Below are 61408 nucleotides of genomic sequence, written 5' to 3'. Positions count from 1 at the left end.
GAAGATGTGAAATTGAAGTAAAATTTTGAAGAAAAAATGTCATGTCCAACACAATGGTCTCGAAAAAGATACGATGTCTAGCAGAGGATGGTTTCGATCCATTGACCTCTGGGTTATGGGCCAAGCACGCTTCTGCTGCGCCACTATGCTTGGAGTACAACCCAGATGGGACTCTAACCCACAATCCCTGGCTTAGGAGGCCAGTGCCTTATCCATTAGGCCATTTGGGCTGGCCAGGAAAAGGTGGATTTCAGAACACTACATACCCAAAATCAAGTGTTTTAATTAACTGCCACTCTGCTAGATCCACATTGTGGCAGCATAAAATAACGAGAATTGTTGGAGTTTGCAATTCTAAGGCAGATGTGAAATTGAAGTAAAGTTTTGAAGAAAAAATGTCATGTCCAACACAATGGTATCGAAAAAGATACAATGTCTAGCAGAGGATAGTTTTGATCCATTGACCTCTGGGTAATGGGCCCAGCACGCTTCCGCTGCGCCACTCTGCTTGGAGTACAACCCAGATGGGATTCGGACCCACAATCCCTGGCTTAGGAGGCCAGTGCCTTATCCATTAGGCCACTGGGGCTGGCCAGGAAAACGTGGATTTCAGAACACTACATACCCAAAATCAAGTGTTTTAATTAACTGCCACTCTGCTAGATCCACATTGTGGCAGCATTAAATAACGAGAATTGTTGGAGTTTGCAATTCTAAGGCAGATGTGAAATTGAAGTAAAGTTTTGAAGAAAAAATGTCATGTCCAACACAATGGTCCCGAAAAAGAGACAATGTCTAGAAGAGGATGGTTTCGATCCATCGACCTCTGGGTTATGGGCCCAACACGCTTCCGCTGCGCCACTCTGCTTGGAGTACAACCCAGATAGGACTCGAACCCACAATCCCTGGCTTAGGAGGCCAGTGCCCCATTAGGCCACTGGGGCTGGCCAGGAAAAGGTGGATTTCAGAACGCTACATACCCAAAATGAAGTGTTTTAACTAACTGCCACTCTGCTAGATCCACATTGTGACAGCATAAAATAACGAGAATTGTTGGAGTTTGCAATTATAAGGAAGATGTGAAATTGAAGTAAAGTTTTTAAGAAAAAATGTCATGTCCAACACAATGGTCTCGAAAAAGATACGATGTCTAGCAGAGGATGGTTTCGATCCATTGACCTCTGGGTTATGGGCCCAGCACGCTTCCGCTGCGCCACTCAGCTTGGAGTACAACCCAGATGGGACTTGGACCCACAATCCCTGGCTTAGGAGGCCAGTGCCTTATCCATTAGGCCACTGGGGCTGGCCAGGAAAAGGTGGATTTCAGAACACTACATACCCAAAATCAAGTGTTTTAATTAACTGCCACTCTGCTAGATCCACATTGTGGCAGCATCAAATATCCAGAATTGTAGGAGCTTGCAATGCTGAGGCAGATGTGAAATTGAAGTCAAGTTTTGAAGAAAAAATGTCATGTCCAACTAAATGGTCCCGAAAAAGAGACAATGTCTAGCAGAGGATGGCTTCGATCCACCGACCTCTGGGTTATGGGCTAAGCACGCTTCCGCTGCGCCACTATGCTTGGAGTTCAACCCAGATGGGACTCGAACCCACAATCCCTGGCTTAGGAGGCCAGTGCCTTATCCATTACGTCATTTGGGCTGGCCAGGAAAAGGTGGATTTCAGAACACTACATACCCAAAATCAAGTGTTTTAATTAACTGCCACTCTGCTAGATCCACATTGTGGCAGCATAAAATAACGAGAATTGTTGGAGTTTGCAATGCTGAGGCAGATGTGAAATTGAAGTAAAGTTTTGAAGAAAAAATGTCATGTCCAACACAATGGTCTCGAAAAAGAGACAATGTCTAGCAGAGGATGGTTTCGATCCATCGACATCTGGGTTATTGGCCCAGCACGCTTCCGCTGCGCCACTCTGCTTGGAGTACAACCCACATGAGACTCTAACCCACAATCCCTGGCTTAGGGGGCCAGTGCCTTATCCATTAGGCCATTTGGGCTGGCCAGGAAAACGTGGATTTCAGAACACTACATACCCAAAATCAAGTGTTTTAATTAACTGCCACTCTGCTAGATCCACATTGTGGCAGCATCAAATATCCAGAATTGTAGGACCTTGCAATGCTGAGGCAGATGTGAAATTGAAGTCAAGTTTTGAAGAAAAAATGTCATGTCCAACTCAATGGTCCCGAAAAAGAGACAATGTCTAGCAGAGGATGGTTTCGACCCATCGACCTCTGGGTTATGGGCCCAGCACGCTTCCGCTGCACCACTCTGCTTGGAGTACAACCCAGATAGGACTCGAACCCACAATCCCTGGCTTAGGAGGCCAGTGCCCCATTAGGCCACTGGGGCTGGCCAGGAAAAGGTGGATTTCAGAACACTACATACCCAAAATCAAGTGTTTTAATTAACTGCCACTCTGCTAGATCCACATTGTGGCAGCATAAAATATCCAGAATTGTAGGAGCTTGCAATGCTGAGGCAGATGTGAAATTGAAGTCAAGTTTTAAAGAAAAAATGTCATGTCCAACTCAATGGTCCCGAAAAAGAGACAATGTCTAGCAGAGGATGGTTTCGATCCATCGACCTCTGGGTTATTGGCCCAGCACGCTTCCGCTGCACCACTCTGCTTGGAGTACAACCCAGATGGGACTCGAACCCACAATCCCTGGTTTAGGAGGCCAGTGCCTTATCCATTAGGCCACTGGGGCAGGCCAGGAAAAGGTGGATTTCTGAACGCTACATACCCAAAATCAAGTGTTTTAACTAACTGCCACTCTGCTAGATCCACATTGTGGCAGCATCAAATATCCAGAATTGTAGGAGCTTGCAATGCTGAGGCAGATGTGAAATTGAAGTCAAGTTTTGAAGAAAAAATGTCATGTCCAACTAAATGGTCCCGAAAAAGAAACAATGTCTAGCAGAGGATGGTTTCGATCCATCGACCTCTGGGTCATGGGCCAAGCACGCTTCTGCTGCGCCACTATGCTTGGAGTACAACCCGGATGGGACTCAAACCCACAATCCCTGGCTTAGGAGGCCAGTGCCTTATTCATTAGGCCATTTGGGCTGGCCAGGAAAAGGTGGATTTCAGAACACTACATACCCAAAATCAAGTGTTTTAATTAACTGCCACTCTGCTAGATCCACATTGTGGCAGCATAAAATAACGAGAAATGTTGGAGTTTGCAATTCTAAGGCAGATGTGAAATTGAAGTAAAGTTTTGATGAAAAAATGTCATGTCCAACACAATGGTCTCGAAAAAGATACAATGTCTAGCAGAGAATGGTTTCGATCCATCGACCTCTGGGTTATGGGCCAAGTATGCTTCTGCTGCGCCACTCTGCTTGGAGTACAACCTAGATGGGACTTGAACCCACACTCTTCCGCTGCGCCACTCTGCTTGGAGTACAACCCAGATGGGACTCAAACCCACAATCCCTGGCTTAGGAGGCCAGCTCCTTGTCCATTAGGCCACTGAGGCTGGCCAGGAAAAGGTGGATTTCAGAACACTACATACCCAAAATCAAGTGTTTTAATTAACTGCCACTCTGCTAGATCCACATTGTGGCAGCATTAAATAACGAGAATTGTTGCAGTTTGCAATTCTAAGGCAGATGTGAAATTGAAGTAAAGTTTTGAAGAAAAAATGTCATGTCCAATTCAATGGTCCCGAAAAAGAGACAATGTCTAGCAGAGGAGTGTTCCGCACGCTTCCGCTGCGCCACTATGCTTGGAGTACAACACAGATGGGACTCAAACCCACAATCCCTAGCTTAGGAGGCCAGTGCCTTATCCATTAGGCCATTTGGGCTGGCCAGGAAAAGGTGGATTTCAGAACACTACATACCCAAAATCAAGTGTTTTAATTAACTGCCACTCTGCTAGATCCACATTGTGGCAGCATCAAATATCCAGAATTGTAGGACCTTGCAATGCTGAGGCAGATGTGAAATTGAAGTCAAGTTTTGAAGAAAAAATGTCATGTCCAACTCAATGGTCCCGAAAAAGAGACAATGTCTAGCAGAGGATGGTTTCGATCCATCGACCTCTGGGTTATGGGCCCAGCACGCTTCCGCTGCACCACTCTGCTTGGAGTACAACCCAGATAGGACTCGAACCCACAATCCCTGGCTTAGGAGGCCAGTGCCCCATTAGGCCACTGGGGCTGGCTAGGAAAACGTGGATTTCAGAACACTACATACCCAAAATCAAGTGTTTTAATTAACTGCCACTCTGCTAGATCCACATTGTGGCAGCATAAAATATCCAGAATTGTAGGAGCTTGCAATGCTGAGGCAGATGTGAAATTGAAGTAAAGTTTTAAAGAAAAAATGTCATGTCCAACTCAATGGTCCCGAAAAAGAGACAATGTCTAGCAGAGGATGGTTTCGATCCATCGACCTCTGGGTTATGGGCCCAGCACGCTTCTGCTGCGCCACTATGCTTGGAGTACAACCCAGATGTGACTCGAACCCACAATCCCTGGCTTAGGAGGCCAGTGCCTTATTCATTAGGCCATTTGGGCTGGCCAGAAAAAGGTGGATTTCAGAACACTACATACCCAAAATCAAGTGTTTTAATTAACTGCCACTCTGCTAGATCCACATTGTGGCAGCATAAAATAACGAGAATTGTTGGAGTTTGCAATTCTAAGGCAGATGTGAAATTGAAGTAAAGTTTTGATGAAAAAATGTCATGTCCAACACAATGGTCTCGAAAAAGATACAATGTCTAGCAGAGGACGGTTTCGATCCATCAACCTCTGGGTTATGGGCCGAGTATGCTTCTGCTGCGCCACTCTGCTTGGAGTACAACCTAGATGGGACTCGAACCCACACTCTTCCGCTGCGCCACTCTGCTTGGAGTACAACCCAGATGGGACTCAAACCCACAATCCCTGGCTTAGGAGGCCAGCTCCTTGTCCATTAGGCCACTGGGGCTGGCCAGGAAATGGTGGATTTCAGAACACTACATACCCAAAATCAAGTGTTTTAATTAACTGCCACTCTGCTAGATCCACATTGTGGCAGCATAAAATAACGAGAATTGTTGGAGTTTGCAATTCTAAGGCAGATGTGAAATTGAAGTAAAGTTTTGAAGAAAAAATGTCATGTCCAACAAAATGGTCTCGAAAAAGATACAATGTCTAGCAGAGGATGGTTTCGATCCATCGACCTCTGGGTTATGGGCCCAGCACGCTTCCGCTGCGCCACTCTGCTTGTAGTACAACCCAGATGGGACTCTAACCCACAATCCCTGGCTTAGGAGGCCAGTGCCTTATCCATTAGGCCACTGGGGCTGACCGGGAAAAGGTGGATTTCAGAACACTACATACCCAAAATCAAGTGTTTTAATTAACTGCCACTCTGCTAGATCCACATTGTGGCAGCATCAAATATCCAGAATTGTAGGAGCTTGCAATGCTGAGGCAGATGTGAAATTGAAGTCAAGTTTTGAAGAAAAAATGTCATGTCCAACTCAATGGTCCCGAAAAAGAGACAATGTCTAGCAGAGGATGGTTTCGATCCATCGACCTCTGGGTTATGGGCCCAGCACGCTTCCGCTGCACCACTATGCTTGGAGTACAACCCAGATGGGATTCGAACCCACAATCCCTGGTTTAGGAGGCCAGTGCCTTATCCATTAGACCACTGGGGCTGGCCAGGAAAAGGTGGATTTCAGAACGCTACATACCCAAAATCAAGTGTTTTAACTAACTGCCACTCTGCTAGATCCACATTGTGGCAGCATCAAATATCCAGAATTGTAGGAGCTTGCAATGCTGAGGCAGATGTGAAATTGAAGTCAAGTTTTGAAGAAAAAATGTCATGTCCAACTAAATGGTCCCGAAAAAGAGACAATGTCTAACAGAGGACGGTTTCGATCCATCAACCTCTGGGTCATGGGCCAAGCACGCTTCTGCTGCGCCACTAGGCTTGGAGAACAACCCAGATGGGACTCGAACCCACAATCCCTGGCTTAGGAGGCCAGTGCCTTATCCATTAGGCCATTTGGGCTGGCCAGGAAAAGGTGGATTTCAGAACACTACATACCCAAAATCAAGTGTTTTAATTAACTGCCACTCTGCTAGATCCACATTGTGGCAGCATAAAATATCCAGAATTGTAGGAGGTTGCAATGCTGAGGCAGATGTGAAATTGAAGTCAAGTTTTGAAGAAAAAATGTCATGTCCAACTCAATGGTCCCGAAAAAGAGACAATGTCTAGCAGAGGATGGTTTCGATCCATCGACCTCTGGGTTATGGGCCCAGCACGCTTCCGTTGCACCACTATGCTTGGAGTACAACCCAGATGGGACTTGAACCCACAATCCCTGGCTTAGGAGGCCAGTGCCTTATCCATTAGGCCATTTGGGCTGGCCAGGAAAAGATGGATTTCAGAACACTACATACCCAAAATCAAGTGTTTTAATTAACTGCCACTCTGCTAGATCCACATTGTGGCAGCATAAAATAACGAGAATTGTTGGAGTTTGCAATGCTGAGGCAGATGTGAAATTGAAGTAAAGTTTTGAAGAAAAAATGTCATGTCCAACACAATGGTCTCGAAAAAGAGACAATGTCTAGCAGAGGATGGTTTCGATCCATCGACATCTGGGTTATGGGCCCACCACGCTTCCGCTGCGCCACTCTGCTTGGAGTACAACCCAGATGAGACTCTAACCCACAATCCCTGGCTTAGGAGGCCAGTGCCTTATCCATTAGGCCATTTGGGCTGGCCAGGAAAATGTGGATTTCAGAACACTACATACCCAAAATCAAGTGTTTTAATTAACTGCCACTCTGCTAGATCCACATTGTGGCAGCATCAAATATCCAGAATTGTAGGAGCTTGCAATGCTGAGGCAGATGTGAAATTGAAGTCAAGTTTTGAAGAAAAAATGTCATGTCCAACTCAATGGTCCCGAAAAAGAGACAATGTCTAGCAGAGGATGGTTTCGATCCATTGACCTCTGGGTTATGGGCCCAGCACGCTTCCGCTGCACCACTCTGCTTGGAGTACAACCCAGATGGGATTTGAACCCAGAATCCCTGGTTTAGGAGGCCAGTGCCTTATCCATTAGGCCACTGGGGCTGGCCAGGAAAAGGTGGATTTCAGAACGCTACATACCCAAAATCAAGTGTTTTAACTAACTGCCACTCTGCTAGATCCACATTGTGGCAGCATCAAATATCCAGAATTGTAGGAGCTTGCAATGCTGAGGCAGATGTGAAATTGAAGTCAAGTTTTGAAGAAAAAATGTCATGTCCAACTAAATGGTCCTGAAAAAGAGACAATGTCTAGCAGAGGATGGTTTCGATCCATCGACCTCTGGGTCATGGGCCAAGCACACTTCTGCTGCGCCGCTATGCTTGGAGTACAACCCAGATGGGACTCGAACCCACAATCCCTGGCTTAGGAGGCCAGTGCCTTATCCATTAGGCCAATTGGGCTGGGCAGGAAAAGGTGGATTTCAGAACACTACATACCCAAAATCAAGTGTTTTAATTAACTGCCACTCTGCTAGATCCACATTGTGGCAGCATAAAATAACGAGAATTGTTGGAGTTTGCAATTCTAAGGCAGATGTGAAATTGAAGTAAAGTTTTGATGAAAAAATGTCATGTCCAACACAATGGTCTCGAAAAAGATACAATGTCTAGCAGAGGATGGTTTCGATCCATCGACCTCTGGGTTATGGGCCCAGTATGCTTCCGCTGCGCCACTCTGCTTAGAGTACAACCTAGATGGGACTCGAACCCACAAGCTTCCGCTGCGCCACTCTGCTTGGAATACAAGCCAGATGGCACTCAAACCCACAATCCCTGGCTTAGGAGGCCAGCTCCTTGTCCATTAGGCCACTGGGGCTGGCCAGGAAAAGGTGGATTTCAGAACACTACATACCCAAAATCAAGTGTTTTAATTAACTGCCACTCTGCTAGATCCACATTGTGGCAGCATAAAATAACGAGAATTGTTGGAGTTTGCAATTCTAAGGCAGATGTGAAATTGAAGTAAAGTTTTGAAGAAAAAATGTCATGTCCAACACAATGGTCTCGGAAAAGGGACAATGTCTAGCAGAGGATGGTTTCAATCCATCGACCTCTGGGTTATGGGCCCAGCACGCTTCCGCTGCGCCACTCTGCTTGTTGTACATCCCGGATGGGACTCGAACCCACAATCCTTGGCTTAGGAGGCCGGTTCCTTGTCCATCAGGCCACTGGGGCTGGCCGGGATGAGGTGGATTTCAGAACACTACATACCCAAAATCAAGTGTTTTAATTAACTGCCACTCTACTAGATCCACATTGTGGCAGCATAAAATAACGAGAATTGTAGGAGCTTGCAATGCTGAGGCAGATGTGAAATTAAGGTCAAGTTTTGAAGAAAAAATGTCATGTCCAACTCAATGGTCCCGAAAAAGAGACAATGTCTAGCAGAGGATGGTTTCAGTTCATCGACCTCTGGGTTATGGGCCCAGCACGCTTCCGCTGCGCCACTCTGCTTGTAGTACATCCCAGATGGGACTCGAACCCACAATCCCTGGCTTAGGAGGCCTGTTCCTTGTCTATTAGGCCACTGGGGCTGGCCAGGAAAAGGTGGATTTCAGAACACTACATACCCAAAATCAAGTGTTTTAATTAACTGCCACTCTGCTAGATCCACATTGTGGCAGCCTAAAATAACGAGAATTGTAGGCTCTTGCAATGCTGAGGCAGATGTGAAATTGAAGTAAAGTTTTGAAGAAAAAATGTCATGTCCAACTCAATGGTCCCGAAAAAGAGACAATGTCTAGCAGAGGATGGTTTCGAACCATCGACCTCTGGGTTATGGGCCCAGCACGCTTCCGCTGCGCCACTCTGCTTGGAGTACAACCCGGATGTGACTCAAGCCCACAATCACTGGCTTAGGAGGCCAGTGCCTTATCCATTAGGCCACTGGGGCTGGCCAGGAAAAGGTGGATTTCAGAACACTACATACCTAAAATCAAGTGTTTTAATTAACTGCCAATCTGCTAAATCCACATTGTGGCAGCATAAAATAATGAGAATTGTTGGAGTTTGCAATTCTAAGGCAGATGTGAAATTGAAGTAAAGTTTTGAAGAAAAAATGTAATGTCCAACACAATGGTCTCGAAAAAGATACAACGTCTAGCAGAGGATGGTTTCGATCTATTGACCTCTGGGCCCAGCACGCTTCCGCTGCGCCACTTTGCTTGGAGTATACCCCAGATGGGACTCGAACCCACAAACCCACAATCCCTGGCAGCATAAAATAACGAGAATTGTAGGAGCTTGCAATTCTAAGGCAGATGTGAAATTGAAGTCAAGTTTTGAAGAAAAAATGTCATGTCCAACTCAATGGTCCCGAAAAAGAGACAATGTCTAGCAGAGGACGGTTTAAATCCATTGACCTCTGGATTATGGGCCCAGCACGCTTCCGCTGCGCCACTCTGCTTGGAGTACAACCCAGATGGGACTCGAACCCACAATCCCTGGCTTAGGAGGACAAGGCATTATCCATTAGGCCACTGGGGCTGGCCAGGAAAAGGAGGATTTCAGAACACTACATACCCAAAATCAAGTGTTTTAATTAACTGCCACTCTACTAGATCCACATTGTGGCAGCATAAAATAACAAGAATTGTAGGAGCTTGCAATGCTGAGGCAGATGTGAAATTGAAGTCAAGTTTTGAAGAAAAAATGTCATGTCCAAATCAATGGTCCCGAAAAAGAGACAATGTCTAGTAGAGGAAGGTTTCGATCCATCGACCTCTGGGTTATGGGCCCAGTACGCTTCCGCTGCACCACTCTGCTTATAGTACACCCCAGATGGGACTCGAACCCACAATCCCTGGTTAGGAGGCCAGTGCCTTATCCATTAGGCCACTGGGGCTGGCCAGGAAAAGAAGGATTTCAGAACACTACATACCCAAAATCAAGTGTTTTAATTAACTGCCACTCTGCTAGATCCACATTGTGGCAGCATCAAATATCCAGAATTGTTGGAGCTTGCAATGCTGAGGCAGATATGAAATTGAAGTCAAGTTTTGAAGAAAAAATGTCATGTCCAACACAATGGTCCCGAAAAAGAGACAATGTTTAGCAGAGGATGGTTTCGATCCATCGACCTCTGGGTTATGGGCCCAGCACGCTTCCGCTGCGCCACTCTGCTCGCATTACAACCCAGATGGGACTCGAACCCACAATCCCTTGCTCAGGAGGCCAGTGCCTCATCCATTAGGCCACTCTGCTAGATCCACATTGTGGCAGCATCAAATATTCAGAATTGTTGGAGCTTGCAATGATGAGGCAAATGTGAAATTGAAGTCAAGTTTTGAAGAAAAAATGTCATGTCCAACACAATGGTCTGAAAAGGAGACAACGCCCAGCAGAGGATGGTTTCGATCCATCGACCTCTGGGTTATGGGCCAAGCACGCTTCCGCTGCGCCACTCTGCTTGTAATACACCCCACATGGGACTCGAACCCAAAATCCCTGGCTTAGGAGGCCAGTGCCTTATCCATAAGTCAAGTTTTGAAGAAAAATGTCATGTCCAACACAATGGTCCCGAAAAAGAGACAACGTCTAGCAGAGGACGGCTTCCATCCATTGACCTCTTGGTTATGGGCCCAGCACGCTTCCGCTGCGCCACTCTGCTTGTAGTGCTCCCCAGATGGGACTCAAACCAACAACCCCTGGCTGAGGAGGCCAGTGCCTTATCCATTAGGCCACTGGTGCTGACCAGGAAAAGGTGGATTTCAGAACACTACATACCCAAAATCAAGTGTTTTAATTAACTGCCACTCTGCTAGATCCACATTGTGGCAGCATAAAATAACGAGAATTGTTGGAGTTTGCAATTCTAAGGCAGATGTGAAATTGAAGTCAAGTTTTGAAGAAAAAATGTCATGTCCAACACAATGGTCCAGAAAAGGAGATATTTAGCAGAGGATGGTTTCGATCCATCGACCTCTGGGTTATGGGCCCAGCACTCTTCCGCTGCGCCACTCTGCTACAAAACACATCTTCCAAGCCTTCATCCAACTAATCACCCTATCCGTCCTGCCCACAACAGCTCCACGCCAGAAGGTGGCACTGTAAGGCTCTGATCGTGAAAGATTGCAGTGGTCTGTTTTTCTAAAGGAAGAGTGTGTATGCTGAAGATGGGGACACGCTTGAAGGTTAGTTGATGTTGTGGTGATTGTAAGGTGTCAGTAGCAGATCTACAGTTCTGTCGTTGTGAAGACATCATTACTTATTCAGTGATCACGTGTCACTGATTTAGCTTTCTGTTTTGTACACGCCTGCTCTGCTGAGGGACGTCTGTCTCTCCAGGCTGTTCGCTAGTTCTTCTGGTGCCACAGCCTGTATAGACCACATATGATGCTGTTTTTATATACTATTAATGTTTAACAGGGATTTCCTGAGGTTGTGAGTCCACCCCTGGGGTTTTAGGTGGTCTAGACTGTAATGTGTGGCCGCGTATTGATGTGTATGAATTTTTGCTCTCTCATCTGTAATTACATTTTTGTAAATAGAAAGCACAGTTCAGTTTATTAGGGGTGCACCCATACCCCTGACCTCTTCACAGTCTGAGATCTTCATAGTCTTCACCTTTTTATAGGTTGTACTTTTTTATATCTCTTTCCAAACAAGATATAATAAGCTTGAAAGAACATCATTTACTGGTTGAGAAACTGCACAATTGAAGTCTGAGCGATAAAAATGATTAAAAATGATTAAAAATCATATTTCAGAGCAGTGAAATAAAATAAGTCAGGTTAGAAACAAAAAGTGCTTATGCAGCAATTTCACATTCCTGCTGAAACTCATCTTTAGGCTTTCATTAAATGTGTGTTTAATGATAATAACTATTTATGTCTGGCTTTTACTGGTTTAACTGTTTGGTTTTATAACAAAGTCTGCAAAGAAAAATGATCTATGTTAATAAATATACACACAAATATGTGTGTGTATATATGTATGTATGTATGTATGTGTATATATATATATAGTGTGTCAGTAAGCGTCCTGGTATCGGTGCTCTCTATTGTCGATATTACCGATACTGTGTGTAGGTGCCACTATTAGAATTCACTTGTAGAATTTATTATTCCAAATATCTTCACTGTAATTCTGACTAGTAAAAAGTCTCATTCCACATATATGTAAATACATTCTTACTAATCATGATTGGGACTAATGAGAATGATAATGTCTAAAGTTGCAAATATTATTAGTTAGAATTACAGTGTAGATCTTTTTGGAATTACAGTTTCTACTGTTAAAGTAATTGTATATGTCTCTAATTGGACTTATTACACATAAATCTGTAATTATAGAGAAATGTATGTGCATCAGTGCTATCATATGACAGTTACATTAAAGATGTATTGTCTTGGCAATTTGATAAGTCAGAAGAGCTTTATAGGTCTGTGGATCTGATGTTATGTTATTACTAGTAAAATGTATGAAATGAGAGTTTCTACTAGTAAAAATATGATTACAGAGATCTTAGATCTTAATTACAGGTAGAGTTAGGTCTTTGATCGCTAGGCTAAAGCAGCTTGCCAAAGATAAAGCAGTGCCTTGTGTAGCATCTCAAAATGCTCTCTAGTTCATTTTCTCCAGGGAGAAGGAATGCTGATATGAGAGTTCAGGGGATCTTGGGTATCTTGGGTAGCCTTCCTTCAGAATAAGTTAGTATCACTCAAATGTTAGTTTCTAGTTTAGATTATAGTTCATTTATGAACTGTTTTTGGAGATTAGTCAAGTGGTGTGTGTTTTTCAGGTGCTGCGAGTTTTTAAAGCTCTGCATCGAACACGGATGACAGTATTTAAAGATGATGACAGGGCTTTGACAGGTAGGTCAAATGTAGAATCATCAGCTCATTAACAAGTCCTTTCAGAGTAGCAGGCCTGTGTTAGAGCAGGCCATCCACTAAAATGTTCCTCCAGAACCAGGGTTGACAAACATTGCTATTCTGTGAATAACACTGTAAAGCACACTGTATCGAAATACCCTGGTCTAGTCTATGTATACTGTGTATGCTATTGTTCTCGATATATTGTGTATTGTCTGTAAATTATATGTAGAGTAGCGGTATATTGTTAATACTAGAGATACACTAACAGCTGGAAACAAATTCCTTGTGTATGTGAACTTTGATACTGATTCTGATTGACACATGGAATGGGCTTTTTGAATCCTTTGTTTTAAATGAAGCTGATCACTGCTCATGTGTATTTTAAGGAAATGCACCAAATAACAATACAGTGCATGAAAGTAAAGTATGTATGATTTTTAAAGACATGCAGTTAGTAGAACATTGCCAGAGTAGCTTCCTGGTTGCTTTATGGCTTAATGCCCCTTTCTTTCTTTCCATGCAGCTGCTAGATTAAAGATCAATGAAGAATTTAAGAAAAATAAGAATGAGACATCAGAAGAAAATGTACAAGAGGTATGTCCCTATTGAATATCAATATTTTTATTTATGTTTTTAGACCTGACTACACTTTTAAAGGGTCCTTTTGTAAGGACAATGGTTCAGTGTAGAAACATGGCAGCCAATGAGAAAGGCCCATGCTTTAAATAATGCTCTGGTGGTTCTGTATCGCAGCACAAAGAGTGTAGTGTAAGTGTTTATTCTTTCGTTAATGAATTTGCAGTTCTGAGAATGGTATTTTACATTTGGATTTGTTTTGCTTGGTGTTTTTTGACGTCGCAAATTTTCCTGCAGATGATAAAGATGGGCAGAGCAGTGGAGACAATCTTGCGTGAGAACGTCATGCAAGCAGAGCATATTGGAGAAAAAACACTTGGTACGTTTTGCTTTGCAGACATGATACATTTTGGTTATGCAGCATTAGTGTAATACCTGTGATTAGTGATTGTTATAAACTGTGTTTTTTTTCCATTTGCAGTGCTGCGACCTCGGGAGAGCAATCTTTTAGACAACATGCCTTACTGTGACGCACCTAGAAAGAAAACCTGAGATTGTGGATTTTACCCATTCTCTGCTGGACTCTCACAAATGGAGCTCTTCATAAATCATCTGAACACAGTTGATGTAGAGATGTTCTGCATTTGGGCATGTTCTCTTGACCGTGAGGAGAAGACGATATACACGCTGACAAGATCTATAAAAACACAAACCAAGATTTGTTCATTTCCTGACTAATTTCTCCACAATTTGAAAATATTGTAAATGTTTTGTTTGCAAAGTAAGAACGGCTGTAAAAATGCATTACAGCTGAGTAATTGTTGTACATATTTCTTTCAAGTGTGTGGATTAAAATGGATGAAATGTTTGGAGTTTATCATCGTTTTATTTTTTTTCCCCCACAGTTCTCAGAATTTTTTTAGGTGCCTTTATTGCTTGTAGTTGAAGCATTTTGATATTTCTGCCATACTGCCTTCAGAGCAGTCTTCTGCTTTTTACTGAATATACACCTTAAAAGGTAAATACTCATGGATTCATTGCCTATATAGATCTCATTTGAATGGTGTAGAGAACAGATGAAACTTAACAGGGCCTTAGCCATATCTATAAAATGGTAACTTTACAGGAGAAGGAAAAAGCCTTAACTTTCAATGGCAGTCGGTGTAAAAAGATTTTCTATTGGTATGTTTCTGATGAAGTTGTGACATCTGCGACAACATATTTCCACTTGTAGTTGAGAATACATTGCAAAGATATTAATTTTTTTTTACATTTATTTTAGATATTTGACTGTGAATATATCACCATTCTCATGTTTTGTATTTTAATGACTTTAATTAATTTCAAATGTGACCATATATTTGTTCTGTTTAGAGATCATGGAAGACATTTTTTGCATTTACTATAATTTATTTCCCTCTACATTTATTTATTTATTACCATTTGTCTTGCTAGTTTTAGAAAACAATGCTCTAATGTTTAATTAAAGGTATCATATTTAATAAATATTTATACGGGAAGCCCCCAGTAGGACCAGTGTCTTGTTCCCAGTAGGCCCCTCTGAATAATTAATCACCGCTTTCCCTTTGGAACATCTTGTACCGCTCAGGAGCGGCCTGTAGAGGGCGCTGATTTCCCACTGCGTGTTACAGCAGACAGGAGCGTTGATGGGAGTGTTTTACCCGGGTGAAGTCCTGTCTGTTCTCTCGGCTGCAGTCATTGGTTTTACTACAAGGCTTGTTTAGTGTGCTGTCGCCTCCGCAAGTCGTGCTTTAGCGGTCGGTTGGTGTGGACTGCCCGTCTCCTCCTCATCTGTCTGGGTGTCCTCCTGATTCCTGCGCTCAGCTGCTGCTGCTCAGACCGCTCGAAGACAGGTGGAAATAGACAAGCCTGCGTGTGTAGGAGCTGAGGAGGAACCGTCCAAATTACAGCAAGGTAGGTGTTTTTTATTTTTATCTTACCAAGCATCCGTGAACAGGGGGTGCTTATAGTACAGCGGTGGTTGTAGCTAGATATCTACTGGGCTTGGAAAACATCACCCGGTGTAGCGGTCTAACGAAGCTTTATTTCACAAAGCATCATCCAGAAACCAGGTTTATGGCAATGGTAGTGGTTATTTGCTAGTTATCAAATAGCTAGACACTGCCCTGAACTCATCTGTGCTGAAAATGCTGTGTTTGGCTTCTGATTTACCAGCGTCTTGGTCTAACTCGCCATTCCACCTTAAATGGGGTCAGGCGCCACTGTGGGAGTGCTGCGCGGCAGTGTGAGGGCTGCGCTATTTAAGGTGGAACGGAAATTCTAACCAGGAGACAACTCAAGCACATTTGAGCTGTTTATTTTCTATTGAACGACACTTTAAATGCGTTCAGGGTTTAGTGTCATGTTGTTTTCTACTCTGCAGCTGAATTTTATGAATCAAAAACATGCTTTTTGTTTTTGGGCATTGTTGGGCTTTGCAGTTGCAGTCTGGGTTGTGGGAGCAGCAGCCATAGGCATTGTGTCATTGCAGTATGGTTAAAAAAAAATCCTACCAAATATCCTGCACTGGTCAAGCTACTTCCAGAATGAGCCTATCCTGTGTTTAAAGCATTTCAGTAATCCCCCCATCTAATGAAATAGCCCTGTTTCGTGGTCAAGTGTGTGGTGGCAACCTGTCAGGGACGTAATGGTGAATGAGTCAGTTCACCTGTCCCCAGAGCATCCAGGCAGATTTGTAATGGTGGGAAATGTAACATCACAAGCAGATTGTTCCCACAGCCGTTTCATTCACAGTGTGTGAATCCTATTCAGTCTAAACAGAGGACGGGCACTGTTGGAATGGGCTACAGCGTGCAGCACCGTGTTGGAGGGGGGTCTGTGGGGCTTTGTCTGGATTCCCAAGCAGTGGAAGTGATGTAATAGGACTGATCCCATTCACCCATCTGCAGCTGTGATTTCTCAAGTCACCAGTATCACTGATGCCATGTGTCGCTGCCAGGCGTAAACCTTGTATCGCCATTTTTCCATTTTTGTCACTTTTGTGAAAATCTTGTTGTGTCACGTTCCTGATTCGTCCAGATTGCCTGATGAACGGACCAGTAGAAATACTCCGTTACTTGGGTTCAGATCTTTTTACATTGACTTGTGTTGAAAGTTGAGATGGTCTTTTTTCTTCTCCTTTGATGTTCACAGGCAAAAGTTTAAATGACATGTTTTGCGCTGTTTACATGCGATTTCTCAGTGGTACATTAACAGAACCTCAGGTATTTGCATCCAATTTGCTGAATTTAACATATTTTAGGAAAAATAGCCTATGCACACGACACACTACATGTTTGGATTTTTTTTCTATTAGTAAAAGTCAGAAAATAAACAGTAACTGAGCATGAAAATGTATGAGAATTGTGTTTTGTGTCAAGGATTTGTTCACTTAGGGGGTGCCCTAACTTTTGCTTACATCTGTATATCCAGCTAGATAAGCATTTAATGAGGTATCTAAGATATGTTTTTCTGTAGTGTTACAAATGCAGTCGTTCTGTACGGTAGATGCACATGATAAATATCAGATATATCAGTGGGCATCAGCCCACATTTCCTAAATCAGCAAATTATCCCTGAATTATTATTCATGACAGTGCTAAAGAATAGGCATTCACAATTATACTACAATCATATCATCATGTTAAACATGTTATATGATATTTCCAACCAGTGTTATATGATATATTTATTGAACTCTGGAAGAGGAGAATAATTAGGGACACTTTGCTAAAAGTAATCACAGTTCCCATATCAGTCCATCCCTAATGATGAGGCTCAAGTGTGTTATTCAAAGAAAATAAAAGCATAAATAACCATGTAACCACCATGGTGTGGTCATCTTTTCACAGATCTAATGGAACTGTCCGTATGTCTGTGCTGTCCTTTGGGCCTAATGACCTTTTAACTCCCTGAAGTCAAATGAATTTAATCAGTGCTGTGTTTTGTCTTACAGTCTCGTCACTCTGTAGGTTGATGGTGACATTTTGAAGATGTACAGTTGTTCATGTTATTCATGGTAACGTGTTTGGCACTGATTTGAAAACCATGTCTCATGGGCATGTGATGAATAGAGGTCTAAACTTGCTGTCTAGGGGCCCATTGAGTACTATTTCAGATCAACTGAAGGTCCAGAGTTAAACGGGCAAATCCCGAAGCTGCACAGACTACATCATCGCCACGTCGTGCTGTGATGCACTGTCGGATCCCCCCGCTGTACTGGACACAGACTGTTCATCATCTTGATTTCACTACTGAGGGTAGTTGTTGGGATGTCTGTTTTTCTTTGTTCTAAAGGTTCTTCACACTCATACACCCCTCTGTTACAACCTCGGTCCTCTCTGGAACCAAAATACAAAATACTAATACAGGCTCCGGTGCAGAATAGGTAGGACAATAGCGCAGCGCAAGGTCAATAGACGAAACACGAGACGGGGTGCATAGACAGTAAGTACAAATACACTAAATATAAAATATGTGGGGGATTAAGGTCCCTAACCCAAACCCACACTTAGTTACTATAGTAATAGAAAATGGAATAAATATGCAGAGCAGCGATGGATGAGCTGTGCAGGTAAATGAAGGGTAAAACTGTGAGTTCAGGAGTGTATGCTGGTGAAGACCAGGCTGGTGTTGTAAACAGTGTCTCATAGGCAAACGAGTATGAGTGTTGAGTGCAGGAGTGAGTATAGCAGCTAGTGTTCAGGTACAGAGAACCGTACCTAGCTTATGTCCAGAGAGGAGTTCAGTTAAAAACTTGTTTAACAGTAAATCAAAATCCATAGTCTTTTTTAATTATTATTATTTTTTAACTTTTTTAGTTGGGCGTATCTTGGCATACAGTATGATAGAACCTTGCTACACTTTCTTACTAAACATGCAAACGGTACGTCCTACTTTGAATTAGGAAGAAATAGCAGAAATTAAATTCCAGACACAGGCCTAAACCAGTACCTTACACTGCACTCTTCAGTGGTGGACGATATCGATTAGGTGTCAGCTTTGTGTAAATGCAGTTTAACCAGTGTATTCAGGTTCCAGTCTTGAACGGATGCTTGTTTCTGTCCAGCCAAAATGTGCACTGATACATTATCTCCATAGCGATAGTGATTAGTCTGGCTGAATGAGGTCATATCTGGATCAGGCTCTCAATTCATAGTTCTGGTGCCTGAGAGAGTCTAATAATACCAACAGCTGTTCACAGAACCTCTAACTCAGAATGCTAAATCTTTTAATTTCCCATGTCGTATCTGGGGAAAGCCAACGCTTACAGCACCTCATCATCGACATTTTTAACATTTATTTAAGATGAAGACATTAAGTGTCATTCCCACTCCTATTTTGGAGCCTGTGGATGTTAATTATGCCATCATGTCTTCATAAAAATAGTTCATCTCTATAAACTGTTCTCAGGTTTTTAGTCAGAGCAGAACATGTGACCTTTACCATTAAATTGGGAAGTGAGGTACTTTCAGATTTGCTCATAGTTTTAATGCAGCGTTCAGGATCCAGGGTCTTAACGCGTCATAGCATTAAGCTCAGTTAAATATTGAGTTTCAAGAGTGAAGTGATACCCAGTGTCCCAGCCTTTTTTTAAAAGACCTTTGAGCTCTGTGCTGAGTGATATTGATAATATTGAACCTCACATTAATTTGCAAATATATGGGGGGGAAAATACAATTTAAAAATGCAGATTATATTTAAGTTTGCAATAATAAAGTAAATGCATCAATGTTTACAAAGTCTTATAAAATAAATGTGCAAAAGAATATTGTCATTGTACCAAAACACTCATATTTACTCTATTTGTGTTTTGTTTTTTGTATTATGATAGTTTTAATAAAGATCTAAAAATGACCCAAAACAATATATTGCCTTGCTCGCAGTATCGCAAAATATCACAATACATTGAATTGTAACCCTTGTATTGTAATAGGTATCGTATCACCAGGTTCCTGCTTTACACGGCCTAGCAAATCATGTTTACAGTTCAGGGCTCCAGATTGCGACTAAAATGGTCACAATGTTAACCAAAAGTATTATTTGGTAAGTAATATAATTAATTAACTTGCTATCGCCAACAAATGGCAACTTTTGCATTATTATTTTTATGGATGATTATTTTTATTTATTTTTATTTATCTTTATTTATTACTTTTTATGATTTTTTATGTCTTCATTTTAAAAACTAAAATGATATCCTTTGAAAAAAAGGGATATCCTGCTGCAGAAGCAGCAGCTGAGCCGACCTGAGCCTGTAGAAAATGGCTCTGCAACAGTGGACTACTGGAAGATGAAAATTTGACATGTCAAAACTTTGTGTAAATTGGCAATTCTGTTCAAAAGCGACCTACAGTGCTGCTGGAAAAACGGATTTCGGAACTTATTTCCAAAAAGAGACGGGAAAATACGGCGAGAGTTGAAGGCATAAAAACAGGCGCGATTGTTTTATCGCTAAGAGTGTTCCTTCAGAAATTCCCTTGTCTTGTGCACACAAAAAAACATGAAATTCAATACAGCCTTTATGATCTCATATGAAGAATTCATCTCTCAATCTTGTTAATGGGGAAAAAACTGGATGTGTCGGAAGACGTATGATCATGGCAGCTTGTGCAGAGGTCGTAGGTTGCATTCCAGACTATGTCAAAGCACAGATATTGAAAGAAGCAAACAACGCTAATTATATCTCTGTATGTATTACTTAGTGGTTTGCGTATTATAATTTGGTACTTTAAAAAAAAGGTATGAGGCCTTGTGTACCGATGTACAGATATATCACTTATTTTAGCTATAGCTCTTTAGGGACGTTTGTAGACACAGTGTACTGTAAAATAAGGTAGCCATGGGAGGCATGTGTTTCTTTTGCTGTCGTCATGAATGTCCTCTCCAGCCTGGATTACTGGATGCACAGTCAGGAAAGTCCTTCAGTCAGCATAGTCACATTCTTGTCTGCCATCACCACGACTGTGGCGACATTAGTGACCTAAAGCTCAGTTCCTTATCAGTGTCACCACAGTGCTTTTTAGCCCTGGCGTCAGGAGCTGTGATGGTGCAGTTTACTATCATCAAAGTCATTAAACCCAACCTGAATAAATCAGGAAACTTTTCTTTTTATGAAATCAGCTATGAAGATCTTTAAAAAAAATGACACAGGAGCTTTTGGCACTTTTCATGAAGAGAGCCAAAGAAGGGTGTTTCCTCACAAAAAGCACATGTTTGTCTTATCTGTCTGGCGTACACAGCAGCAACCTTTCCCTGCCAGCCTCCCTGGACATTGTCTGCTTAAACCTGAGCACAGAGATCATCATGGCCGACTTTCTAGTTATTATCAGCTTGGATCTGCAGACAAGAATTGTGGTCTACGCTTTTCCTATGAAGGGTCCACAGAATCACCAACCATTCTTAAGAAGAAAGTTCTTCATAAAAAACCACATACACAGTTTTCATGAAACTAAAATTACCCAATGATTTTTGATCATTCAACTTTATTCACCTACAAATTCCAAAGAATTTATAAGAGAGAGTCACACATGCCATGATATTTTACAGAGGATTCTAGGCTATGTAAATATGCCTGAATTTGAAGTGATTTGAGGTGAATATGAACAGAATTTAGATATTCATACAAATTCGACCATATTGTGATCATAAATTTACTGTACACTTGTGGTCAGAGTTGTTGCTTGTAAAGACATCAACACATGGTCAGATAGGTTGATTACTGCTGCTTGTTATAATGTGTGTACCTGTCTGTACGTTACACTGATCCTGAGTTCTGAAGCCTAGAATACCAGCATGTAGGCTTGAACCATGCATTTACACAATAGTTTAGGCTAATGGACCCGATTCTACTTTTTTTTCTGATTCAGTGAGTTTTGCCAGTATCAGGCTGATACCAATACAAATATGGTATCAGATTGGTGCAACCCCTAGTTATAATATTATTATCAAAAATTATATGACAATATATTTATAGCAAATTGCATATACACTATAAATGAAAAATCAGGTACTATTGGTTGGACTCTCAGGACATACTTCCTGCCATCAGCAGCCTGAGCCAGAGAGCGCACAATTGGCTCACTCTCCCCACATCACTTTACTGTGATGCTGGCTGGTCCAGGCGTAGGCTTGGCAAGGTATAACCCGACGGAAAACCCGGCGCTTTCCTCTGAGAGTTTTTGTTGCCCGGTGACATTACATCAGTTCATTACGCCAAGGAACCTCCACATATTGTAAAGGTTCAAGGAAGAGAACTTCTCTCATATCTCATGTACAAAAATGGTTCTCCAAAGTATTATCCATCGCAAGGTTTTAACAAACCAACATTGCTTATTCACTATGAATTCCACCCTTCTTCTCTAGAAATTTGACTACTGCAACTCTCTTCTGGATGGTTTCCCTCTGCGCACTATCAGACCCCTGCAACTTATCCAAAAGGCAGCGGCATGGGTCGTCTTCAACGTTCCTAAATTCAGCCATGTCACTCCACTGCTGCGTTCTCTCCACTGGCTTCCTGTAGCTGCCCGCATCAGATTCAAAACCCTGACGTTGGCCTTCAAGTACAGCTCGGCTTGACCCGCTATCCCTCAAAATCCACGGAAGACAAGCGTCCAGGCTTTTTTCTGTCCATGTCACTCCACTGCTGCGTTCTCTCCACTGGCTTCCTGTAGCTGCCCGCATCAGATTCAAAACCCTGACGTTGGCCTTCAAGTACAGCTCGGCTTGACCCGCTATCCCTCAAAATCCACGGAAGACAAGCGTCCAGGCTTTTTTCTGTCCTGCACCAAAGTAGTGGAACGAGCTTCCCCTGAGTGTCCGAACGGCCGAGTCCAACGCTCGCTGTCTTAAAACTCAGACTGAAGACCCTCCTCTTCAGAGAATACTTGGGCGAATAGTAGAGTGGTCTCCTTATTGACTTGTGCTTAGTAGTCTCTAAACTTAGAGGTATCTTTGAATTTTTTGCCTTTTCAAACTAGCTAGAGGTTTTTCTTGGGTAAATAGCAAAGCACTTTTGTAAGTCGCTCTGGATAAGAGCGTCTGCTAAATGCCCTAAATGTAAAAGTAAATGTACTATGCAACTATGTAAAAAAAAAACCTCTTTGGCACGGTATTTTGGCAACTTTCTTTTTACTGTAGTCCGGATCCTGTAAGCACATGAAATCTGTCTTAGTACAAAGGATATTAGTCATTATTTCTCAAACCAGTAGATGTGCTCAGTGTATTTTCCTCGTACACGAAGAAAGTGATGCAAGCCACCACATACAGACGTATCATTCCATTTCCCTGAGAGCATGTTGCGCTATGTTGTTAGGCACCGTGTTTGTAGTCAACACTGCAGGGCTCCCAGTAACCCTCTAATCTAATTTAGACCCCATATGTTTCTCTTTAGGAAATCTTCCCATGTTTAAGACCTCTAGTCTCCATAATGGTCAGGGATTCCGCATGTAATAGCAGCTTGTACCTCGTCCCTCAAAATTGGTGGAGCTGTAGCTTGAATTTCATTCTGGATGCTTGTGAGCTTCGTGTGCCCACGTTGAGCTGAGTTTACTATTTTAGCTCTAGTGGAAAGTAAGTGGACCCTTCTGAGTAAGTGGATTTTCCCAAATGACCACAACCAGTTGTCACAAAGACATAGAAGCTCATTTCTTGTATTCTTTCTCATAGTCTCAACGTTTACAGAAAGGAACCGCAGTTCTACTGTAGCCAAAGATAGGAGTTATGACTGGGAAATGCATATTTTACCTCTCAGCTGATGTGGTTTCAATCACTTTCATAAAGTGCATATCGTTCCCTGGCCTGTTCATTACAAACGGACCATGATGAGTGTGTTTTATATCAGCACCCTGAGAGTGACTGAGACCAGGCCTATGAGGAAGTGGCTTTAAACTCTAGAGCCTCACATCTGGAAAGCCATGCTCGTCATATTGCCCTGGAAAAACACCCAGAGCATTACGTCTTCGCACCCTGTCCATCAAAAGAGGCCAAATCCTGACTTCAGGCCAATCGAGGTCTGCTCACTGTAATGCAGAGTTTTGTATAAAGTGCCATAACAGTCTGGTTCTTTTCAGAAGCAGTCCATGATGGTGTCCTGACTGTAATCCAGTTGAAGGACGTGGCTGCAGTGAAAACCGTAGACACATGTTTCTGTGTTGCAGGTAAAATTGGGGTTTACAGTCCAGTGGAAGTCAATGTCTCAGTGTGTTGAGGATATTTTAATTATGTGCAATTCTGTTCCCCTCAGTTCCACTGATTTAGCAAAATTCCTTCCATAAATAAATGGTTTAGATTTAATATTAAAGCAGCAATATGCGAGAACTGGTATTTCTTGCTCCTGGGCTCCTCCTACAGTCAGGAAGAGGAATTGTTTTAAGCAACTTTGGTGCACTTCTGCACTTTTGACTGATACTGAACCGTCACTGAAAGTGTAAGAAGCAAGTTGACCGAGACAGTAGAGGTGCATTACAGGACTTTACACCAGTATGACTCCAGGATCGGTTATGTAGTGCTAGACAGTTCTCACGAGTGTTGTCCTAATAACCCAAATAAATATAGATTCTTCTCAGATTTACCTCTTATTTTTACTATTATCAGCGTAATGCATTACCATTAGAAGATAAATGTTTCTTCTAATATGTGTGTCTGATCACTTTATCTAGTAGATGAATGATTATATTTATATAGTAGATGTTGGTGCCCCTGGTTTTTGCCACCCATACTCGAAAATCTGTTAGTTAGTAAGTGTTCTTTAAAATCCAGACCAGCCAGACTGTTGCATTGACTTGTACTGGACTGAACTAATTCAATTTGACCTGCAACACAGAATACAGACCCGCCTACAGTTCTTTTGAGGGTTTTCTGCAGAAACGTCCTTCAACTGGATGACAGTCAGCACACGTGCTGCTTCTGAAAAGAACCAGACGGTTATCGCACTTCATACAGAGCTCAGTCACGTTAAAGTATGCAGACCCTGGCTGATTACTCATGGCAAGAAATGCACACCATTGTCAAGCTCAGGCCCCTCTAAGGAGTAGGTGCTGGTCATCAGAGACTTGAAATGAGAGAAGATGTTGACCTTCATGACGCAGATGCAGCCGCTGTAGTCACTTGCTTTCAATGAAGCCAGTAGCCAGCAGCCAATTACTGGCAACTTCTTCTGGTTTCCATGGTAATGCATTCCTCACTTAATGAAGATTTGCTTCTCGAGTCAAGCTGAGCTGAACATGCAGATAGTTAGAATAGCGCTTTTCTCCTTTAATGAGACCGACTTGAGAAATAGGCTTTGACAGTTCAGCGTTGGAGCCTCCTGTTGATTCATTCCGCCCCAGGCTACGTTTAGCGCGCTCGGTTTTCAGATAGCAGTAGAAGCAGACAGCGGTGACTTGGACCATGTTTCTGGACCATTGCACTGAGGAGTATTGCACTGTAATGACATAATCTGCTTAGTACATTATGATCTAGTTGAGTGATGAGTCTCTGGCAGCAGGTAGTGGGAAATCCCCAACAACTCTTTACCAGTGCAGCAGGCATGCAAATATGTAGTCTTGGTGGCATTTGTGGCAAAAGCAGCATCTCATGCAAGCTGTAATGCAAATGAAATGCATGAAGCAGTTGGTCATGTGTTTTTGTGAGGGGTACAGATTGAGTTGTTTGTCTGCAGTTGTTTGTTCTGTGTCCGTGTCGGAGCTCTGCACCATTTCAGATCTTTTTAATGCCCATAGTGCATCATGAAAATATGCAAAATACCATAGGCATTTCTCAGCACAGTGACCACTTATGTAACGGCCATTGGTCTTATAGTACAGAATAGGGCTGGGCAATATGTCGATATTTTATCATATCGTGATCAAGTTTATTATTGTGATTAAAAAAAAGCTTTTCTAAGCATATTGAGGACATTGTTATTAAACTTGTTAAGCACTGATCGACTGCACGTTTCATTACAAACAGTGTAATTCGACTGGTGCAGCACCTTTGGAATAAAAGTCACTGTCTGTCACTTTATTCTGCGATCACGTGTATCACAGGAAATGTTGCGTATTGTGAAAAATGTCTGTAAATATCGTGATATAATATTTTACCACATCGCCCACCTCTTGCAAAGAATCAATACAGATGCTTTCTGCAGTGCTTTATCTACACACATAAGAAATATGTGTGAATATGGTAACACTGAGATAACATTACGATGATTGTTTTTAATAAAATAAATCCATGTAGTCGCGGATAAATGTGTAAAATGAATGAATCCAACATGTTAGTCCTGTGCATCTTCATCAGGCTCAAACTATTTGGCTGTAAGGAACCAAGGATCTAGAACAAAGAACAAAAAGTCAGATGTGTTCAGAAAGATAAACAGAGCTGTAGATTATTTATTATCAGGTTACTTTGCGACTCCTGATCCGACCCAAGTCTCTTAATGCTGAGTATCAGTCAGTAACTTCAGTATTCAGTATATTTGTGTTTATGTAAGTAATCCAGTCACACAGTTTAGATCAGATGAGCTGCTGATTAATACATTCAGTAAAATCCATTTATTTGTACTATCAGTTTCTATAATCAGACATTCTGGACTGACTGGTTCAGTTTAGTAGAGACTTTTCTTAAATCACTGTTTTACAGTGTGTGATAATTCAGTCTGACTCTCCTCCCTGACCAATCCGCTCCTAGCTCCTTTACAACACTGCAGTCTAACCACATCCTGTGTGTGTGTGTGTGTGTGTGTGTGTGTGTGTGTGTTTGTGTGTGTGTAGTGGTACACACTCCGGACTGATATTTGTCGATGTAGATTCATTATGATTCATCACGTTCACGTTTGCACAGAAGTATATGTCATGTCCTTGTTTCTTCAAACTGTGGCAACCTTATTTGCAGTGGCTGTGTACACCACATGTGTGTACTTTCATGTCTCCAGTGCACTGGGTTACTTTCCGCTCACATAAACAGAAGGAGGTTACTTTGGTTAGAAACCCTGCTATCTGTTCTTGCTTTCTTATGGTATGGTCATTTTGATTCTTAAAATGGTAAAAAGCACTGCCGAGCACTTCTTTGCACTCTAGAAAAACAGCAGTAACCAGATTGATGTCTGATTTTGTAGTTTTGTGATGGGCTAATAACTGAAATGAATAGTTGTGATAGATTTTGATGTGTTCAATGTATATGTTTAATAAGCAACACATCTGAAAATGACAACCAGAAGTCCCCCTTGGCTCATTTACTCTTACTCTACAATTTTTATTAACATATGAAGTTTTAAAGGAGCATTAACCTTCAGTGCCCTATTACTGGCATAACATTCTGTCACTTATAGAGCTAAGTAAAGGAAAGCTTTGGGTGAACCTCCTTCAGAGATACTGGTAAGCTGCAACTAATGATGCAGACCAGCTAACACCGGCCGTGACTGATAAAGACTGATTAGAACTATCGGACAGTTTCCTTTGGACTATTCTCACAAATCATTGTAAGCTGAATTCTTAGTGTTTGTAATTTCACTACCAATAATCTAAATGTCGTAGTGAACAGCACCACATATCAGGGTAAAATGCTAACACCATCATGCCTCTCAGACTCGGGGGTTTGATGCTTGCTCCGGCCAAACGGCACCACAATACCAAGAAAAATGTGTATTGTTGGTGAAAAATGAGGCACATGATTAGACCTGATTATTTTCTCTGAAAAAAAATATTTCCGAGGTGTGCTTTGTGTTCATGGCTGGGAATGACCTGAAAGGCAGATCTAAAGGGAAACGTTGTTCCAGTGTTTTTTGTGTTCACTGCGAGAGGTTGTGTTTAGGGATGCACCGATCCGATACTAGGATCGAGTATCGGTCCCAATACTAACAAAATTAGCTGGGTCGGGTATCGGATAATTAGTCTGATTCAAAAGACTGATTCATCCACGGAACCCGATTCTCGCACAGCCGGTAATCTAGGCTTCATAACCCAGGGTCAGAGTGCCCTCGCCCTGTCATCCTCTCTTAGCTAGTAATCCAGCTTGTCTTCCATATAAGGAGAACCGAGAAGGGAGGAGCTACTCGCTCCTCTTTAGTCTCACAGACTTTAAATTTCAGAATAAAAGTCCTGAGCTCAGATGACACTGTGCCAAGGTCCAGCACACTTATTGATTTTAGTGACCAATAAACAGAAATCGGGTTCATTTATGTTATATATATTTTTTTGTTCATTTGTAACAGTATGTTTTATAACGTTAGTAAAATAATGATTACATCAATCCTGCTGCCTTAAGTCTCTCCCAGATGGTTATTAATTCAACAATGGTATCAGGAATCGGCCGATGCGCAAAGTTCATGTATCGGCTGTACCGGAACAGAAAAAGGTGGATTGGTGCATCCCTAGTTGTGTTTCTTGAATCTTGACTAATGTCCCCACATAAACCCAATAATAAAGGAGAAAACAGCAGCAAAAAGTCAACTTTGGAGCTATATGAAAAACATCTGATCTCTTTGGAAATCAATCAATTGTTTTTAAATATACATAGTTAGAAAAGGAAGCCCTATAGTCATCTTTGTGTGTTGAACTTCTGTACCGTTTGCTGAGATCTCCCGCTGCTAGTTAATGCTGACTTGAGCATTCCTTGAATATTCTACATTGCTTACTCTGAGGGTCATTAGTCTCTGTGAACCAACAACTTTTAGGAGAAATTTACAGTTTAGCATTACTGTCGAGGTCTGGTGTAGTAGTCATTGATCCTTAATTACAAGGTCAGTAGAGATGAGGTCTGAGGTCACTTTGCCCTAACCCTTTTGCCAATAGAAGTCTCGCACTGGGCCGTACCCATATCCGCAGCAGGTCTCCAAGGTGAACAGCATGTTGGAACATTGTAGGTAAGTCGGCAAGTCCGATCCGTAACTTCAGCATAAGGATTGGCTCTAAGGGGCCTACCGTCTTTTTACTGTGACCTATATTCGACATTTGTCTGAAGAGCAATGTTTCACGTGAGCTGTCAAGGCTTTCCAGTAGCTGTTAGCGCACCGAGAATACACTCGAGCTTGCTGGGAAAAGGACTTGTTATTCGGCGTCCCTGGTTTCTTTAAACTTCGCTTCGTTTGTTTTCCTTTGACACTGCCACCTGAAAACCTCACTCACTGCTGCCGTCCATTTTCCCTTCTCATTCCCTCTCGAATTTCAGGTTGGGTTGCCGTACAAGTCGCATGAATTCAGATCTGTCTTTTCAGACGGAGTCTCATTGCCACGTATCAGATATGTACCACATTTCAACACCTGATTTCATCAAACCAGAGAACTGAAAATGTCGGATTCAGTGTTTTTGTTGTTCACACTGCCACATGAATAACTCAGCTGTGTTACATATGGCGAAAGATCGGATTTGGGCTGAATTTACCTGTTGTGTGAACGCAGCCTAAGTGACCCCAGTTACCATTTTTCCATCTTGATTGTGTAATAATGCTTTCGCATGTATTTTATCGCTACTTAATCCTGATACGGGCTTTTAACGTTAAAAGTTTGCTTATTAAAGTATTTGCCTTGTTGTCTTGTTATTAAGCTTTGGAAACACATTGATTCTTTTTGGAGATTTAAAAAAAAATAAAAATAGCGTTTGAATGGGAATGAATGAGGAAATTGATTTTGTTGGTGCCTGTCAAGCGGCAGTGAGGATTGTGAGGGGAAAATATCAGGTTCTTAAATAAATTGTGTTGGGGAGCCTTTACAGAGCACTACCACTCTGTACAAAGCTCTTAACAACAACAGTGCAGTCTTGAAATTCTTGAAAGTTCTGTATTATGTGTGCTTAAATATTCTAACAGTAAGCACGTTTTAACTGAAAAACTGTTTAACACTGTTTAACTGACGCCCACAAACAAATCTAGACCAAAAAATCAGTGTTTATGTTCTTGTTTGCCTCAGAGAACATCTAAGACGGAAGCAGCAGGGTTTTTTGTTGTTGATGGGGTTCTTTTAAAGGGTCAGGAGACAGACTCCGCGAGACAAGCCACATAAATTCATGGCTTCAGGCGTAGCTATCTGTGTGTAGTCGTGGAAACCCTGTGACTCCATCGTCTTGTGATTTCGCTCCCATAAATGACCAGCTTGTCTGGAGCGGTGCTGTTTAAAAAAAAAAAGACAAGAAAAGCACATGACGTCACCAGAGTGGCCCCTGGCACGATGGTAGGAGAAGTTTTGGACGGAGTCCAGATGCCTTTCTGTTGCACGCACAGATGCTGCATATCTGGTGTGACCTCCAGTCCAGAATAGCTTGGTTTGCAGTGCTCCAGTAGGCAAAACTATGCCAGGTTTTGTTTTCATGCAAAGTAAGGGGAGCGCTGCATGCCCTAAACAAGTCGGTCCTCTACCCATGTAGCGTCTAATCTTGTAAGCTTGTGTAACTGCAGATATGGTGATAGGACTTTAAGGAACCAGGCCTTTATTGCGAGGTGATGTTTGTTCAGTTCTTAGTTTCCATTTTCATTTGCCACTTCCCTGTCTGGCTAAAACAGAGTGCTAAGCTCAGACGGAAAAAAAGGGCTGACAGCGTTTCTTGGGCGGGTGAGGACGAGGAGCTGAGGGAGGTTGCAGCAGGATATGTGATCTGAGTGCATATTAAGCATGACTCTTGCACAGGAATGACCTTGTGTGGGAGCACGCTTGATGGGAATCAGTAGGCCTTTATGTGAGCTTAATGGCAGTGGCTGTCAGCTCTCATGTTCTGGTAACATTATTTTCTTAGCACATCGTGCATCTCAGAGGGATGCTGTAGTTGTGCTGAAGGTGCTGAGATTGTTATTGGCATTACATAAGTGTGCAGTTACCCCTTATGTAAGGGAAGAGGGAAGGCAGAGACTTATGCATTCAGTGCTTGGTTTGTTTAAAGGCACACAGGCTTTGACATCACCTAGCAGATGTAATATATTCATTCTTTCTTATAAGCTAATGCTGAGCAAGTCAAACTGTTAAAGCTAAATGAATCAAGTGCCCTGATCTGAAGCTTTGAAATCATATATATACTTTTTAATCAATATGTTTATTTATTTTTTTCATCCAACACCCCCCTCCACCCACGTAGTGTGAAAAGTAAATAAAAAAAAAGAAAAGAAAAAAAAACCAAATAAATAAAAGGGTTATATATTTATTCATGCCATTTTCAGGTTAATTAAAAATTGCTCTTTTACTTCTGGACATTAACTGAAGACATCAGCACGTGGACCTTTCATTATTGAAATCAAATTATTGAAATAATTGAAATCAAATTATTGAAATATCTACAAATCCACACACACACACACCAGTTCTACTTAGCACATGGAGTAGAACTGGTGTGTGTGTGTGTGTGTGTGTGTGTGTTTGTGTGTGTGTGTGTGTGTGTGGATTTGTAGATATTTCAATAAAATCTTCTGCTAACCTTAGTCTGTGTATTCATATAATTCACCTGTTATTTACAATCTGAATAAGAAGTAAAACCTCAGTGTGGAAAATGGCAAAACTTTACTCAAAAGTCCGACACATATAATCTGTATTACTGTATCCAGAAGGATCAGAGGAGCATCTGCTTGGAGCTTGGAGAGTTTAGTATGTGATGATGTAGAGAATATGTGTTTTCAGTAGTGTTGCACCGATAACGGCACTTACACACAGTATCGGTATCGGCAATAGATACCGATACCATAAAGCATACTGACTTTTTTTTTCTTTTTTTTAACATAGAAAATTTTGATTTGAATATTTTATGAAACCAAATGTTTCAACAACCAGTAAACAGCCAGTCTTAAATTGTTATTACCATTAAACAGACATTTAATGGAACTTTTAGCACCTTTTCTTTCCATGTGTTTTTGGTTCTAAAACCAAAAGTTTAAGAGTTTAAGCAGCTTGTTTTAAGGCCACACACTGAAGTTTAGTATTATTTTACATAGAGACGTGTACTTATTATGAAATATGAATTTTAGACACCAAATAAAAAGCTGTTTGGTCGAGCATAGCAAGAGTATGCTTTCCTGCTTGCTTACTGCATTGTGCTGATTTTTATTTTTTCATAGCTCTGAAACTTTTTAAATGTGCAGTTCGTCAACCAGTACATGCTGTTATTTTTAGGGATTGTCAGGATTTATAGCCATCTGTCGAGAATTTAAGTCAGAGTTGGTATCGGTACTCGGTATCGGCAGATATGTGAAAATCTGGGATCGGAAAGGAAAAAGTGGTATCGGTACATCCCTAGTTTTCAGAGTCCTAAGTGCATCTAAAGAGACTATCTGAGACTGTTTCTGTCATTCTCACAGCCTCTCTTTCTCTTTGTATGTCTCTCACTTCATCTCTCTCTGTGGTTTCTTAATGGGTTCTTTCTCTCTCTGGTTCCCTATATGTAATAATATTCATTAGCTGAATAGCTAAATGATTAGTGATTCGTGTTTAACTATGGCCAGATGATGTGGCAGAGTTTAGAGCTGTGAAAGATTCAGACTAAGATATGGAAAGATTTCGAGTTCCAAATGGGCAGCAGCGTGGAGGACAGAAATGGGAGAAGATGAAGAGAATAAAAACAAACCCCTGTCGGTTTTAGAAAGAGAAGATAGGATTTCCTTCCAGGATATACACAGTAGGAATACATGGAATTGAAGGAGAAATCGTATATCTAAGTGAGAGAGAGAGAGAGAGCGGGAGATGGGCAGGCACGCCGGCAGGCAGACAGAGGGAAATGAATTAAGAGGAAAGCAGGTCAGGATAACTGGACTGAACACTGACGAATGGAGATGGAGGGAACAGAGAGGGTTCCCTATCCCTCCTTTGGCAGGCTGTAGAACAGGGGAAGTGAGAGGAAGAGCATTGATGCCTGTGCAGATGGCCAGGCTGCTTTTGTGTGGAGCTGTATAATGAGTACTGTAATGCCACAGTGCAGTCTTTTGGCCAGATGCACTGGAGCTCCCAGAAAAATGAATGAATGAATGAATGAATGAATGAATGAATGATGTCCACTATTCCAGTGTGATCCTGCCAGAGGAATTCCATAGCAGTGTAACTTTGCAAATGTGACCTCATTTTATGGCTTTTCATTTACAATTTAAATGGGCAGAACAGACATTGAGTCTAGCTGGTTCCTCGGGGCAGTCATGCTTTCTGCAGTCTAAATCTGATGATTTTCATGAGTCTGCTTGTCTTCATTTGATCACTGATGATTGGATTTTCATGCTGGTGTCTTCAAGACACGCCTGTTTTACAACAACCATCATTTATTGGCTGTATACTCCTTGAGTGTGTAATCTATGTGTTATGTAAGAGTGATTTACTGGCTCTTCTTGCCATCTTGTGAAAGATTAGTAGATTACGTTGGTGCCATATGGTAGCCTTAAGCCCCCCTGCCGCAGATGAGGCCTGTGAAAAGTGCTGCATCTGCAGAAACTGTAATAAAGGACACAATGTACCATCAAGGGGTTTGTTAATAGATTCACTGAAGAATTGTTGAGAATTGTTCAGTTGGGCGGTATGATGATATTTTATTGTTATCGTGATGCATTTTGTTATTGTGATAGATTCTGCTTTTCTGACCATATGGGGGACTTGTCATGACTTAAGAACACTGAACTACTGCTTGATTTACTGCAAAGACTGTAGGTGGCTCTGTTTGATTGGATGTAGTGCAGCACATTCTGCTTAAGGGTTTTTGCTGGTAATGGTGCATTTTGTCAGAATATTGATATACATACTTTATATGAAAATGACATGAAAATGTCTTTAATATAATATTTGTGTCACACCCCAATACCCCTCTTACACAGGTGTTTTTGTGTGCTTGAAAGAATCTGTATTGTGTAAATCAGTATATAAAAATCTGGGCAGTGAGTGTTTGTTTTCTCAGTAAAACACTAATATAAATGAAAGTATATTCAAGTATATATTAATACAAGTGACATTCATACATAAAGTAGTGAATTCACATCACTGTGTTTATCAAAACATCTCCAAAGCTCTCCTCATGGGAGTCAAGTATTATTTATAGTTATCATCCAACACCTGGTTTGGGAAATCAGTGCTTAATGATGGTAAATTAGGTGAGCTGGTGACGTTCAGGTGAAAAAAAAAGAATGTGTGGAAAGCAGTTTTTTTTAATCATCACTATATGAAAATATGACAAAGCTATGCGAGGCAGTCATCAAGGCCACACTATGGGTTTTGTGTTTATGTCATCAGATATTTTAATAATAAAATATTTAATAATAATAAAATCACATGACAATCCAAATAAATCTGTCGATGTCAAAGCACAATTTCTATATATAAAAATAAAACAAATAAGCAAAATAAGCCATAGCCTTTGTACATTGGGGCAAAGCTCACTGGACAAACAAAGAGCCGCAAGCATTGTTTCTTCTCTAATAATGGTTACACACCCCCTTGTCCTAACAACAACACTGTCAGTCTTATCAGGTAAGGATTACACCAGTCTCTTACACCTTACACCAGTACTCCTGTCCATTTTGGTCCTCTCAGGTCCCTTACATTCCTGGATTACAACAGTAGGGTACGTTGGTCCAAATCCAAAGAGTTCCATGGTGGAACTCAGGCACACGTTGGCTGACCAGCAGAATCACCCGACTTCAGTCTCAACTCTCCATCTGGAACAACAGGTGAAATGGACAGAAATTGCTTCCCTATAGCTGCTTTAAAGGAGCAGTGATGCTGCAAGAACACAATATTATGGTCATTTTTGATGGTCATGTCCAAACTGTGAATTATTTGTGACTTGTGGGTCTTTTGAGAATGGATTTGGAGAATAAGAAGTTTAGCTTAGTTATTACTCACAAATAAGACCTACATTTAAGATCCGATGATGACTGTGCATACCTGTGTCCTTTTTTGGACACATTCTTGGTTCTTTATGGATTTTTACTGATAGTAAATGTGTTTTTAGATTTTCTTAATTTGTGCCCCCCTTTGCTAAAACATGCAGCTGACACAGTGTGTGACCCATTTGTATGGAAATGATGGGTTAAGCATGCCTTCCAATCGCTGCTAGAATCGTTTTAAGGGGTGGGTGGGCTATGGTGGGTTCTATTGTGATGCTTTACAAACCCCCTTCCTCAATGGTTAGTGGGTGCCGTGGCAACAAGCCCTTGGATGGAGGAATTGAAGGCTGGCCTCAAGCAACAAGGCAGGCAGTTGTCCCATTTAGTGCTACGGCAAATGTGCCTGGCAAATATAGGGGTTTTCCCCTGCTGAAGGGGAAAAAGGGATTTATGTTTCCGTATCTCTGATTGGGCGTTTTGCTGAGCCATGATCTTTTTACAGTTTTTTTTTATGCTTTACTTTACCCCTTTAAAACCTAATGGCCTAATGCTTGGCCCACTGTAAGTAGTAGTGAATAGGTAGTTACTAAGCCAATGGTATGTCTGCAATTGAAGAGGTTATCAGTGTTTAAATGTTGAGCGTTCGTGGTTCTTGAAGGGCTAAATCCAGCACTGTTTTGGACTAACAACAGAAAACCGAGCCGTAATGCTCTTATGTGGAGCTTTGTGAAGGATTAAGGGTGTTTTTGTTTTTGTTTTTTTGGAGGAGGAAGAAATCATTTGAAATCCATTGAGTTGGATTTTTCGAATGTTCCTCATCACTGCTGTGGTTATGCAAGAGACGGGTCGAACTGTAGAGAGCTCTCAGAGTGGGAGGACGGCACCGCTTACATAAACAGCCTCCAGTGTGCCGGCCGACGATCATTGGAGGGTGGGGTTGTGGGCGTGGCTTCGCTCAGGAGCGTGCAGGAGCGCGGACTTGTGTGTGGGGGGGGGTGTTAGTGATGGAGCGGGTGAATGCCGCCTGGCCACTGATCCGTAACTGAGTGAGGGACAAAGGCCTCCTGCAGAGCGGAGCGCACTCGGAGCCTGGCGCTCCTTAGCCCCTTCACATACTGAAGCTGCATGCAACCTGCCACTAAAGACTGCAGTTTCAGCCGTCGAGGGTAAGCAGTATTCATTCTGTCTCCTGTTTTAAGGTGTTTGTGTCCTGTTTTGTCTGAGTCAGTTGTGTCGTCTTGCCGCAGTTCCAGCGTAATTGTATCTCTGGTTTAGCGTCATCGTGTGCTTTATGTGCTTGATACTAATTTGGAATCCCCTTTGTGAAGATCCTTTGGTGCAACCTGAGCCTGAAGGGGTATCATCTGTAGGATGCATTCTCCCTCACTTTCTTTGCCGCTCATCTTGCTCAGCATCGCTCAGACTTGTTTGCCTCTGGTCTCTCGCATAGTAGACCCTCTCGTGTGGAAAATCTCCCTTTCGGACTGCTCTTCGTTGTGGTTCACCACTAATGGGCCTTTCTGTATGTTCTGTATCTCTGGTGCATCCATCCTCGCATCCAGTCCAGGAAAAAATTCTTCCTTTTTCCTCATCCTTCTGGGGCAATTGAGCGCCGTTCCTAGCCGAGTACTAATGTGTCTTGGGCCGGTCGCCCATTCATGGTCTGAGCGATGAACTGTCCCTCTCCTCTTCCACTCCCACATGGACAATGAATGAATGTCTTGGGGATCTTTTGTGCGCTGACAGAGCAACGTTCAGTGTGCGTCTGAGCAGTGCTCAGAGTAATGGACCTTTTCTTGTTGATCTTTTTCTTTGTTAACTCTGAGGTTATCCAGGTCCAGAAGCAGAACTTTTTCTTGAAAGCTGGAAGGCTTATCACGCTGACTACAGTCACAGATTTCTGCAATAATCAATAACTTTATCCACTGTTAGTCACTTTTATAAGGCTACTGAAGCCATATTTTCTTATTTGGCTACAAGCCCTATAATCCTTTATTGGCTGCTTGGAGTGTGTTAGGGTCAGGCACAGTATCCCGGGGGTCCAGTTCTTCTTTCATACTCCGCCAAAGCGTCAGTATCCAAACTGCAGGCATATTTTTTTTTCCTAGATTAATCCAGGATGGAAGAAGAAAGCGAGGAGGAATCAGATGCAGTCACATCAGTGGAGAAATCAAAGGAGAAGGAAATGGACAACTAATTTTAGCAGAGGAGGCTTGAGCGCAGGGAACTGCTATGCTCTAGAACTCATTTCCATACATATTTGGCCCACGTGTCTGAGACCCGGCTCTGTCCACAAAGCCTCTCTTCAAAGCCCAGGATGTGAGGCTTGACTGCGCAGGATGGTCTTTGGTCGGATGAATGGCACACTTGACGCCACTGCATAAGTCCTCTGAGATATGGTGTTGGGTTCCTGTCAAAATGGTTTTTAAGCATTCAGTCTCTGTTCATTTTCCACATCGTCAACAGAGCAGTTGTTTTTGGACTGCATTATAATGAGGTACACTTGAATATAGCCTTTGTAACATCTACTATATTGAGAAACTACCAGACGCTCTAGGGGTGAAACGATTTACAAAATATTCTGTGCTCTGCTACGATGCGATACAGTGATGTCTCATTTTGATGTTTTTTTTTCTGCCTTTAGGTCAGTACAGTATTGTTTACTGACCAAGCACTTCATTTGGTACTCCTCCTCTTTCAGGTGATGTGGTAATGGTATACACTTTGGGTCTATTAATAACAATCAATCATCACTTGGGTGCCACAACCTATTTGAGGACTATTGCTGACCATGGGCATCCCTTAATAGTCACAGTTTACTTATCTTCTAATATCGTCTTCCAGCATGATGATGCACTTTGTCACAAAGCAGGAGATGTGTCAGACTGGTACCATGAACCAGTGTTCTTCCCAGTGTCTTCCCAGTCACCACATCTGAATCTAGGAGAACACATTTGGGATGTGGTACAACTGGAGACTGGCAGCATGGAATTGCTCCCTAAATATCTGCAGGAATTGAGTGATGCAACCATGTCAACATGGACCAGAATCTCAAAGTAACGTTTCAGTAACATTAGGAATTGAGGAAGCCACGAAATCCATGAATAATTGCGGCTGTTTTGAGAGCAAAATTAAGCCCTACCCAGTATTACCCAGTGGAGTGGTGTTATTAAGAGCTCAGTGAGTGTACACTGAGTGTACACGTGTTGCAATGGCTATATTTGTGGATTTCGTGGCTTCCTCAATTCCTAGTACTATGGTCACCTTATTGTCTTGTGTTTAGTAATGTCTAAGCTTAGAGGTATCCTTTGAATTATTAGTCTATTCTAACTAGCTAAGGTTTTTCTTGGGTAAATAGCAAAGCACTTTGTAAGTCGCTCTGGATAAGAGCGTCTGCTAAATGCCATAAATGTAAATGTAAATGTAAATGTACAACTTGCTACACTGTGTGCTGGCACATTGGGGCATGGTAGTTCCCTCCTTGATCTCCACCAAGTTTAACTGCCAAACCTGCAGCTAGCTGAAGCGCCATGATGCAATTTGCACTTCGCAGTTTCAGCTGACTCTGGCAGTGGGGATGTAATTGGCATGCTCTTTGTTGGTGTCTCACAACAGTTAGACTGTTCAGGGCGTATTTTCTTTGAGGTTGATCGAGGTTCTCCCAAAGGCACATATGTTGGATGTGCTGAGGGAACGTTGAGCCAGCAGTGGTTCACTCATTCATGCGTCAGACCTAGTCACAAGAACTAGTGACTGAATCTGAATCAGCATAAAACTGATGATTCAGTAGCAGTGATTTTTGAATGTTATCAGTGGTGAGCACTGAGTTATTGATCACATGGTTGTGGCTTCAATACCCCGGCCCAGCTTGGTTCTTGAATTGTTTTTAATGAAAATGAATGGGTTGAGTGTTGGGCACTGTTGTTTCATGATGTAATAGTAATGGAAAAGGAGCGGCTATTCAGTGCGTACATACTCATATACTGCGCTGGGTAATTGATCTCAAGGTTGTGGGGTTGATACCCAGGTTCTCTATGCTGCCACTGTTGGGCCCTTGAGCCCAACTCCAAAAAAGCTTGGTGCATTGTTTTTATCAGAGATGAATGAGTTGATTCATGAGTGTTTGACACTGTTGTTCTGTAATTTAATGGGAAAGGAGTAGCTGTTAACTGCTTACATATCTATGTGCTGTATAGCTGGTGGGTCCAGTGTTTTTTCTGGACTAGTCATCTGATACTAGGCCTGTATGTCAGTATATATAAATGAGGGTCTAAATGAAGACTAGAATTATCAAAGTACTCAAACTCTACTACTACTACACAGGAAGAAATATGCAGCTAACAGCAGGATTATTGCAGGATGGGATCAGATTAATATTCCTCTTCCGATATCCGGTCCAGTATTTTCTGCTGATATCAGCCTGATACCCACACCAATCAATGCGGAAATCCCATCTCTAGTCTGTCTGTGTATGTTTTACTGCTGTGTAAACCATTCTTCCTTCAGTCCCTCAATTTTTATGATCAGTTATTAATTGTTCTAAAATTAAAGATGACGTTTCAAATGAGTTGAATTATTTCCTAAAAGAAGGATCACCAGTGATTTACACCCCTCACTGTCTTTCTTCCCAGGCTCAGAGTCAGGCCTGAGAGCATGGAGGCAGAAGGTCTTGACAAATGGCCCATCTAATCTCAGACTCTAGATTTGTGCTCTCAAGAACAGGGTCATTTTCCCCATCCTGTATTTTTATGTGGGGCAGGTGTGCACTGCACCTGCTTTGGGGTTGGGGGAAAAAAGCACTTTCAGAGTGTTCTGGTTTTTGTGAATGGAGTTTTAATGAGGGGGAGCAAATGATTGAGTTCCAGCTTTCGAGTGCAAGGCAGAGTGGCCTGTGCGTGGAGGTGTGTTGGAGTAATGCCCCCTTCTCCCAGACCCCCTCCTTCATGCTGGCCTGTGTGCCGTGCACAGGATTAATGGCTGGAGCTCCGGACGTTGAACAGTAACGACTCCCACATACCACAATGGCTTTTCTGAGTGCAGAGCAGTTTCCTGCCCTACGCTAAGCTTTTGCAGCGGGTGTAGGCGGGGAGTAGTGAAAATGCCTGCTGGGAAGCCTGCTGTTAACTTTGGGCTTTTTCAAAGAAAGGTACCTGTTGGCTACAGTGAGCGCCTTGCTTTATTTTTCCATGGTGTGTCAGACCACATTACCTACCCAGTTGACATACGTTATACATTCAAATGTTTGTGGACACCACTAATGAATGCATTTAACTACTTCAGGTTGCCCCCTTTGCTGGCACAGATGTGCAAATACACACTTAGGTTGTCTAGTCTCTGTAGAGAAGTACTGCCAACAGAATAGGACTCTCTGGAGCAGCTAAACATGAACCTATTAGCATGGGCTACATGGACATAAAGCCCCCCAGTATTAAGCTATGCAGCAGTGGAACTGTGTTCTCTGGAATGATGGTGGTGCTCCATTCTGTACTTTTGGGATGAGTCTGGGAGTTGGGGATGAGGTGGGGTGGTGATCACCCAACACCTTGACTTCAATCTTTTATCCTTGTAGTACCTTTCTGTATTAGAATAATATTGTAAAAAATTTCAGAATAATGAAATAATCCCAGAAGCGTTAAAAAATATTGCGCTTAAAGCAGCGTTATATGAGAATTGGTATTTCTTGCTCATGGGCTCCCCCTACAGTCGGGGACACACTTTGAGGCACCCCTTAAGAAGGACACGTCTACATGCTTTTGTGGATGAGCTGAGAGACACAGAACCGTCACCGAAAGTAAAACAAGCATGCGGACCAAGGCGGCAGAGTAACTTTGGTAGAGGTTTACCAAAGTTACATAGTGCAGTAGCAGCACGCCAAGCCCGAAGTAGCAATGATAGAGACAGTATTCTCCTTATTACAAGTCAGAGAAGCATTAACATGATGAAGCTGCTATTTTAAGATTAAAATGTTACATAATGTTGCTTTAACTTAAAAAAAAAAACAAAATCCAATAACCCAATCATCAAGGTATTTACATAATCGGTAAAGACTGTACTGCAGAAGCATTGGTTCACTTGGAGATCATACGATACTGTGATATCTGTGGCAAATATAGTCTTATCTCAGTTCTGTCAAAACCTCAGAGGATGTGTGTTGCTCAGGTGTATCAGTGCTCAGGGGTACTGGTGCTATTTGTTTGAGAGGAATGTGTGTTCATGCTCCAGCAGCCATGTTCTGAATGTCACGTTCGGGAGGTGCTGCTGTTGGGGAGTGCATGTGAAAGCTCATCCATCACGTTCCTGTGCTGAAGAGTGTGTGTGTGTGTGTGTGTGTCTCTGTGCTGCTCTGGTGCTGCATTATTGATGCGCTTCCTGTTTACGATGCGATTAGACAGGGAACTGGCGCTGGGAAGGTGCCTGAATGATTACTAATGTGCTCAAATTGAGGAGAAAACAAAGAAATTAAAGTCTTTTTGGTGTTGTTTAAAGCTGCGGAACATGTGATACGTTTTACCTCTAAATACCTGAAACCTACATTTTTAATAAAGAAAGAAATGTACTTTTAAAGCTAATGCTTCTTAAACAGGACAGCCATTCAACTAAACAGTGACCGGATTAAGACGTGTCACAGCCTAAACATTCGGTTTAACTGTATACAGTTCATAGGTTTGCCGACGACAAGCACAACCTTTTCTGAGCAGCACTAGTAGACTCAAGCTAAAGAGTCTACAAAAAAAACGTCTGTGTGTGTGTGTTTGTGTGTCTCATGGACCAAATCCAGCAAGTCGTAAAAAGCCCCCTGTTAGTACTGAATGGGCTCCTGTTTTCCAGGAGGCCGTCCGCCTGGAGGCTCATGTGAAGGTGCATATTAGTATAATTACACAGTAATGGGCATCAACACCAATTAATTTGCCTTTAAAGTTGCGGACTTAACCAACCCATAATTAACACTGGTGGTGTGAAGTGCTGAAAGCAGAAGGCAGCTGGCGGAGTTCAGTGTTTGCAATGTACACCTGTTTGCACCCCTTTTTTGTGGACGTCTGTAATTAGTTTCAAAGGCGCTGTTTTTTGGGATGCATTATTGATCACAGGGTTGTGGGTTCAATACCCGTGTCCACGAAGTTGCCCTCTCTTAACCCTCTCTGCTCCAGGGATGACGTAGCATGGCTGATAGTGCTCTGACCCCAGTTATCTACAGTTTAGTTACACTGTACCAGGGTTTAAGTATAATACATAATAAGTAAATAAAAATAAAATAATAATAATAAAAGGGTAGCAAGGGTAATAACTAACGCAATTTGTACTTTTCGGCTCATTTAAATTCCCTTACATACGAAAAGGAATACGTCCGTTTCAACCAATGTAACGGCCACTGTCTGCATGCTTCTATGCATCCTTGGCATGAATGAGGTGGCTCAGCGGTTAGAGCACTGCTGACAGAGCACTGGCTGACAGGGTTGTAGGTTCAATACCTGAGTTCAAAAAGCTGCTCCCTGTTGGGCTTTGAACCCCGGGCGCCGTAGCCCACCACTCCGCCTTGCAGACAGAGGCCAATACAGCCACTAGAGTTAAAAGTTTCTGACAACAACGAACATGGCGACGGTGGAAGAGGAGAAGTTCCACTATGATTTTCTTCACCATGTCCATATTGCAGTGGTCGCGTTTCAGTTGAACGACTGGCTACACTGCCCCCACGATTTCCAATGGTACTGCTCCCTTCCACCCGTGTCCATACACTTTCAAAGAACATCGCAGATGATGTATGGACAGTAGGCTCTGTCCATATCCATGTTCATATTTAACATTGAGCGTAAATGAACCTTTATAGTCCACAAATTAGCCAAGCTCCTAGCCACAATACAGTACAATGCAATGTATGCCTTGAAATGTTACATATTTGGGTATAAGATTTACATTCACAACAATTGCCCGGCATTGTTATTAGTGTGGTGTGGTGTGGTGTGGTGTTCTTACCCAGCAATGGAATCGAACCCCCATAAATAATGTAAGCTTCAGCATGGTAGATACTGCGTGACTTAGTGATCACACTCTCGCTCGAAATTGTGCTGAGCTGTCAAAGCGGCATTCTGATCTAAGACTAGCTTTTAAAGTTGTGTTATTATCCTGTAGTGTCCTCTAGCATAGCAATGCATTGGTCATACTCATTGCTTCGACCAAATTTGGATCATATATTGTTTCTGTTCATCAGTGTTGTCTCACCATAGCACCCAGCTTGCATTACACCCATACTATACGTCATACAACCTTTTAGAAATCCGACGGGCGCTGTTTAAGCCATCCAGGTGGCTAGCCTAGCAACTGGGGGTGTAACGGTATGTGTATTTCTAGCCAGAGTACAAGAGTCCTGGTTCGGTGCACACAGTCGCATGGAGAGTACACGCTACACGCTTAGGATAAGTATGGTCATTTCACCAGCACATGCTTCCCAGAAACCAGAGTTGGGAACTCTATTGGGTTTAGGAGTATTGCTGTGATAACTGTAGTCTTGTTTGCCCCCTCTTCCCTTCTCCTGCCACAATTAGAGAGAGTGACCCAGGCGCCCATTTTCATGTCGCACTGTTTGAAACGACTGACATTAAACAAGTATTTTACTGATATTCTGGCTTTAAAATCTTATTTCAACTCGTGAAATCCTGGTGGATTGGACAAGGGCAATGCGTCAGCATTGGCATAGGGAAACATGCTAATGTAAATGTTGGCATAGAACAATGATAATGTTTACACCTTACTGCTTAATTAACATAATGCAGGCTGTAGAGGTGACTTCACAACACTCCATGGAAAAAACTATATTTTGCACAAGTGTCAGTTCAAATTAAAAGAAAAAAAATGTTTCTTGAGGGTTTTCTTTTACCGTTCTCGACCCAAACCATGAGGTCCAGACCATGGTGTGAACCGAACCATGACTTTGGTGTACTGTTAGACAGCTACTAGCTGCTGATTTATAGACTAATAAATACAACAAAGCTAGCGTTAGCTTTACTCCTAGCTCAGCTGTCAAATAAGGTCAATTTTTGTGGTAAAGACACAATTCTGTTGAAGAATGCTTGTGAAGTACAGAACCATTCTGATATAGGGAGGGAGGTGTTACCCACTATAAGACAACTGGTTTGGTGTCTATGAATATTTAAGAATTATTCATTGACACTACACCAGATTCACAAAATAATCAGAATTATGTAAAGGCAGAAATATTCAGTCGCAGCACGTATATAATTCATTATAGCTGATGACTCATTGTTTACACTTCCAGTCTCTATACAGCATGTGTGTCTTGACTGCAGATGTGTACACCATTCATGTTTCCTTCCTTTGTCTTGCAGGTCTGAGGGGTGGCTTAGTGAGGAGCACCAACGAGATCCTCTCTGTCTCTCTCAGGATCTCCTGTCTCTCCAGTCTGAGAGCCTGAGAGAACCACCAGCCATCCTGCACCGTCACCACTGTCCACTCTGCTGAGTCTGCTGAGGCTAGCCCACCCATCCGCAGCTCTTCCACAGAACTCGCCATAGCCTCTACACCCAGCTGTGCTCTGCTTCAGCCCTCTGTGGCCCCCCCTCAGCCCCCTCCCTCCCCCCTTCCCGCGGACACTGGCACAGCAGCACTTTAGGACTGTTAGTCATGAGTGAATTCTGGTTGTGCTTCAACTGCTGTATCGCCGAGCAGCCACAGCCGGTAAGCCAATCTGCACTGACGAATGCCGTTTGTGCGCAGGGTTCACCGGACGTGGGGTCCGCAGCCTCTGTCCCCAGACACACATTCAAACCACAGGAAGCAGGAAGTGATCATTGTGTCTTTTGTTTGCAAGCGACACCTGTGAATTCATGTCTACCGCAAGGGCTCGTCTTGCAGGTTGCAGAACAGAAAATCATACTTCAAGCAGCAGTTTTGGCATTAAATCAGATTTACACATGTGAATTAGCCATGAGGCTGATGTGGCTAATGTAGAGTAGAGATTTAGCATGGTACACACTGCATGTCTGAGTTGTGTTATTATCCTGCAGTGTCCTGTAGCACAGCATTGCATCCGTCATCCTCATTGCTTTGATAGAATTCTGATGAATTATTTATTATTGATGTTTTTGTTCATCAGTGTTCTCTCACCATAGTACACAGCATACATTATGCACATACTGCTGGGCGAAATGTCCTCAAATTATTTTCATCATTAATTGAACACTGAATCCTGACTGCGATTTACTGAACAGCGGACTCAGCATTTTCCTTTAGTAGAGGTAGCTTGAGCTGTTCGGTCGGCTCAGTGTTCTCCTCCGTGTTGCTGGCATTTCGTAGATAGGATCAGCCAGAATCACATGATTACACACGTTAGTGTGAGGGGAGAGTTGAATTGCTGAAAATTGATTATTGTCATAATAATACTGGTATTGAAAGAATGCAAGTAAACAGAGAATCCCACCACATCCATACAGTTTTTAGAGTTTTAGAAACTTCACTTCACATACAGCTTTCATATTTATTTATTTATTAAGGGAGATATTTTACGTATATTTTTCTTTTATTAGTAAGTTGTTTCAGGCTTTAACTATTGTAAAGGATCGATGGATAATCATAATTCTAATTCTAATAATATTAAGAAGAAAAGACATTACATTAACACTCTATTATATATATATATATATATATATATATATATATATATATATAATTTTTCAGCCGTACTTGTACGTCATACAACCAGTAGGATTCCCTGTGCTGATCAACCAGTCCTGACTGCTAGCCTAGTCACTGATCTATAGGCTTCCTCAGCTGTCAAACGAGAGCTTTTTCTTTTTAAAATTCTTCAGTTCAGTTGAACAATGGCTGCTGTAAATGCTGGAAGAGACATTGATGGGAAAGGAAGGAAATCAGATGGCTGTCACATGAAAACCTTGCATTTCCATCATAGCAGTTTTTACATAGTGACTGGTGTAGAGGACAGCGGGAACCTAATAAGGCCGCAGACCAAAACGTCTACTCTTTTTAAAGGTATATAAAAGATATTTTCGCTGTCATGCAACCAAAAAAACTCATATCTCCAAACGGCATTAGGGAGGGTAAAAAAACTTCTTAACTTTTAATGGAAGTCAGTGTAAAAAAGTCATTTTGGAGCATTTGGTCCATGTATTTTTTGCCACAAAGTGAAGACAGATTCACATTATGTCAGAAAATGGCTATACAAGGTTTTTGCGTGACAGTGGTGAGTCCAAACATCCACCATCCAGTTTTTCACACCTTCAAGATATATAATCAGAAGGAGGCTTTCCTAGTCTTTAAACAAGAACCTCTCCCTCTTAAGACTACTCCAGCACTGCTGACCCTGCCGGTAGGAATCTTTACAGCAGATAGAATAATGGCAGCATTTTTCATTCTGGCCAAAATGTTCCTTTCATTAAAATAATCGTAACATTTTGTGCAACGATTGCTCTTAAAGTAAGGATGCAAGTGTGTATGTGTGCGTACATGCTCTTGTTTTTATTTACACTCCAGGGTTGAGTGGTTGGCAGACAACATATTAGCTGTAAGCTACATTTATGTCTGTGTGTGTGTGTGCATTTGTGTCTGTCAGTGTGGTATTTTTCTTGGCAGGGGCCTTAGCTGAGTGTGAGAATGCTAGCCTCAGGTCTGGGCGTTCTCAATCACCACACTTCCCTCGAGATAGATGCTGTCACAATGCATCGGGCCCTAGTTTGCCTCCTCTGCCCAAAGACAGATAAGATTCCTATAAAAAGCCCTGCATGCTCTCCCCGACACAGCACTGCTAAAAATAACCAAAAAAGGATTTAATGATGAGGGTCCCCTTCACAAGAGCTTTGCGTTTCCAGCTTCACTGAAACCAGGTCTCTTTTGCTGTGTGTGTTTTGAGACAGATGAGTGTGGCTTGGGCTTAGTTTGCCCACTGAGTTTATTGAGGTCTGAGCTGTAGTACTTCATCTGTAGTACTTCATTCATATGCAGTAATTCACGTAAACGGTCTCAGTGTCTCAGGACAGATGGAGTGAATGCTTTCTGTAAGCTAAATCTACATCTCAGAGAGTGTGTGTGTGTGTGTGTATGTCTGTTAGGGTGGTGTTAGATCCTAGTGTTTTAAAAATATTCTTCAGAAAATCGTTGGCACTGATAATGAATTCATCCACCTCATGGTCTGATTGGACCTTAAGCGTGTTGGTGGTGACCGTTTACATGCCGCTCCGCTATACTCTGATACTCTACATATTGAGCGACCACATGGAAGAGATGAGCTTTGCCGTTTGAAGCCTTTTATGGCCAAAGCATGTGAGGAATCTGGAGCACTCTCTGGCTTCCATAATGAACACTGATGAACCCAAAAAGCTTGGCTTAGCCCTATGCTGTCTTGCCTCATTGCAAAAAGCGATAATGACTGTCCACCTGTTATTAAGCTGCTTTCTAGCAGGGCTAATTAGCCACTGAAAACTGTCCAGATTGGCTTTCCTTTGGTCAGGCATGTCAGAAACATTAGCATGTCCTTGAAAGGGGATGTTCTGGTAGTGCTGGGCAGTATACTGTCTACGCTGGTATAGCTTGATATTGTGATTTAGGGATGTGTTTTTAATTGATAATAGATTTAATAGATAGATAATTATTCTGTTTTTATTCTAGTTTTAATTCTGTGTTGTGCTTTTTGTCCAGAACCGGATAAATTACCCGTAATGTGTGTTAATAGCCAGTTTCCTTTCTGTATGTGTACATTTTAAACAGTTCAAAGCTTAAGGGCCGTTTTTTCTATATTTTAATATTGCCCAGTAACTACGTTCAACCCTGCTACTTCAAACAGCCAAATTGTAACGTAAGTGCACTACATTTGGACCAAATGTGTCAAGCAGGCATTTAAACAACCGTGAAGCGTAATGTATAGATCATATAGCGAAATACTCTCTAATGTATGTGTCTGATTCATAGAATTGGGCAGGCTTATACATGAAGAAATCACTTTAGGTCTCAATAAGATAAGAAAGCTATAGTCCTTCTTTATAGTGAAACTTTCCACTCTTACAACAGCAGCCTTGCCCTGTACCTGCTCTGTTGAGGTAATCATTATTGGCAGTGAAAGTTGGGTGTGGAATTCCCCCATTGAATTTTGCCCAGTACTTTTCCAGTAGCCTATTGTCACGGCTGCATAACGCCGCAGCACTGCGGAGGGCGACGTGTTTCAAAAGTTTAGGATGCTTTAAAAAACGCAGCCTTTAAATTATTCATTAGCGCCCACAGTCTGGCTGTGTGTTTTCCCCCCGATCTCAAATCGGTGAGTAATTTCGGAATATGGGTTCATTAAATTAGGTCACACTTTCCCTCAAGCCAAGGGTGTGCGTGTGTGTATATATGTGTGTGTGTGTGTGTCCCAGTTTAGACCTGTCATTTGCTCTCTGATGAGCTGTGACATTGCAGGCTAAATGAATTAGCATGGTGCTGAGCTCACTCGCACATGCTGTGGTCAGGTGAACCACGTACTTAACCCTTCTGATCTAAATGCAGCCTCATGTTTGAGCTTTTTAGGAAAATGCAGCTGTTTTAAGATGCACCCACTGCTGACACAGATGTGCAAATGCACACACATACATGCCGCTTGTCTAGTGCCTGTAGAGAAGTACTGCCAATAGAACAGGGCTCTCTGAAGGAGATAAACATGAACCTACTGGCACCATGTCAGGCGTGGGCTTTAGGGGTATAAAGTGGAACTGTGTTCTCTGAAGTATGCTATATTATTGCTGTCCCAACAAACTTCAAATCTCTAAAATGGTAAAAGATCATGTTCCTCTCTTCCCTTTAATGCAACAGAAGTTTATATTTTATGCCAATTTGGACTATTTCCGTTGGTCCATTCATCAAGAAATGTCCACACGAACTGTGTAAAGACATAAAAATGAGGAGAGTTATGAGGTTCACATATGAGCGAGATGATGTGTTCTACTTAAATATATTCATTGATTTACTTGTTCAGTACAAACAGTGAATAGGAGCAGTGTGTCTGTGTTGCTTCAGCCTGCTGTTAATAATAAACCACAGTTTAAATGGTCGTCTAATAATAAATTTCAATTTATGGTTTGTTTCAGGATTGCTCCCACGAGAGTGCTCAGGTCAGTGTGGAAAGTGAAGTGAAAAAGTAGGGCAGGAACACTGGCTGACTGGCAGTCAGATGGTGAAGCTGAAACTGATATAATTAACCGACATTCATGGGACCTGATGCTGACCTGGAACTTCCTTATGGCTATTGGATGTTTTTAAAAGGGAATTAAAAGAGGATGTAATTTAAGGTCGTTATATGTGGAGCAATTCTGTTATGTTTTGGCGCTAATGTCTGTACTGGCATTGCCGACACTTTTGGAAGAAAGCCTTGGGTTGCCAGCTCCACCGCATCACAGCTAACAGACGCCTGTGTCACTTATAAAGTACAGAGAGAAGGTCAGCTGTGCACTGAATGTTTAGATGGATTCAGCAATTTTTTTGAAGTAGAACAGACCTATAAATGCATTGTGTTCCTCTGTGGCTGATGGCTGTACAGTGTAGTGAGAAAGGTAAGCGGTTCTCCACTATGGCCCAGGGGTCAGAGGTTCAAATCCTGAGCCATGCCGCTTTACCACCAGAGTCCAAGAGGGCACAATTGGCCCTGCTCTCTCCGGGGTGGGTCGATGGCATGCTCTCTTCCTTCATCACTCTTAAGCAGTGTTGGCCTGCACAGATGTCTGTTAGCTAGTGCGGTGGAGCTGGTGACCCAACGCTTTCTTCCCAAAGTGTCAGCTGAAAAAAAGGCTGGCTTCGAATGTATCAGAGCCTGCTAGTGTCGGGAGCATTGCCAGTGCTAGGAAGAGTTAGGAACGTGGGTCAGTTGGGAGAAAAAGGCAACACTGAGGTAACGTATTGTTGAGCTTAATATCTGTAAATCTATGATGGCAAATCTTGGGGTCACTTAGAGTAACGCAGATTACAGCTGTTAGCAAGCAGAAGAAATGAGAGAGAGGTCAGTGGCCAGGCTGCTTTGAGCTGACAGAAAGGTTACTGTATCTCTACTACTGATAACCACTCTGTCTAAATTTGTGGTGTGCAGAAAAGCGCCTCAGAATGCACAGCATGAAGCATATCCGCCCCAAGACCTAACAGCAGCAAAAGACCAGGTCAGGGTGCATGTAGTGTTCCCAAAAGAAAGGTGCTTAGTCAGTATATATTATATAGTTGCTGTCACACACAAACCTTGTATTTTTGCTAAATATGAATCTGTCGGTTGTCAGTCATTTCATCATGTCAGAATTTTAAAATGTGTGAACCTATAAAATGATTCCAGAATGACTTGGAATGAAGTCGTTTTACACTGACTTCCACTGAAAGCTAATTTGGCCAATTTGGAGATACAAGGTTTGTGGGTGACTGTGACAGTATAATTATTTATTTTGATTTCTCAGTGACCTCATAATTCCCAAAGATTCACTGACATTCAAGGGGAATCATGCGCACTACATTTGTCTGGAAGAGTTTTGTTTTAATACAACGTTCATTTTGCTGAAGAAATCCAGCTCAGATGGGCATGATGCCAAATACAGAATGACTCATGACTTCAGAGGTCTAATACAGCAAAGAGTCAACACTCTGTATGCACCGAAGTACCTCTACAGGTACAGTTATAAGCATGCAGCCCAATGCAGTGTAAAGACAGGTGGCACGCAGCGTCCGCTAGGCCTTTTCTCTGTTTGTTGACAACAGGCATGTAGATGATCAGGCAGTAATGTTGATCCAATCCCTGTTGCCCTGCATGATGTCACCTTCAGCACTGCAGCAAAAGCAAATTCAGAGGTGTTTTGCTGAAGTCTAGGTGCACTTTCAAATAAGCCAAATTCTGCACTAATGAGCTCCGTGAGCCAGGAAACAAGAGCTTGCTCATGTGTTGTGTGGTGAATGTGTGTAAACGGTTCGGCTGGAGTTGTATCTGCATGTGATCTCAGAGGAAGAGAGAAGGAGTTAGCTGCTCTGGTTGGGTGTGACGCTGCTTTGCAGTCAGATGGATAAAGACCAGATACTCTGTATGTGTGTGTGGGGGGGGGGGGGGGGGGGGTTGCAGCGATGGAGGGCAGGCTGCGGTTGGCTGGGTGTGACACTGCTCTGCACTCACTGCTCTTGCACTTGGCTGGTCTGCCGATTTTGATTTCGAGAGAACTGTAGGTGAGTCATCCGTTGGCTCGCTACAAGGGCGACAGAGAGAGAGTGAGCCAAAGGCAGCAGTAAAGGATCCGCAGGTCAGCATTAGTTCAAGCGGATGGTGGCTGAAGAGCTGACCTTTCTCTGCCTGTGCGGCGCTGAGGAGCGGCTGGGGGCTGTTCAGGCCATGGCTGGGTTTGTGGGGATTTGCTGTGAATTTACTCTAATGAGGCGTCTGGTGTCTGGTTACAGTCATTTTATAATAGAGAGGAACTCTGACCTCAACAATTCAATTCCTCTGTGATTCTTCGGGACATTATTTGATGATTAGTGTAGAACGACAAAGACAAAGACAACCATTAGTGTTGGACACAGATGGAATTTGGCTTTCGCCATTGCTGCGGCGCCCAGGGAGCAGAGAGGGTGAAGGGCCTTGCTCAAGGGCTGAACAGTGGCAGCTTGCCGATCCCGGGTATCGTACCCACAACCAGGACATCAATAGCCCAACGCTCTAAACGTTTTAAAAAATGAGCAGGTATGTGTTCAGTTCCGGTTCAGTTTGGTAGTTGGTAGATGAGATAGCCCAGTTTGTTCTCAAGGGAGCAGACAACAGAATGTAGAGGAAAAACCTAAGCTATTAGCCCAGCGCAGAGTTTGATCTACCCTTCTGCTGACACAGACACAGGAAAAGCCGAGGTCATGAGACCTGGTTTGTGTAGCCTCCCGTATTCCCATAATGGGAAAAATCTGGAGGTGATGAGCTGCTCTCCAGCATCATCACCACCATATTCTCCTCAAGGCGCAGTCACCCTTTACAGTTTCGGCAGATCTTACTAGGGCTTTTGCTAGAGGGCTGGGCGTGGGGGTGTAAATATAATCAGTCAAAACCTTTACAGAACAAACAATTAAGGCTTTTCTTTTGAAGGAGGAGACAGCTCTATTTGAGGTTCACAGTATTTCACTTCCATGTACCAAACTCTTATTATTCAACTATGCCAAGGAAAATACAGTCTGCTGTTCTAGGACCTCTTTAAAATGAATACATACATTTTTGGAGCATGAGAGTAGCCTGAGTAGTTGTATTTGCCCAAAATAAGCACATACCTAGTGATTTTTGCTAAACAAGGCTGAGGAGCCCAACCTCTTGCCTACCTATCATCTCTGCAGTTATGGGATATATTCCTGTAGCCCTCAAAGGCACAGGAGGGCAGCTCAAAGGGCCGCAGATTTTCTGTGGCATGTATATGGATGTGGAATTCAGTGTTTGATAAAGTTGCTGGAGTCTGACTGGGTGTAAAACAGCAGCACTAGAGAGAAGAATCATCAAGTTTAAAAAAGCAAGCATTTTAAAGGCTGGTCTAGATGCTAGGGATTCTGCATACGTGCCTGAGTGCTTTGTATTTGGCTTTTTTGGTTTTCGCGAGGGCACAACAACCGCATTCTGGATTTGTGCAGCAAATCCTCCAGTGCAGCAAAGAACCCTTTCCATCAGTGCCAGCGACTCAAGCCAGAAACTCTTAGAACATGTTACCACCAAAGTATTAGAATATAAGAATACAAATTTTTTAGATATAAAAAAGACACTGGTTCAGAAGGGCTCTCGAACAGTGAGGGCATTAAAGATCTCAGCTGCACTAAGCCATGGCATATTTTTCGCTGGAGATGTCAGAGGGTTCTGCAAATGTCGCTGCATTTATGAACTGCTTCATTGAAGGGCTGTGCGCCAGACACAAAGGTTAATAGGCTAAATTTGACTGCAGGCTTCAACAAGGATCGGCTTGTTGTGGGGTGACATGCTCACAATGGCCGCGCTGCTTTAGGCGGGTTTCCTCTGTAGTTCCCCTTTTGGACCTATTTGAATTCCTGCCATTGTATAAATGAATCAGCTTCCTCGGAGATGAAGTGTACCATGTGAGAGAGCCGCAGTTGCTTTGCAGGCGTGCGTTTCCCACTCATGTTGTTTTCCTGCTCTCAACAGGTTGAGGAATTGTTGCGTCTCAGTGTCGGGCTGATGAAAGTTTAAAAGCTGTGTGTTCTGCAGGGTGTTTTATGTGTTCTCACACATCCCCAATGTCATGCCCAATCCAGACGGAGCATTGATTTTTGGTACCGTGTGGCCTTTATTTTGCATGTGTCTGTGTGAAGGAATCAGCAAATTCCCAAACCCCCCAAACAGACACTGTGATTTCCCCAAAGTGACCTCCCTCGGGTGCTTTTGGTCCACCACCGGCTTTTAGGCCCTCACCAGATTGTGCTTGGCTTGGCGGAACATTCGGTCCACTATGTCTTTCTGGAAAAAAAAAAAAAAAAAAACACCATGGTGGGCTAATGTTTCCATGTACTCTTTTAAGAGCTATACAGTATGAATGAGTGTAACAGGGTGTCCCTGCAGAGAGGGACTCCATTCCCCCCCCTTGACCTGCAGTTCACCCCTGGCAGTAGGAGCTTCCCTCAGGGCCAGATTGGCATGTTGTGAGTTGGTACTTTACTGTAAAAACATTGCTCAGCTGGAGGCCTGCGCTTGAAGCTCCGATGGGCGGACTAAAAAAGGGATTTGACAGCCTTTTGCAAAGCCGCTTTTATTAAGGCGAAGTCAGGGGGGGGGTCTGGATTGAGTGGTGGGTGCAGAAAGCACCTTGGCTCGGAATATCCCTGAGGGTCTTTCACATTGGGAATATACTGACTGTACTGTGCCACTGAAGTTAATTATTTGATACTAGATGAAAACAAAATAGAGGAGAGTTAACACGAGAAACCAGGCGAATGTGTCTTAGTTTTTGGAAAGCGCTGTGTTTGCTAGTTCCAGGTTGGTTAGTTAAACGAGTGCTCCGTATATAGTTTGCTGTTGTTTGTAATGGTGAGAAATGCAGCAAACTGGAACTGCATGAAGTGTAATAAGCAGTGAAGGTTGGATTTGAAATTAAAATGCTAGTTAAATAGAATTACCTAGCACACTGACTGTACCTGAGTTGTGCTCAGGTAAATGTATTATCACACTCCGGATGTGGCACGTCGCATCACATAGCGTCCTAAAATTGCTATTCTATTCAGTCCAGTTCCAGTTTATTTGTACGGTGCTTTTCACTACAGGCATTGCCACAAAACAGCTTTAAGGAAATCCAGGTCTAAGCCTCTTTTAAGCAAGCCAAAAACTCTGTCAAGGTAAAACTCCCTTAGAGGAAGAAGATGAAAACCTTGTAAGGGCCCAAAACTCAAAAGAGGAATCCAGTCTCCTCATGGTCGACAGCAGATAGCACAAGAAATACAAGAAAGCAGCTCTAATCACGGCATACAAAAAGCAATGGAAAGTAAAATGGAGAACTGTATCTGTTGAGAGAACCAGCCATGAGTTATGTAGGGAAATGGAGAATGGACGTAAGATCATTTTCAGTATTTACTCCAATGAGAGGTGATGAAGCTGCTGTAGAGTCAATGCAGGACAGCCCAGTTAAGGTCATAGTGTCCGACAGATGACCGGTGTCAGGCAGTTTGACTAGGATTAAGCTAACTACAGCCTCTACTTACACTCTGCATTTTCTTAAAATATAAATCTCCCAGAACCAGATCCAACTCAAAACCCAGAGTAGATGATTTGAAAGGCTATCAAGTCTAAAGTCTTCAGAAAAACAGCCAAATGCAAATTGTATCTATTCTCAACTAATGTTTCCTTTTTTGGGGCTCAGAAACAGTCATTTTGTGATGATTTTGTTAGTTGACTGCTAACAAAATTTGATTCCATTAAATTTAGTGTAGAATGAATTTGAGCTTATTGTGCATCAACACATCGACACATTCAGTGTGGTGTAGCTAGTAGCTATCCTATCTTCTGCGTGATGCAACGTCCAACGTGAGGAGGCCTTACAGTGGACATCCACTTACAGCTTACCATCCAGCTGTAAATGTAAAATCTGCCTTACTACACATAGAGAAGAAAGCAGATATACAAAAGAGTGTGGCCACTGCATTGTGTTTAGTCGGTGAAATGAGTTTTATCGCAAACATTAAACATTAAACTTTTTCCACATGCAAATGTGCTATACAGAGCTGTTGACAGTGGTGGTCTGGAGGGAAGGCATTGAGTTTGGTGAAGTTTACATCATTCAAGCCATCATTCATCATCAAAGACATAAAGAGATTGCTTAGGTAGTGAACTTGTGAGCTTGGATGATGTCCATTCTGAAAATGCACTCCTAAAAATGAATGTGCTACAAAGGGTTTTTGAGCAATGCTGTAGATGAACTCATTTTGGTTCCATAAGGAATCTTGATTGTAGTGGAGATAAGTGAGCGTGAAGAACCTTAATATTCATCCTTTAGGTCCTAGGTCCAATAAGAACTTATTTACATCAAATGATGGTTCTTTAAAACTTTCGAAGGCTCTTCACACTCACTTTTACAAATATAATTTTTTAAGGGAACCAAAATGTGGCATCACTCAAAGAACTGTTTGTAACATTAATTAAAGCAGTAAAAAGTCTGTTTGTGAGCTTTGGTGTAAAAAACAATTGTAATAAAATTTCTAAAACTTTTACTACATCAGATATGTTAGTTATTATATCTGCCATAGCAGAGATCTGGTGCAGCGGAATGCAGCATCAGAAACTACAGGCGGACTCTTAGACTCGAGCCGTTAATGTAATTTATCACAAAACAATAACATATCGTTAGGTCGTCCAGCACCCACCCATGGCACCTCATAATTCCAGATTCCAGCCAGCATTCCTCATTCCTTTGCATACCATGGGAGTGCACTCACGCTGCAGCCGTCCTCTCTGCTTTATCTCTGGAATTGCATCAAATATTTCAGAAAAAGAAAAAGAGCTTTATGAGCTTTATCCAGGGATCTTCTAGAAGCTGTCAGCTCTGATGAAGCTCTCTCAGCTGAAGAAGCAGACCTTCACCTCCATGATAAATTCAATGCTTTCACCATCTCTACTCCATCCTGCTGGTTTCTATGTCCAGCGAATGTGAATTTAGAAATGGGGCAGCTGTAACTGTTATTTAGAGTGCAGCGGGGGAACGGTTGTGGCATTACGCGCTCGGAAACTCCCAACTGCAGGTCTCACCATTCCATGACCAGTGAGGTGTAAGAAGCCACCTCCTTGATCGCTGCCCGCCCGTCACCATAGCAACAGCTGTACGGGGTTGTGGGCAGTGACTGACTTGTTACTGAATAGCAGAAGGAAAAATGGTGAAGGCTTCTGATGAAGGCTTGTGCTGAGGACTTACTTCGAGTGATCAACGTTAATCTGTCAAACACATGAAGCGAGAGAGGCAAAGCCGAGGCGGCATGCTCCTCAAGTTACGTTTTGAATATTAGGTGCCACTGCGCTTAGACTTATAGCCGTTTGCTAAATATGTCTGACGAGGCTTGATTGTGCAAGCCTCATTTGTCCTGTGCCAGTGTTTACCTAAAAAGGTCAGTGAAGGGAATAGAGACACTTACATAAAACATAGACTATAGGCTTCAGCACTGATTGGACATGTTCCCTCTATAAAGGGTCAGATGTCAGTGAGTTGTCTCATTGGGTTTGTCTGTTTCACTGATATTAAAGCTGTTGTTTCTGGCTGGTGTTTGAAATGAGGACAACCTATGGAATCATTCATCTTTAACATATAAACATTTGATGTTCAACAACTTTAGGAGATGAAGGTAATACTACCTGCTGGTCTATTGATGACATTTTAGGATTGTTGGGAGACTTTTGCACTCTGCTCTTGGGCTGAACTTGCTAGGACGGCCTGACCTGGCCATGTTGGCAGTTGTTTCATTCGCAAGTTATTTAGTGGACAGTGGAACTGTGGCTGATTTCTACGTGTTCTGAGATCTTTTTAAACCCCTTTCCAAACTCCTCTGCATCTACAACCTTCTTTCTGAAGGCCTCCGAGAGCTCTTTGGATCTGGCCATGGTGATCTTTACCACTCATATAAACCAGGCTAAATGTTTAAATAAGACAGGCTCCTCCAGAACCCTCTCTAACCATGTTCTGATCATCTGCAGCTGATGTGCTGCACCTGATTTTAATTGTAGATTAATTAGATTGTAATTGTATTTAGGCAGTAATACATGTGGAGGTGTCGCATTTACATTTACATACATTATTTATTACATTTTATACATTAGACATTTAATAAAATCTACATTTCTTTAGTTGTACCTCCATCTCTCAATATTGTTAAATTAAGGTGTCCTTATTTTTTTTTTTTAATTTGACTGTAGACAGTTTTGGTGTAGGCGGTTAAGCTATCTTGGCTGAGGTTTTGTCCAGCAGGTGGTGGTAGCAACAGTTGTAGTTCAGGCAGCCTGTCCTACTCATTGTCCAAATCGGTGCTGTAGTAGAAAAACAAGGCCGTTTTTCTCAATACAGTCTGTCGGGTGAATGTGTTATAATCTCACTTGAGCTACTTTGCTAAAGCTCTGTTTTCCTGTTCTTTCCACAGAAGCGGCGGAGGCGTATCGACCGGAGCATGATTGGCGAGCCCACAAACTTCGTCCATACGGCCCATGTGGGCTCTGGAGATCTGTTCAGTGGCATGGACTCTGTAAGTCTTAAGTGGTGCCAAAGAGTGCCAGTAGTATTAGCTGTATTTTAAAAGTATTAATCAGGCACAAAGCAACTACTGAAGAACGTTAGAGAACATTGTCGGTTCTCTCATATGAGTGTTGTGCATATGAGAACAGAAATACTGGCCTAGATGATTAAGTTTCTTTGCCTTTTTTTTAGGTCAACTCAATTCAGAACCAAATGCAGTCAAAAGGCGGATATGGGGGAGAAGCCATGCCCATTAATGTGCAGATGCAACTAGTGGACACAAAGGCAGGATAATGTGTATCTTTGGGAGGTAAGACCAATGTTGAAATGCCTCTTCATGTTAGATTGTTTTAAGTGAAGAAAGCTGACGCAGAATCTATAAATACACCAATCAGCCATAACATTAGTACTACTTAGTGACAGCAAGTGAACAGTTAGTTCTTGAAGGTGACAAACGGGCAAGCTTAAGAATCTGAGACACTTTGACACTTTGTGATGGTAAGACAACTGGGTCAGAACATTTCCAAAACGTCAGGCAGGTCTTGTGGGGTTTTTTCTGGTCTGCAGTGGTCAGTACCTACCAAAAGTGGTCCAAGTGGTGAACTGACAACAGGGTCATGTGCTCAGGACTAAAAGGATCTGATGCCAATGTCTTAGTGCCAGATACCATGGGACATCATGAGGAGTCCATGCTTTGAATGGTCAAATCTGATGTGGAAGTGCAGTCTATGTATGTGTAATAGTTATACACTGGGAGTCCAAACGTATATATACCATATCTTGTTGGTTCATTTAAGAGTCAGCAAATGAGGGATATTGCAACAGGACAATTCTAGACAGCCACACAGATCATTGAAAGTAAAATTCAGACACAAATTAAAAACCATTGCGATCTGGTGGGGCTGTGTTGGCAAATGTGTAGAGAAAGAAAATCCAACAGTTGTGGATGGTGTGTGGGCAGCGGTGAAGAACGTGTGGGAAGCAGTTCTCCAGGCTTTCCTGGAGAGGTATTGTGCAGCACAATTTGCTGCTTTGCTGATTTTCCTTCTCAAACACTCCTGGTAGGTTTAGTAGGTGTGTTTAAGCAGAGAAAGCACCAAACTGTACAGGACATTGGTCATCTACGAACCATTTAAATAAAAGAAACCCAGTATATAAGCTAATCTAAACTGTTATTACCACTTTGGAGTAGAAGGACACGCCCATTGCTTCTGACTGCCTTTTTGACAGTGTGCTGTTCATCAGCATCCAAGTTCTAGAGTCTTGAAGACATCCTCAAAACATCCACACACTGCACTCTCGCATACGTTCTACCATTTCATTGCTGTCCCCTTCTTTTTCAATAGGCCTCTCGCGGATCAGCGTCTTGATTCCGACACGGCTCGCCTCCCGTGGTCTCCGTCCACCTGCCTTCAGTGACTACTCCCAGCCTCCCCTCTGTTCTCACCCAGCAAACACATGGACAGTCATGCACTCCATGGGAATGAGGATGCCCAGTCCGCGGCCATCAGTCCGCTGGACACAAAGCAGCGCTTCAGTGTCGTCTCCACCCCATACCGGACGCTCGCTCGCTCGCATGCCCCCCTCCACCATCGCCATCCAGCCCTCCTAGCAGTGCAAAGTGTAATCCTGCTTTCTTTGTCTGTGGTTTGCCGTGAACAGCTAATTTCTGAGCACTCCTTTTTGAAGGTCTGGAACCTACGAGTACAAAACTGTTTGTTTTCGATTGAATTTTGTTTCACTTCTTTTTTTTAGTTTCCTTCACAGACAGACTTTGAGTTTGAAGCTTGGCGCCAAAGCCGCCAAAGATGTTTGTATAAAAAGGGGCTAGCTATGGCCGTGTGGTGCCAAAACGCTTGTTACAATGGAATGATGACTCTCTGCTGACAAGAAGTACCTTCTTCTTTTTTTTCCTTTTTTTTTCGACCTAGGCACGATTGATTGCCGTTTTTGTAGGAATCGTTATTGTTACTTCGCTGTTTACATCCTTCCAGTTCACATTCCTTGTATTGTTGGTTTTCCTCGTGATAATGATATGATTCGAAGAACAATGACTGATGTTGAAATGCACAACACTGGCATTTCTCTCACTGTTCTGCTGTAAATGTTTTTCATAAACTTGATATGAAGATGCTCAAGCTATAGTCGTATGCTGTACAGTTCATGTGGAAAATAAGACAATGTAGTCTATGTCCTAATGCTTTATGCTAATGTGGCGACAATATTTATAAGATTGTGAAAGATCCTGACCACGGGCCGACTGACTCTCCTCGTCTCCATTTAATTACCAGTTTTATTCCCAGTCTTCTATGAAAGACTAAAAAATACACCCTCTCAAAGCAAATAGTGGTCTTTTGGAGTAAATGTATTTAGGTAATATCCTAATAAATTGAGTCACTTTTTGAACAAATGCCTGAAGGCTGCCCTTTATAAGACAGAATGACCTCTTGGTGCCACAGCCTGCAGATATTTGCTCAGGTTAAGAGACTTATTTTTCTAACTGTTTAAAACAATGATATAGAAATTGTATCAAACTGCACTCATTTCTCAGTGGAACCATAGAAATTCTAAGATAATTCTGCAGCTTGTTAAATTCAATGGTTATTCGACCATTGTGGTGGCAAACGGTGCAGACTCCAAGTGTCTAAAATGTCACTTTAAAATTTCACTTCACTGCATTCATGTTTTATTTCAGTTTCAGTTTTTGTTTTTCAGTAATGTCAGTATTTTAGCCAAATTTACCTGAAATATAGAAAGGGAATTTAACTAACTGGTCTTCTCTAAGCTAGTCTTTCTTCTTTTGAGATATCCATACAAGTTGTCATTTAAAAAATTACTTCTCCAACACCACTGACGAAAGATCTTGTGAAATTGTTCATATTTAAGTTCATATTTAAATAATGTAATAACAGATGCATTTGTGCCATTTAAACTGGAAGAACAAGCATCAAAGCTGTTGTTAATAAAATAATACTTTAGCACCTGTGAAATCACTCCTGTGACATGCAAGGTTTTTCCTTAATTCCAAAACAGAACACCAAATAGCAATTTTCTGTGGACTTCTAAGTTTTGAGGCACCATTTGCTACCGCGATGGTAGAATAATGCTACGGTGTATACATCTATGATCCTATAGCAAAGCTGTTTGTACTGAATGTCAATGGTGCAATCAGTTCCAGATAGGCGTAGTTTTCTAGCTGACTTGGACCACTTAATCAGGATGAACATATCTCAGAATGGAACCGTGCGTTTCAGTGCAGCGATCCATGGAAGCCAAGCACTCACTCACGTTTATGAGAAATGAGAGAGAGAGAGAGAGAGGCCGTACAGTGTAGGAACTAACAGCTAAACGTATGTGTGTTGGTCCCAGTTGTCCTTTGTCTTCTTCTCAAGTGCTTTCTGTTTGTATATACTGTATGTTTTGTGTGCCACAACCTGATCCTAATTTATTTTCCTTTTTTTTTCTTTTTTTTTGGTCCATTTTTAATGTCATCTTTTTTAAATGATTGTCTTATTTGATCTCACTGTTGTCAAAATGAATCATTTTGGCAGTATTGTTTAGCTAGAGCTGGATGAGGAGGAGCATGCTCCTGGCACTCGTGGTGTGGAGGTGCGTTCGAAAGATCAGCAGCCAGAGACTTTTGACATCTAGAAAGATGGTAACGAGAAGACCGACTTGATAGCTTATGAATTTTTTGCAATATGGTGATATTTTGGCCAAAGTGGCATCATCACTGACATGCAATACATAACAAGGACTCTACTCTCAACCTGTGTTCACCGCAAACGGATTTCATCATCAGGGAGTTCAACAAAACCAACTGTTCTTTTTGCCGCCATGACATATTTTTGTACACTCCTGCTTGTGTTCTTTCGCATCCTACGTTGGCTTGTAGATGACCAAATGTGTTCTGTTGAAATAAATATTTTTTCCATGTTACATGACTTAATCTATGGATGCACGTTAAATCACACAATGGTGGAAACAGTTGAAATGGAATGTGAGAGCCAAGAAATACTAATTAATGGTAAAAATCACATTATTTATTTTTTTAATGGTTATACTTCATTTATTAGAAGAGGTCAGCTGCAGCTAAGCATTTTAAAGTTGTGAGTTGGAAATCATGACATTCTCCTGCTGTAATGTGGAGTATTTCCAAATGAAATACTCTTTGGCAGGGGGTCTCTGAACTAGTGGTAGAAAGGGAAGGGGAATATGTTTTTAAGGGGCTTTCCCACAGCAAATGTCCTGAGGTGCCAGATTAACAGACATTTACAGCTACGTTTTTCAGGCATCACAACTTCAGTCCTCATTTCCACATATTAAAAGATCAGTTCTTTCCATGCTCTAATACTGTAGTTAACCAGAATCAAGACCAGCGTTAACTACAACAGCTACAGCTCGACTGTTCTCTTTATCTGTCATCAAGGCTCACATGTGTTCAGCACAACCCTGTGGTCCATGTACATT

General features: G+C 42.2%; 2 protein-coding genes and 1 non-coding gene across 4 annotated transcripts; 2 read left to right on the top strand and 1 right to left on the bottom strand.

Moving 5' to 3' along the window:
* Positions 1-8821: 8821 nt before the first annotated feature.
* Positions 8822-8893, bottom strand: trnam-cau (transfer RNA methionine (anticodon CAU)). The gene has a single exon. It is a non-coding gene; the product is annotated as a tRNA-Met (tRNA).
* A 2274-nt stretch (positions 8894-11167) lies between these two features.
* Positions 11168-14342, top strand: lyrm7 (LYR motif containing 7). The gene is made up of 5 exons (XM_072658905.1): positions 11168-11212; positions 12823-12895; positions 13422-13492; positions 13772-13853; positions 13956-14342. The coding sequence occupies exons 1-5, from the start codon at positions 11186-11188 to the stop codon at positions 14024-14026; spliced, it is 324 nt and encodes a 107-aa protein (XP_072515006.1). The 5' UTR covers positions 11168-11185; the 3' UTR covers positions 14027-14342.
* A 791-nt stretch (positions 14343-15133) lies between these two features.
* cdc42se2 (CDC42 small effector 2) lies at positions 15134-60877 on the top strand. 2 transcript variants are annotated; one of them, XM_072659333.1, is made up of 5 exons: positions 15134-15409; positions 43589-43937; positions 56847-56948; positions 57131-57248; positions 58285-60877. In XM_072659333.1, the coding sequence occupies exons 2-4, from the start codon at positions 43884-43886 to the stop codon at positions 57230-57232; spliced, it is 258 nt and encodes an 85-aa protein (XP_072515434.1). In that variant the 5' UTR covers positions 15134-15409; positions 43589-43883; the 3' UTR covers positions 57233-57248; positions 58285-60877. The 2 variants fall into 2 exon arrangements, with proteins under 2 accessions (XP_072515434.1, XP_072515435.1); XM_072659334.1 differs by lacking the exon at positions 15134-15409 and adding an exon at positions 35262-35413.
* The last annotated feature ends 531 nt before the right edge of the window (positions 60878-61408 follow it).

This window comes from Salminus brasiliensis, chromosome 16 (assembly GCF_030463535.1).
Source record: "Salminus brasiliensis chromosome 16, fSalBra1.hap2, whole genome shotgun sequence".
Classification (NCBI taxonomy): Eukaryota; Metazoa; Chordata; class Actinopteri; order Characiformes; family Bryconidae; genus Salminus; species Salminus brasiliensis.
Note: the sequence above shows the minus strand (reverse complement) of the source record. Positions and strands in the feature narration are given on the sequence as shown.

Bases quoted from the DNA above. Each gene is read 5' to 3' on its own strand.
- lyrm7 (XM_072658905.1), top strand. From the start codon at position 11,186: ATGCTGAAGATGGGGACACGCTTGAAG. The intron at 11,213-12,822 runs GTTAGTTGATGT...TGTGTTTTTCAG, and splicing joins AGATGGGGACACGCTTGAAG to GTGCTGCGAGTTTTTAAAGC. The intron at 13,854-13,955 runs GTACGTTTTGCT...TTCCATTTGCAG, and splicing joins TATTGGAGAAAAAACACTTG to TGCTGCGACCTCGGGAGAGC.
- cdc42se2 (XM_072659333.1), top strand. From the start codon at position 43,884: ATGAGTGAATTCTGGTTGTGCTTCAACTGCTGTATCGCCGAGCAGCCA. The intron at 43,938-56,846 runs GTAAGCCAATCT...TTCTTTCCACAG, and splicing joins TCGCCGAGCAGCCACAGCCG to AAGCGGCGGAGGCGTATCGA. The intron at 56,949-57,130 runs GTAAGTCTTAAG...CCTTTTTTTTAG, and splicing joins TGTTCAGTGGCATGGACTCT to GTCAACTCAATTCAGAACCA.